Here is a 60,948-nt window from a genome sequence, read left to right on the forward strand (position 1 = left end):
TAACCCTATATTAAGCTGAAAAATCACATCTTTCATGTATTCAATATATATAAATTATATAAAATATTAGTAGATAGATTTAAAAATTGGCTTAAAAAATCGTTACATATTGTTACGTATTTATAAAGTAAATTTTTTAAAAAATAGAGGTTTCACAAATTTCTTGTAAGGATTATTCCTGACAGTCTGTTTTCCTAATGCCCATGTAAGTACAATTTTTTTGTTTCGGTTTTATTTCCAATTATTTCTGGTATTTAGAAAACTATTGATTTTTAAAGTCTTTATCTTCAGGCCAGGTGTGGTGTTGCACGCCTGTAATCTCATCACTTTGGGAGATCGAGGCAGGTGGATCACAAGGTCAAGAGGTTGAGACCATCCTGGTCAACATGGTGAAAACTCCATCTCTACTAAAAATACAAACATTAGCTGGGCATGGTGGGGGGTGCCTGTAGTCCCAGCTACTCAGGAGGCTGAGGCAGGAGAATCACTTGAACCTGGGAGGTGGAGGTTGCCCTGAGCCAAGATCACGCCACTGGACTCCAGCCTGGCGACAGAGCAAGACTCCATCTCAAAAAAAAAAAAAAATTATTTTCAAACTTTTTTCTGTCTAAGCAGATGCTCAAGTGAGTAACAAGATGCTAGTCTCCCCAGAGGATGGACAAACATATTCAGTTTCATGAGCAGAGTGGGCTAGGGATGGCAGATCCACTTTTGAAAACTGCACACCCAGCGAGACTTCCTTCACAGTTCGTGGCTTAAAGGAAGGAGGACGAGATATGTGCAGGAGTTAGTGGTAGAGCCAAGTCTTCATTAGTGCCTCTCAGTAAAAGCAGGAAGTGGCTGGTGGCTCTCTAAACATTGTCCTTGGCTTTGAGCCATGAAAACAGGAAAAATTCTGTTTGATATCCTATTACACAGCATCACAGACAGACACAAACATGCATACATACACATTTTTCATAATTAATAGAAGTTTCTTCATTGTTCTAACAGCATGCACACACACGTTAGTCCACTAGACACTAGATTAAGAGGTTTCCTCCTGCCGCTGTTATCTAGTTCTCTGAATATTGTGTAAATTTAATCATGACCAAAACTCAACTGGATCTCCTCAACTCCTCCTTCCTCCCTCACCTTACCACAGCTAATTGAACAAGTCCCACTTACTGCTTCCAAACATACCCTGACCCTGGTGCCTTTTCCCCATTCCCCTGCAGCCACCCCCTTGCGAGCCACCAAGCTCTCTCTCCCAAGCTGCTGCACTCCTGCTCACCGGTCCTCTCACCTTCTCTCTCACACGCCTTCCATCCATTTCCACATAGCAAACAGGAGGATCTTAGAAAATATAAACCAGATTTTGTGACTCATCACTGAAAACCTTTCAACAACTTCCCATTGGCCTTAGAATGAAGTTTAGACTCATTGCTGTGGCCACTCCAACACGTGAGGTCTGGCCCTCCCTCGTCTCTTTTATCTCACCTGGATCCACTCTCCTTGAAAGTCTCAGCCACCAAACTCCATCTACTTGGCCTGTACAGTTCCTCAAACAAGATGAACTCCTTGCAGCCTCAGCCTTTGCTTTAACTGTTCCCTCTACCTAGAATATGACCTACTGGATCTTCTCCTGACCAGCTTCTTTCTGACATTGGAAACTCAAGTTAAAGGCACCTCCTCAAAGAGGCTCTCCCCGACCATCCCCGTCATAAGGTGCTATTTATTCACCATATTCCTTCAGCCTCTTTCCATTCTCTGGGTAGTTATTGTCACTAGCTGGCTTTTAAAATTCTCTGTGTGTCATCTGTCTCCTTCTCAGCAGAATGCAGGCTTCCTGAGGGCAGGACCTTGTCCTTGACCGTCTCCCCACTGCCTAGAAGAGTCTTGCATGTAGGAGGGCCTCAGTAATGCTCAATGAATGAATGGATTCTTGATCATTTCGAGCAAGTGATACTTCTTTAGTCTGAAAACTACAATCCTCAGATCTTCTTCTCTCTTTTGGGGATTTCATTAACTGTTCACCAGTGGCCCCATTGCCTGTCCTATTTCACTCTTGGTTGCTGCTAGAATTTGTATTATCTGACATTGATTCAGGGAAAGAGGTGCTGTTGAAGAGTAGTGGGATGAAAATTGAGGATAAAGGGGTGGCTTCAGCTGCCCCCGGTACAACTCTCTCAGTAAAAAAGATGACTGCTGGCTTTCTGATTGATGGGCCAGACTTTTGGCAGAAGTGGCAACAGTGCATGGCAACATTTTCCTACCTTACTGTTGCTTGCCCCGGCACCTTTCAAAGCCTGGAAATGGAATGGTCATGACCTCGCTGAGCCATGACCCTTGAGGGCCAGTTAGTGAAAATTCTTGCACAGGTTGGCAAACTGCTGATGGGTACTTCTTGTTTCCAGTGCCAAAAAGTAACTTAATATATTGTGACTTTCCACCCTTTTTGTGCTTAAATGGAAGCGTGACCATGAAGTTTGGGGAAAGTTAAGGTTTCACCATAGCGTAAAAGCCCACAGGCATTGCTGGCAATCCAACAACGGTGATATTGAAATAGTTTTATTTTCAGCTCATCTCATTCAAAATCAGCTTTAGAGAAATGCGTTTTAATGTATTCCCCAGTCTTTTCTTCACTTAGTCAACATGACTTCTATAAGTAATGCACAAATAGCATGCAACCAGTAACTAAAATCATAGTTGAAAATTATTATCAATTATCTTCCCAAGTCAAAGGCATTTGATATGGACTTCTGTCTTCTAATCTATGAGATGAGCATAATAACAATAGTATCTAATTCAAAGATGGTTGTTGAGGTTGAATAAAATAATCAGTATAAAACTCTGGAGAGAATGTAACACAAAACAAGTGCTCACTGATGTAGATTGAGGTTGAGACTACTTTTATTTTCTCTATCTTAAAAATGTTATGTGCAAAATGCCAGGGTACGGCCGGGCGCAGTGGCTCACGCTTGTAATCCCAGCACTTTGGGAGGCCGAGGCAGGCGAATCACGAGGTCAGGAGATCGAGACCACAGTGAAACCCTGTCTCTACTAAAAAATACAAAACATTAGCCGGGCGTGGTGGCGGGCGCCTGTAGTCCCAGCTACTCGGAGAGGCTGAGGCAGGAGAATCACGTGAACCTGGGAGGCCGAGCTTGCAGTGAGCCGAGATTGCGCCACTGCACTCCAGCCTGGGCGACAGAGCAAGACTCTGTCTCAAAAAAAAAAAAAAAAAAAAAAAATGCCAGGGTACATGAGGGATGTATTTATTAAGGGGAAGTTGCTGGGTTTTTTTTTAACTACATGTATATTATACTTGATGTTGCCTGAGCATAGCTAGAGGTGGGCGCAGGTTTCTGCACACGAACGTGAGCAATGAGGAACAGATACCTTAGGGAATGGTTTAGCTGATGGGTCCAACAGAGCCCATCAAGGGCACTGCCTTTGTAGGCCTCCAGGACCCTGCTCTAATCCATAGCAGATTCATACAGTCATACAGGTTTGATTTTGTTGATCCATGGAGGATTGGTGAGGATCTCAGGGGAAAGAAGCCAGAGGTAGAAGACATCTAATATTTTGAGTGCTTTTTGCTTACAAAGCTGTGTGCTACACATGTTCTAAATGCTATTTCATTTAACCCTAACAACCCCCATACACCACTTTTTTTGTTTGTATGTTTGTTTATAAGAAGTGGAGGAAACTTAGGTTCATAGACTGTTCAAATGACTTGTCCAAGGTAACGCAGTGGTAATAAGGGACTGAATCAGCATCTGAACTCAGGTAAGTATGGTTTCAAACCCTCATCCTTTCTACTACACTGCACAGCCTCCCTTACAGACTGACATGCACTAAGCAGTTTAACTTAAGAGACTGGGAAATAAAACAGAAAAACAATGCATTATTTTGCAATGATGTTTTAAACTTTTCCAGTGAGTGAAATACTTAAATCTGCCATTTTGGATATTCAGTTATGATTTTAGAAAATTACTTGAGAAGTAAAATTTCTAATCAGAAGAAAAGTTACCTAGTTTGGAGGGATCATTCTGAGCTTATTGGATTCTGCTTGACCAACAGGCCTAGCTAAATCTCTCTGTTTTGGGTATTCCTCCCATGCAGGTTGTCTACTGCTCTGACCAGCCCAAGGTCTGGGGAAGGCAGCATTGGGCACCAAGGCACAAACTTCTTTCCTTGTCCTTGCTCCTTTTCCTCTGTCGCCAGTGGGTCTACTCTGTGTGCCCTTTTGCTGACCTGGGAGCGGTAAGATCTACTTGTGTTGGGACATGCAGTAGAATGGACAGAACTAGTAATTTGGCTTGCTCTGGCCTGCGGCTACTTTGGCCTCCACTTCCTCCAGTTGGTCTAGCCTGATCGACTAGACATCCACAGAAGGTGCTCGGGGCCAGAGCTCCAGCTAAGTAATGGTGATGACTTGCTTTGCTGTCTCCTGACCTTGCTCTGTTGTGGATCCCTGATGGGGAGAGTGAGGTGAAATATTCCTAAATCTTAGGCAAAATAACAACACATGACTTTAATCTCATAATTGTCCTCAACATTTTGTATATGACTGCCAGATTCCATACTTTTCTCTCCTGCACACAGTTAGATAAACACTGCCAAATCCTTGGTTTTAAGATTCCCTAACTAAACTCCATGTAAACCAACTTCCTTCTGCGAAAACACTTCATTTTCAGACGAAATGATAACATTTCAGTGTTCTTTTACATCAGCCCCAATTCTGATTAAACTTTGATGAGACTGCATTTCAATGGCAATCTTGCTTTCATTGGACTTCATGATTTCTCCAGTTTTATAGCCCCAAACTTGAAGACCTTCTCTTTCTGTGGTGTATATCTCTAAATAGCACTTTATCCATTTATTAAGTTTTGGTCCTATATTTTCAGTCACAGAGCTTAATCTTATTTCCAAGTTTGGGGCACCTAAATTTAGTCTATTTATGCCTGACTTTGTTAAGTTGATTTGTTGATGACCACTCTTCTAGAGACACATGGAAAATTTATTAACAAACTTATTTTTGAACAGAATGGTTGTACTGAATGATTACATATGGCAGGAGTCTGGGGAAAATTTTTACTTATCTCCATTCCAGGGACATCTACTGCAAATTCCATAATAGACTCTCATTCTTGTAATATCTGAGCTGTTTGAATTATCTCAATAAAGCTGTTTCCTCCTCTTTCTTCACTCAGGAAATACAGAGTTCTCATGACTGAACAGGGAAAGTAAGAGGTTTAGAAAGAATAAGATGGACCTGAAAGTTTTCAAAATCACTTGATAACCCATTATTATCCAAAGACTACCTACATAATCATATACTTTCCATACAAAGTTAAAAAGTCCTTTGAGGTTCAATACCTACACACTTGAATACACCATAATACTGAACTTTAGTTGTTATGAGCAGACAAAATAAAACTCATTTTAAGTGTATTGAACTGAAAAAGCAGAGAAATTATTCCCTGAACAAGCAGGCTTTCTTTTTAAGGCTATTTTTATTCCTCACTGAATGTCAACATCTACTATGAGGTACATAGACATGGAAATAATTCTAAATTTCTGACAGGAGGGGCCAATGATTCATGGTTCAGGAAAGAACGTTTCATCTGGAAATGCTCTAATTTATTTTTATTTATTTATTTATTTATTTTTAATTGTTTTATTATTATACTTTAGGTTTTAGGGTACATGTGCACAATGTGCAGGTTTGTTATATATGTATCCATGTGCCATGTTGGTTTGCTGCACCCATTAACTCATCATTTAGCATTAGGTGTATCTCCTAATGCTGTCCCTCCCCCGTCCCCCCACCTCACAACACTCTCCGGAGTGTGGTGTTCCCCTTCCTGTGTCCATGAGAAATGCTCTAATTTAGAGAAACTTAAAGGGGAGGCATCTGAACTGAAAATCTCTAAAGCGCTGCTCCACTGTGGCTTGTGCCGCTCTCATGTTTATTCATCTATATACATCAACAGCGCTTTGGACTGAAAATTTATAGTGATAACTGTTTTCTCCTCCTCCCCTACATCCTTCTTTTTTCTTCTTCCATTCCTCTTCTCTTTCTTCTTCTCTTCTTCCTCTTCTTTTTCTCTTCTCCTTCTCCCCCTCCTCCCCTCCCCCTCCTCCTCCTCCTCCTCCACCTCCTCCTCCTGCTCCTCATCCTTCTTCTTTTTCTTCTTCTTCTTCTTCTTCTTCTTCTTCTTCTTCTTCTTCTTCTTCTTCTTCTTCTTCTTCTTCTTCTTCTTCTTCTTCTTCTTCTTTTCTTCTTCTTCTTCTTCCTCTTCTTCTTCTTCTTCCTCTTCCTCTTCTTCTTCTTCTTCCTCTTCCTCTTCTTCTTCTTCCTCTTCTTGTCATCCTCCTCCCCTTCCCGCTCCTTCTTCCTCACCTCTTTTTGCTGCTTGGGATATACTTAGTTTGAGCTAGATAGGATTATGGGATTGCTATCATCATGATATTTTTTGTAGTAATGATAGGACATATATGGAACTAAGTAACGTCTTCAGTCCCAAGATGTTCGGAGTTTTAAAATACATCTAAACATCTTTGCAGTGCTATTAGTTATTTTTTATGTGATAAGAGTTATGGTGATAGGAACATAGGTTTACCTGGAGGAAATTATGAAAGGTGTTAAGTACAGGGAGGTTTAAGTTATAAGAAACATCATAAAAGCATACACTTTCCCTGGGCTTGAGATGTCATTTTGCCTACTCCCATTATTCTAATGTCCACTTTAAGGTAATGTCCTAAGATCATTCAAGACAGGGCAGTCTACATCTTCACTTTATTATCCCCAAGCCCTCAGAGATGCCACAGCTACTCAGACAAGGTCACCTAACACTTCAGAATCAAAAAGTTCTTTAAAAGCAAAGGGCTCTTCTAAAAAGAGTTTAAATTGCAACTGCTTCCCGCATATGCCCATCAACTAATGTGATAACAGAACTGCTTTAGGAACAACTTTTATCTTAGTTTTTTCCTCATCAAAGATTTTCAGTTTAGTTTTTACAAATTTAAATTTTTCTTAAAAAAGAATCCCCCATTTTATAATTGAATTTAATAGAAAACTAAGCTTTGCTCAAATGTACTTATATAATAAGATAGGACAGATATACCACGATCCCACAAGAAAGGTATCATTTCTGGCATCAGGAGTGAAACAAAACCAACAGACCCTAAATTTCTCTAATACGTATATCAATACCCACATATCTATCCCAAAACTACACTTTTAATTAATCAGGCTTGTGTATTTGGTTAACTGGGGACTTTTCAATAATTAGGTTGGTGCCTCCTGGTTGGGAAACTAAGACCAGTGATTTCCCAACAGCTATTCTCCCAGGCTGAACTGAGAAACTAATCAACTAGGGCTGAGAGGTTATTAAGTAACATATTCTAGGCTTGAAAGCCCATTTCTCACAATAACCGATAATGCCTTGACTTCTTTTTTTTTTTTACATAATTTTCTTTATTAAAATCATAGAGGTCAAATAAAAATGGCAATAATACTAGTCATGTTTAAGTAATAGAGTACCTATTTTGCCATCAGTTATCTTGGTGAAGGAAAAGAACACTGCTATGTGATTTAAACAGTTGTATGTTAAAATGAATATACAATATGCCATTGGGAATGATATAACTGCAGCCACAGCACAACACATGAATATACTCAAATTACTTAAATTCTGAGTGTGTTGTATTCATTGCACATTATTTCTTTTTTAAAAAAATTATTATTATTATACTTTAAGTTCTGGGGTACATGTGCAGAACGTGCAGGTTTGTTACATAGATATACACGTGCCATGGTTGTTTGCTGCACCCATCAACCCGTCATCTACATTAGGTATTTCTCCGAATGCTATTGCTCCCTTAGCCCCCCACTCCCTGACAGGCCCCAGTGTGTGATGTTCCCCTCCCTGTGTCCATGTGTTCTCATTGTTCAACATGCGGTGTTTGGTTTTCTGTTCTTGCGTTAGTTTGCTGAGAATGATGGTTTCCAGCTTCATCCATGTCCCTACAAAGGACATGAACTTATTCTTTTTTATGGCTGCATAGTATTCCATGGTGTATATGAGCCACATTTTCTTTATCTAGTCTAACATTGATGGGCATTTGGGTTGGTTCCAAGTCTTTGATATTATTTCTAAATTATAGGATAGTTATAGCCCACTCCTTGAATGCTGGGGCTACATTACATTTTCCAACTTTAAATATGAAATAAATATTGAAAATATGTGTTCATTTTTGCTCTAATGAAAACAATATAAATTTTAAAATTAGGATACCATAAAGGTAAGCATCACTCTCCCTGAATAAACTATACAACAAATTATAGGCCCAGTATTTTTTCTACACATGTAGTTAAGCTAATAATTCTGCTTTAAAACAAATAAAAATATGTTCTAATCATTTATTATCCTAGCATCATTCCTAAAAAAGATGATTGTTGATATCAGAATATCCATAAATAAAGTTAAATTTGTCTCTTAAAGAGGTGTTCACCTACAAAGCCTTCAAATATCAACAATTATTTACAAGTCTTTGGCTGAGGAGGCTCATTCTGTCATTCAATATAAATTATTTTCACTCAACAAGAATGACAAGGATGGCATTCCTGCATTTGAGCTGCTTTCTGTGGATGGAGAAAGACAAGATCTACATAAGCGGAAAAATGTAAAACACCCCGTGTGCTGCAGGTGGATATATAGGCAAAGTGATTTGAAATAACAGAAGGAACATTGAGAAAATGAAGGCTTTTATTTGTTTGTTTGTTTGAGACAGGGTCTCACTGTGTTGCCCAGGCTGGAGTGCAGTGGTGCAATCTTGGCTCACTGCAATCTCCACCTCCTGGGGTCAAGCGATTCTACCAGCTCAGCCTCCTGAGTAGCTGGGACAACAGAGAAAGTGGATTTGGTAAAGGAAACCCAACAAGAGGTGAGTGTTTTGTTTTCAAATGATGTCAAATTTAACTTGGTAGGAAATTATTAGTAGTTAATTGAAAAATTTCCCAAAGACCTAAAATTCTTGGTCTTCATTAAATATTTAAAGAATTGTAAAATGTGTCCCAATTTTAGGAATCTCGATTAGCAAAGCTTATGGTAAGAAACTCACCCTGATGACAGAGCAATTGGGGACAGAAATGTCGGGCCTCCTTGACTCTGCATGGCCCATGAGAGAGAGGGAGTGATGGCTCTGTCGTAGAGCTGGGCCTTCAGGGTGGCAGAGTTGAAGGCAGGTGTATGTCGAGCACACCCTAGGGCTTGCCTGGATCCTGGCAATTTGGAAGTGGCAAGGCTTCCTTGGGAGAAATGGAAGTAAATTGTTCCAGTGCAGCATAAAGGCTCAGAGACATGTGAGGTGGGGTATCGGCAAAGTGGTACCCAGCCCTGGCTCAGACCACTATCAGTGATACCACCTCTGCAGATGAGTGAGGCACTGGGATACTGCACTTTATTAATAGGTACAAGTCCATACCTATTTAGTAGCCCTCTTCGTTGTGACTCTGGTGGCTACTAGAAAGTTTTTACATAAGACTGCAGAGTAAGGAAGCCCTCCTGCCACCAAGAGGTGACCCAGCCATTACTTCTCAAGCCCTTTGGGCATTTAGGGAAAAAAGAAACTGTGCCAAGGAGTGAGGCTGGAGTCAGAGGCCTGATGAAAAAGGGTGTGTCCACCATGCTATGGGGTCTCCACTTTACTTGTAAGCAGTGAAGAACCACAGAGGCAGGGCGCCATCAGATCAGATTTGACCAGATGTCAAATCCTTCTGGACTTTTTACTCCTTTCTGTGAAGTGGCTTAATAACTAAAACAGGCCAACTGAAAAACAAAATGGTACCCACTTTGCATGGGCCTCCATAAAATAAAAGGAGTTTCCTTCTCTCTCTGAGTAGGGTTGTGGGCTGCAACGGGCAAAGACAAAGTCCCAGGGCTAAGGGGAGATGTGCAGCTTGGAGAGGAGAGGATCATTCTGTGGTTGGGGAGACAGGAAGTGGGGCAAACATGGTCACAAAGGCGTTAGTAGGGTGGGCCACCTGGAATGCAGCTGCGAAACTCTTCCCTGTCTGTGCGGTTCAGATACCTGCATGGCCAAACTTCACAATCCTCTGGGACCCCAGGAACCTGCATGGGCACTGGAGGGAGCAGGTGCTTAGTACTGGCTTGTAATTTGGCTGACCAAGTGAATGAATGAATGAATGAACACAGGATGGCTTCTAGAAAAAAAAGACAAGGGCAAGGACAGAGGGTGTGAAGATCCTGCAAAGGCCAATGATGTTAAGAGCCCAGAGCTGGGTGGTGGCTGAGGGAGTGGAGAAGAGGCAGAAGTTTTCAGAGCTATTTTGACAGGACTCGGGATATTGACTGCCAATGAGGACTGAGGGAGACAAATGGGTCAAGAATGACTTGGAAGCTTCTGGCCTTGGCAACTGAACACTGGAGTTTAGGGAAGGTAAGACGGAGAGCAGGCTTTTGAGAGAAGATAACAAATTTGGTTTTGATCACATGAAGCACTTTATTTATTAGAGCATTGTTTCAACTCCCTTATAACCAAGATTATCCATATTTATTACAAAAGCAACAATATCAAAGAATGCTTTAAAATGCAATTAAATTTGTTTAATATAGATAAACTATAAGTAATAAGATTGTTTTCATTATAATATAGGTGTCACACATTTTTCCTGGTAACTAAAAAAGATAAATGGGCAGATAAAACATAACAGTAGAAGCATCTAGAATAGTAAATTGTATTACTGGAAGTCTCTCCCTAGCAATGGACAAACTCAACCACATTTAACACATAAGGAAACTAGGGACAAGAGAGACTGGCATTCTTCACTCTACAAATACTTAGGGCACTGACCATGTGCCAGGCACTTGCTTTGTGCTAGGGATATAAAAGTAAACATACAAGGTACCTGTACCTGAGGAGCTCACAGCCAAGATAATGGATGAGTGTCCTGAAAGTAGAAATTATCACACAGCTTAATAATTGTTGTGAGAAATGCATGCTCAAGATGCAAGGTGCAACTCATCCGGGATTCGGAGCAGCTCTTGTGAATGAGCTGACCTAGAAGGAGATGCAGAAGTCAGACAGAGAGGATATGAAGCAGCGTTCTAGGAAGGCGAAAGTGTGGGCAAGCCCAGTGCATTTAATGACCAAAGGAGTGAGAGTACGAGGGAACTCTAGTCCTGGGGTTAGGAGACAATAGTCTCCTGACTCCCACTTCAGTGCTATTATAGAATACTGCCTGTGTATTGACAAGTCTGTGAAGATTCAGCACATACAACAATACTCTTGCATAGAAAAAAAGGAAGCTTACATGGCTCGTGCTTTACCAGTGTAGACGTTAGGATTCTCTAAACTGCCTTGCTCAAAATGTTTCTTTAGAGGAATAATTACTTCCTATTTTAGCTTTCATTTCCTTCTAAATGTTTATAGCAATTGGGCCATGCTATAAAATTCTTAAGTCTGGAAGGGATTTAAGGTATCATTTTTTTGGCAACCAAGGGAGTGCAGGGGCAGGGTGGAGTAGGGCTCAGTGGGAGCAATGCCCACCCCGGTGCAGCAACAAAGGGGGCATTCTCTGCAGGGAATTTAAGAATTAATAATAAAATTGACCAAAATCACTCTGCTTTTTATTATCACTAATTCTGAATAATGTCAACAATAAATGCTTGCTGCCAAGGCAAACTTCTCTTACTGACCCCTCCCTATGTGCATGGCACTGCATTGTGTGTATACCTGTGCATGCAGAAAACCAGCCCTGAACAGGCATTAGAAATACCCAAAGTGTCCATATTAGCCATCTAGTCAGCTCATATGGCCACACTCTCACCATTCAATTTTCTTCTGTAAACATAGCTTGAGTAGTCAAAATCAGACACATCAAAACCCCACATCAATGTGCATCTTCCTAAAATTACATTTCTCTCCAATTAGCATTCACATCTTGACTAGTCTTATATCCATCTCCAGCTGGGGCCACAGGGGACTGACATCCGATGCTGCTGCTTCCCTATGCACAGGCTCACCAGGAGCAGTCTTCGCTCATCTTCTCTAGTTGGGCCATCTGGCACGTGCTTGGAGGGGTAAACACCGAGGGGTCTTTAATACCCAGCTGGATGTCAAAAAACCGCATGGACAATATCACACTGTAGTTTTTGGTAAAGGTTTCCTGGACAGGATAGCAATCCTTGACTGTATAGATGCCAATCCAGGTTTCATCTATAAGAGGAAAAAAGTTGACTTTTGAATAAAGAAGACAGGCAAGAAGTTCATAATTTTTCTTATGGTGGTAAGATGTACATAACATAAAATTTACCATTTTACCATTTTTAAGTGTTTGGTGGCTTGAGTACATTCACATTTGTTGGCCATCAGCACCATCCATCTCCAGAACTTTTTTCATCTTCCTAAACTGAAACTCTGTCTCCATTAAACACTAACTTCCCATTCCTCCTCTCCCAGCTCCTGGAACCCATCATTCGATTTTCTGTCTCTATGAATTTGACAGCTCTACATACCTCGTGTAAGTAGGATTGTACCGTATTTATCATTTTCTGCCTGCGTTGTTTCTCTTAACATTATGTCCTCAAGGTTTACTCAGGTTGTAGCATGTGCTGGTGTTTCCTTCCTTTTTAAGGCTGAATAATATTCTGTTGTATGACTATACCACATTTTGTTTATCCATTTATCTGTTGATGAACATTTGGGTTTCCACCTTTTGGCCCTTGTGAATAGTGCTGCTGTGAACATGGGTGTACAAATATCTGTTTGAGTCTCTGCATTCAATTCTTTGGGGCATACAGAAGTGGAGTTGCCGGGTCATATGGCAGTTTTATCTTTAATTTTTTGAGAAATCACCATACTGTGTTCTACAGCATGAATGCCTGTGTGGTAAAAACTGTCTTGGGATAGGCATATATCAGCAGCAGGGCAGAGAATGGCTTCACATAAAAGCAGGCTGGTTTGCACACTCAGCATGATGAGAGTAGATTTGACCCCTGCAACTTTAGGAAGTGGGGGAAAGAAAAGGAGGCACCCGATTCAAATGTGTGCCTTAGACAGATGCCTTCCATGTCACAGACCTCGGGGTGACCATAAAATGTCAAAATCAAGGCTAAGTTCACAGGAGCCAAAGTGGCAGAGAGGTGCAGGTGGCACTAGAAGGCTGAGGTGTTTCAAATATGAAGCTTGGATCCCATTGCCCATAGTGAGCAAAGTAACATGCAGACCTAAGTGGAGGCTTTAAAAATTTTTTGATTAAGCGGATGTTTCCCTAAAAACTACCTTCCTTAAAGGACTTAAACATTTTTCCCCATCATGCCTCCTGAATACAATGCTTAGATCCTTTGAACCCTTACAGGATCTAGCTGACTTTCTGTCCGACCACTCCTGGACCGCGATCTGCTCCTGGGGCCCCCCGATGGAGTACTGGTCTTCAAAGGTGGAGTTCTGAGGAATGTCAAGAGGGTCCCAGGGCTCTGTCAGGGTCATCTTTGAGCACTGCTTGGTGGCTTGCTCAATCTGAAACATCACTCCATCCTTATACAGCAAAATATATTCAAATAATCTGAAACACAGATGGAAAGAAGCAGTTTAGGGCTTCATGTTACAATCATCGTGCCTTTTAACAGCACAAACATCTTTGATAGATATTACTTTTAAAATAGAAAGAAATTACTTGCTAGGCAATCACTTAACATTTATAAACACTAGACACATGAAACAACTTGCATATGAAATAATTAGAATTCACAGATCAGACCGAGCACGATGGCTCATCCCTGTAATCCCAGCACTTTGGGAGGCCGAGGAGAGAGTATGATTTGAGCCCAGGAGTTTGAGACCAGCCTGGGCAACATAGTGAGACCCCTGTCTCTAGAAAAAAAAATTTAAAAATTAGCCAGACATGGCAGTGCACAGCTGTAGTCCCAGCTACTTGGGAGGTTGAAGTAAGAGGATCACTTGAGCCTGGGAGGTCAAAGCTGCAGTGAGCCATGATCACGCCACTGCACTACATACAGCCTGGGTGAGATCCCTTCCACCATCAAAAAAAAAAAAAATAGAGGTCAAAAGTGTATATTCACTGGACAAATTTTGACCAGGACCTAGTATATGCCAGACCCTTTGCTTAGCATAAAAAACATGGGGAAGATGTGGTCCTGGCTGAACAGCTGGTTTGTGAACTTTTGTTTACCCACAGGGACACAGGAGGACTTGACTCTTGTTTGGTGCAGTTTCTCTTGCAGCACTCAGTCAAGGAATTATGGGGGTATACTGAATATAGGACAAGAACGCACTGAGGACTGCATGGACCGAGTGCCTGTGCCTCACTGCCTCCACTGCCGAGCAGTCATGAATAAGGGGCTTTGATGCACATAGCTGATCCGGCACGGGCGCAGCCCACATACCCTGCAGGGGCTGAGATGAGCAAAGACAAAAGCTGAGGCGACCCCAGAGCAAATGACTCCCTCAGCTGAGTTTCTCTCCATGCTCTCGGCCTCCTCCCGTGACCACCTGCTCACCCTTCCTGGGGAGTGACAGGGAGATATTCAGAGGCTGAGCCCAGGAGTCACCAGCCATGCAGTATTGGCATCAGTCCTATATCTTCCTTAAAGCTGAGCCATCTTGGTGTTCGGGGAAGCCTGCTATGTTTCTATGCATTTCACTGTCGACCCAAAACTCAGGCCACAGCTGCTGGTCAAGAAAATGTGTCTTGCAGCCATGACCTCAGAAAGTGAAATCTGTAACACTTGAGGGCTGAAGAGCCTAGAGAGGTGATTTTTCATCAGCAAATAAAAATAGCCAACAAATTATCTGTGGCTGATGAGACCCAATGCACTAGAGGAGGCTTCAGGGAAGACATGTGCTCTCCATCCCAAGCTTGAGCTTAAAAATTGTTTTCTTCAGAAAAAAAAGTTATAAATGATTACTGTCTTTATAGTCAAAACACAGTCGTGCGTCACTTCATGATAGGCTTATGTTCTCAGAAATGTGTCATTAGGCCATTTCATCACTGCACGAACATCACAGAGTGCAGTTACACAAACCTGGATGGTGCAGCCTACTACACACCAGGGCTACACAGTATGGCCTACTGCTCCCAGGGTACAAACCTGTACTGCATGTGATTGCACTAAATATTGGAGGCAACTGTGACACAACGGTAAGCATTTATATATCTAAACATAGAAAAGGTGCAGTAAAAATATGGGATAAAATATAAAAAATGGTACGCATGTATAGGGTACTTGCCATGAATGGAGCTTGCAGGACTTGAAGTTGCTCTGGGTATGTGAGTGAGTGAGTGGTGACAGAATGTGAAGGCCTAGGACATTTCTATACACTACTGTAGGCTTTATAAACATTGTACACTTAGGCCACACTAAATTTATAAAAAATATGTTCCTTTCTTCAATAATACATTAATTTTACATTCCTGTAACTTTTTAACTTTATATACGTTTTGATTTTTTTTAACTTTTTGACTTTTTTGTAGGAAGACAGCTTAAACACACATTGCACAGCTACACAGAAATATTTTCTTTATATCCTTATTTGATATGCTTTTTTCTATTTTAAAATTTATTTTATTTAAAAAAAAACTTTTGTGTTAAAAATTATGACACAAACACAGATATTAGCCAGGCCTACACAAGATTAGGGTCATCAGTATCACCCTCGTTCACTTCCACATCTTGTCCCACCGGAAGGCCTTCAGGGCCAGTAACATGCATGGAGCTGTCACCTCCTATGATAACAATGTCTACTTCTGGATACCTCCTGAGGGACCTGCCTGAGGCAGTTTCACAGTTACCTTTTACGTAAGTGGGAGCACACTCTAAAATAACGATATAATATAGTAATTACATACATGTGGCCAACAAATACAGGAAAAAAAGCCCAATATCACTGATCATTAGAGAAATGCACATCAAACCACAAAAAGACACCATCTCATGCCAGTCAGAACAGCTATTAATAAAAAGGCAAAAAGCAACAGATGCTGGTGAGATTGTGGAGAAAAAGGAACACTTTTACACTGTTGATGGGAGTATAAATTAGTTCGACCATTGTGGAAGACAGTGTGGCAATTCCTCAAATACCTAGAACCAGAAATACCATCAACCCAGCAATCCCATTACTGTGTATATACCCCAAGGAATATAAATCATTCTGTTCTAAAGATACATGCATACCTGTGTTCATTGCAGCACTATTCACAATAGCAAAGACGTGGAATCAACCTAAATGCCATCAATGATAGCCTGAAAATGTGGATAAAGAAAATGGGGTACATATACACCATGGAATACTATGCAGCCATAAAAAGGAACAAGATCATGTCCTTTGCAGGGACATGGATGGAGTTGGAAGCCATTATCCTCAGCAAATTAACGCAGAAACGAAAACGCAAGTACTGCACATTCTCACTCATAAGCGGGAGCTGAATGATGAGAACAAATGGACGCGGTGGGGGAGCAACACACACTGGGGCCTGTTGGTGGAGCTTGGGGGAGGGGGAGCATCAGGAAGAATAGCTAATGGATGCTGGGCTTAATACCTAGGTGATGGGATGATCTGTGCAGCAAAACACCATGGCACACATTCACTTGTGTAACAAATCTGCACATCCTGCACATGTACCCCTGATTTAGAATAAAAATTGAAGAAAAAAAGTATAATATAGTAATTACTTATATGCTAGAATTGTATACAACTGGCAGCACAGTAAGTTTGTTTACACCACCATCACCCCAGACATGTGAGTAATGCATTGTGCTACCACATACTATGGCTATGAGGTCACTAGGCAATAGAAGTTTTACAGCTCCATTGTAACCTCATGGGACCACCACTGTATATGTGATCCTTCATTGACTGAAACGTCATTTTGAAGCACATCATTGTATTATTAGTAGCCGTATGCTTCAGGTTTCTATGAGATAGTATGGAAATATAAACATGACATCATTTTACACATTTATATGTATCTTGCTTATTTCAGAAAAGATTTTAAAGGGCTTGCGAGGGTAAAAATAACCCAGACACACACTTTTAGAAATGAGAATGAATATAGAAAGAAATATAAGTGTGCATTTTATGAGATATTGCTCAAAAATGGAGCTAATTTTTTATAATATGCATGCAGGGTCAACATAAAACTGTTAGCCCTTTGAAAAAGTTTGGGGTTGGATTGTCACTGTTTTCTCATAACCAGCTAAATCTGTGACACAACAGAGCCTAAGCACTGATTGAAGAAACACAGCAACATTAACCCAACTCTTAAGAGCATTGTTCATTTGTAAATATGGGAATTGTTGTCCATACACAAATCCTGTTCTGTGATACTTTTAATGACCAGTGGGCCACCCAAAAAACAAGCTGTCTTCATTGTTCTCACCACCAGCAATATCTTGTGCTTTCCCCAGTGCTAGGTATCTGGGCTAGAAAGGCATTCCTAGCTTTTGCTGATATCCTTGTTGTGTGATTCTCAGACGGCAATAATTGTTCCCTGGAGAATATGTAGCCATGTGCAGGAGAGGGGGTTTCCTTCTTGAAATCATCTCTGTCACTCCGCAAATCCACAGGATCACAGAAGTGTCATTAATATGGTTTGGCTGTGTCTCCACCTAAATCTCATCTTGAATTGTAGGCTCCCATAATTCTCATGTGTCATGGGAGGGACCTGGGGGAGGTAATTGAATAATGGGCACGGGTCTTTCCCATGCTTTTCTCCTGGTAGTGAATAAGTCTCACGAGGTCTGATGGTTTTATAAATGGAAATTCCCCTGCATAAGCTCTCTCTCGCCTGCCACCGTGTAAGAAGTCCCTTTGCTCCTCCTTCATCTTCTGCCACTGTGAATCCATTAAACCTCTTTCCTTTATAAATTGCCCAGTCTCAGGTATGTCTTTATTAGCAGCATGAGAACAGACTAATACGGTCATCCTAGCCTCATATTTGTCATACATGTCATTCTAGCCTCATATTTACCTCCCTCACCAGAGTTTACTAGACCAGAGATGAGACAATGAGATTCTTTCCTCTTGACCTGTGTCATTGCAACCAAGGTCTAATAGTCAGCCTCTTATGTGGCTGGACATATCACATGTAAATTTAGAAGCTGAGGGAGGGTATTTTTCAAAATGCAAATGGAATAGGATTAAAGAATGAAGCAGAGAGAAGCACTAGCAAACTGGGATTCCAACAGCTGTTCATTTCCTGGGCCCTTTTTTTCTGAGATGCTTGGAGCATCCCCGCTTACAGAGTTACAATAAGCTTCCTTTGTTCTAATAAACTTTCCTTCCTTTTTTGGCTTGCAGCTTTTTATGCTACTCAGTTCTATCATTTCTGATAGAATTGAGGACCCCAGTGCTCCATGGAGAGCCCCGGGAAGCAGCTGCCAGCACGGCTGTGCTGGGAAAGGCCCAGCATGGCCCTGTGTGGCACCAAGGGCCACAGATGCCTGGTCAGTCACCTGCAACAGAAGGGCAGGAGACAGCAGGGAGGGAACACTCACAGCTTCACTGTTTCCCTGAGGCCCGCTCTGCCCACATACAGAAGTAAAATGTAATTTTAAAATGAGAATTTTAGACCCAGAACAATCACTACGAAATGTTAACATTCACTGAATCTGGGTGGTCTAAACACAAGTGTTCGTTTTGGTATTCTCTGTACTTTTCTATGTTTCCAAAATATTTACTTTTTTAAAAAGTAGACATCATCTGATATTGAGGTTATGTTGACTGTACCTTAAGTTAAACTGAAAATAACAAATTAATGGAAAACAAAATAGAACTATATAATTCATTTGTTTTCAAAATCCCATGTGGATATAAATGCTAGTACTGCTCTATGACAAATTTTAGAAAACATTTTAATGATACTGTAGGTTGTGTGTGTTTATGTGAACATATTAACAGTTAGGACATAAGTCTTTCCGTCGCAAGTAGAATACAGGGCCTGTGGCCTGACAGGGACCAAAGGTCAAAATGCAGAGATCAGCCACGGTTGAGATGAGTAATCGGAGTGGGGATGCTGTACGGGAATAACCCGTGGACCCAAGGGATTAACAGACTTTGAGAGGAATTGGATTCCTGGAGGCGAGATCAAAGACTGGGCTCTGTCACAGAGGCAATTATGAGATGAGAGGCACCAACGACCCCCCGGGGCACAGTCAAGCAAGGTGAGATGCTGGAATTGGTGTTCAGGACAGGGAGGCAGACCAGCCCAGGTCAACAACAGCAGACAAACTTCGCCTCCTTGCTGGCCAGGCACCAAGCAAAGCATAGTTCACTGGGAGGGGCAGGCGAGTTCCCACAAAGGCCCTGCTGCTGCTGAGCCTCAGCTGTGAGCAAGGTCAGGTTGGCCAGGCCCTGCCAAAGGGTCAGAAGGCCAAGCTCTCCACGGCAACCGCAACACACAGGACGGGCCAGCGGCCTGTTTTGCTTCTCACCATATGGGACAAAGGATTTTTGTTGCTTTTACTAAAATTCTCAGGTTACATTGACAATTTCCATTGTTTCCTGCAAATCCATTTCCCTAAAAAGTAGGCTCTCGAATCACCATGTTTTCTGAAACACCGAAAATCTGGGGAAAACTTCCCAGTTTTCTTTTGAAAAAACTTCCCAGTTTTGCTTTTGAAAATAGTTTTTTTTTTTTTTTAGTAAGATGGATTCATGATCAATATAAAAAAATTAAAACAATCTAGGGATGGAAAGGGAAGCAAAAATTGCCTAGAAACTCTAATTTACAGAAATAACAACTCTGTACATGTGTGTGGACATATATTCTTCTAAATATATCTATGTACTATTAATTTTTATACTTAAATTTTTTATGTTTTAATTGTGGCAAGATACACGTGACAAAAATGTACCATCTTAGCCATTTTTAAGTGTACAGTTCAGTAATGTTAAATATATTCACACTGTGGTACATCAGTCTCCAGAACTCTTGCAAAATTGAAACTCTATATCCATTAAACAATAATAACCCATTCCTCCCTCTCCCCAACTCCTGGCAACCACCATTCTATGAGTTTGGCTATGCTACATAGCTCATGTAAGTGGAATCACACAATATTTGTTCTTTTCAGTTAATACAATAACTTCAAAGTTTATCTGTGCTGTAGCATGTGTTGGCATTTCCTTCCTTTTTAAGGCTGAATAACATCCCATTGTATGTATACACCATATTTTATTTATCCATTCATCCGCTGGTGGATTCCTAGGTGTTTCCTAACTTTTGGCTATTGTAAAAATGCTGCTATAAACATAGGTGTACAAACATTAGATTGATTCTTCAATATGTACTATACTCATTTTATGCAAATGATTGCCTATTATTTGTTTTATAACTATGCATTTTAAATTCAACAATTTGCCCTTGATAATCTTTTAAGTAAAAAGATAAATCTAATTTTTCTAATTTTTATTATAAAATATTTTAAATGTGCAGAACAGTTGAAGAACTAGTATAATGACCACTTTTATGTCTGCCTCCTAGGCTCAACAATTCTCTACATTTTACTGTATTTTTTCTAGTTTTCTAAATATTTCCTTAAAACAAGAGCTTCTGTCACATGGTCACAATAGGACGGTATCTTATAAATAAAAATTCATTCCCTGATATCTGCTCCATATTCAAGTGGCCCCCCAAATACATCTTAAAGCTGGTTTTTCAAATCAGAGTTCAATTAAAGTTCAAGCATCATATTTGGTTATGTCTCTATCAAAAATCTGGAGCAGTACTCCTACCTTTTTGTTTTCCAATATGACGTTGACTCTTTGAAGAGTTCAGATTTGCAGATATTCCACAATGTGGATTTCTTTGGCAGTTTCCTCATGGTGTCATTTAAATTGCTATTTGAGCTTTTGTCATTCTTATGAAATGGATATGAAGTCTAAAGGCTCTTTTCGATTTGAGTTCCAAGATATTTGTAAATAACATGTCATTGGTGAGGTTGTATACTTCGGACTTTATCATATCTGAAGACAGGTGATGTACCTTCCCACTATTAATGCTGCTAACTTTGATCACCAAGTTATATGGTGACTCCAGATATCTGTTATAAAAGTGTTTCCTTTTGCAATTGGCAAGTGATTGATGAGTGATACTTTGTGATGTTGGAAATGTCCTGTTACCCAATAACTGTCACCTAATGGTTTTAGGTAAAACCATTCCCTGAATCAATTATTTCACTGGGAGTTAGGATCATAGTACCAATGGTATAGTAAATGACATCTATCTATCTTAATCTATTGAGTACCACTCTGGACTCATGGATTTATTATTTATTCAATGTATGACAAACAATTAAGTCATTATTCCTTTTGATGCTAAAATTTGCCCAAGTTTGGTCAGAAGGAGCTCCTTCAAGTTGGTGTATGTATCTTCCGACATAATCCTATTAGTCTCTGAGTGCTTTCTGATGTTCTACAACACAAGGTGGCACAGGCTAACCTTGGACTTTTCCTGTCCCAGATCTGAAATCAGGCATTTCTCTAAAAAACTCTAGTTACCCTTAATGGGGAAAAAACTTAGAAACTGACATCAGGGGCCGGACGCGGTGGCTCAAGCCTGTAATCCCAGCACTTTGGGAGGCCGAGGCGGGCGGATCATGAGGTCAGGAGATCGAGACCACGGTGAAACCCCGTCTCTACTAAAAATACAAAAAATTAGCCGGGCGCAGTGGCGGGCGCCTGTAGTCCCAGCTACTCAGGAGGCTGAGGCAGGAGAATGGCGTGAACCTGGGAGGCGGAGCTTGCAGTGAGCCGAGATCGCGCCACTGCACTCCAGCCTGGGCGACAGAGCGAGACTCTGTCTCAAAAAAAAAAAAAAAAAAAAAAAAAAAAGAAACTGACATCAGGGCGCTAGATGGGCTCATTGCCATTGAGATGTCATTGCTTTTCAAGTGGTCAGAGCTTCCAATTAAAAAAAAAACATTCGAATTCATATAGATTTTTCCATTTAAATTAACATTACAGGTTTTTCCCCCTATTTTTTGTATTTATGTATCTTTTCCCTTAAAATAAAAATCACGCTTCTTAAAAACATTAACAAAAACATTTATTTATTTGCTTTATTCTATAATTTTGAAATAATAACTTCAAAACTATTATAAATAACAAAATTGCCAAGTGAAGTTTAAGATTTCATTGTAGTTCTTCTTATCCTTAGAATATAATTCCCTAGTATCGAGAGTCAGTATTGTGTTAAAAATTTACTTAGAATAAGCCTATTCTCTGTGTGGTTATGTTTCCAGATTGATAGATCATTAGGTTCCTTTGTTTTAGTTTGTTCCCAGTTCAGGGACTTTACACTTTTCCTCTCTGATTTTATTATTTAAATATGTAAAAATTTTCGTATTTCAAAACTCAAAATGACAGAAAATGGTACATTGAGGCAAGTTCCCCTTCCATCCCTATCTCCTCTTCCCCATTCCTCATGCTCCTTATAGATAACACTTTTTAACTGCTTCCATTTTATTTTTCCTGCATGCCTGTCAAAAAATAAGCAAATACATATGTGAATTATTATTTTCTCTTCTTCTTTACAGACAGAGTAGCATGCTATATAGACCTTTCTGCATCTTGCTTTCTCCATTCTCCACTAATGCCTACAGATTATCCTTATTTTTTTATGGCCATGTAAGTTTACTGTGTGCAAATATCATTATTTCTTTAGCCAGTCTTCTACCAATAAACATTGAGTTGTTTCTCTTCCTTTGATATTAACAAAAATAATGACCTTGTGTTGTGCTGTTTTGGAGTTGTATGTTTAGGGTAAATTATTAGATGTGGAATTACCAGGTCAAAAGGTAAAAGCATTTGTGGTTTTGTTAAATATTACCAGATTTCTGTCCACAGGGTTGTACTATTTTGCATGCCTATCAGCATTATATTATAGTGCCTTTTTTTCTTTATAGTCCTGCCAACAAAGCATGTTGTCAAACTTAAATTTGTGCTTATCTGAGGAATAAGAAATGGTATCTGACTACTAGGTTTTTGTTAAGAACATTTTTAGTAAGTATAACACCCATAAGAGGGGTCTTTAAAAAGTTCACAGAAAATGTGTATTATGAAAAAACTATGCATGGATTCCAACTTTTTTCACCAAAATAAACTCACAAAACTTGTTATAACATGCCTAAACAGGATCTAGTTTGAGGCACCAAGAAGAATAAGACATCAGTTTGGATAGAGCTCCTATCAGAGCAACATGCATTCTGCTAAAATTAAAGCAAGAACAAATATTAAATTTATTATGAGGCTCAAGTGGCAGAATGGTGAAATCACTGATGTTTTACAAAAAGTTTATGTGACATTACTCCAAAGAAGTCAGCAGTTGCAAATAACTAATTCATTTTAAAAAGGTGAGAGTCAATATTAAGATTAAGATTTAAGATTTAAGCCCACAGTGGCAGTTCATCCACATCAATTTGTGAGAAAAAAAAATCTTGGGCCAGGCGTGGTGGCTCACACCTGTAATACCAGCACTTTGGGAGGCCAAGGCAGGCAGATCATGAGGTCAGCAGATTGAGACCATCCTGGCTAACATGGTGAAACCCCGTCTCTACTAAAAATACAAAAAAATTAGCTGGGTATGGTGGTGGGCGCCTATAGTTCCAGCTATTCTCGAGTCTGAGGCAGGAGAATGGCATGAACCCAGGAGGTGGAGCTTGCAGTGAGCCAAGATCCCATCACTGCACTCCAGCCCGGCAACAGAGCGAGACTCCATCTCAAAAAAAAAAAAAAAAAAAAAATTGGTCATGCCCTACTTGTACAGGAGACAATTGTACAGGACAATTGTACAGACAATTAACAGGAGAAACAATAGCCAGCACCACAGACACCTCAATTAGTTCAGCTTATACAATTCTGAATGAAAAATTTAAGGGGAGCAGACTTTTCACTCCCAAGGGTACTAAAACAATTGTGGCCCAATCAGCTGCAGACAAGAGCAGACCCTTCAATGGAAATTTTATACAAGTGGTCAAGATCCTGAAGCATTTCTTCTGTGAATTGTAACATAAGCTGAAACATGGCTTTACCAGTACAATCCTGAAGACAAAGCACAATCAAAGCAATGGCTACCAAGTGGTAGAAGTGGTCCAGTTAAAGCAAAAGTAGGCTGGATAAGAGCAAAAGTCATGGCAAGTTTCTCTGGATGCTCAAGGCATTTTGCATGTTCACCTTCTGAAAAGCCAAAGAATGATAACATCTTCTTATTATGAGAGTGTTTTGAGAAAGTTAGCCAAAGCTTTAGCAGAAAAACGTCCACGGAAGCTTCACCAGAGCTTCTCCACCATATCAATGTTTCTGCTCATTCCTCTCATGAAACAAGGGCAATTCCATGAGATGATGGGAAATCATTAATCATCCACTTGACAGTCCTGATTTGGCTCCTTCTGACTTCTTTTTGTTTCCTAATCTTTAAAAATATTTAAAGGCACTGGGCGCAGTGGCTCAAGCCTGTAATCCCAGCACTTTGGGAGGCCATGATGGGCAGATCACAAGGTAAGGAGATAGAGACCATCCTGGCTAACATGGTGAAACCCCGTCTCCACTAAAAATACAAAAAATTGGCCAGGCATGGTGGCTGGCACCTGTAGTCCCAGCTATTCGGGAGGCTGAGGCAAGAGAATGGCATGAACCCGGGAGGCGGAGCTTGCAGTGAGCTGAGATTGCACCCCAGCATTCCAGCCTGGGCGGCAGAGAAAGACTCCATCTCAAAAAAAAAAAAAATTTAAAGGACACCCATTTTTCTTCAGTTAATACATAAAAAAGACTGCATTGACATGGTTAAATTCCCGGGACCTCACTTTGTTGAGGATGGACTAAATGGCTGGTATTATCACTTACAAAGGCGTACTGAAGTTGGTGGGGCATGTGTCAAGAAATGTTTATATTTTGTATTCGTATCTTTTAATTCTATTTTCCTATGAACTTGTAAAAGTTCTCTTGTACAATAGATTGCATAGATTTAAGGTGTGGAGCTTGAGAAACTTTTTATGTGAATAATCTGAGTATCTCCCGCCCAGATCAAAGATAAGGCACCTCAGAAGCCTCCATTGTGCCCCCTCAGTCACTAACCTTTCAAAGAGCAGTGTAATTTTAATTCACCTCCTTTCATTATAGTTGGTGGAGTGTTCATATATTAAGCATCATCTGATTTTGTTTTTCCATGAACTGGCTGTTCATTTCTCTACACATCAGGATTTTTTCTCATCTCTATTTTCTACAGATCATTAATTAATTAGCCTTTTGTACTTGATATAAATTGCCCCTATTTTCCCCTGCCATTTGTTGGTTTTATTTAAATTTTTTCTATAATGCAAAGGATTTTTCATTTTTAAAAAGCAAATTCCTTTTATTGTTTCTGGGTTTTGTCATATTTAAAAAAAGCTTCCTACTCTCAGATTATAAAGAAATGCATCATATTTTCTATCATAATGGTGTGGTTTTGTTTGTTAGATCTTTAATTTGGTTTGCTGTTTATTTTTACATATGTTGTGAGATGTGGATTCAGTTTTATCTTTTCTCAGTTGTTCCAACAACACTGATTAATAAGTCCATCTTTTCCCCAGTAATTTGAGATGCCACCCTTATCACGTACCTAATTTCCAGATGTATGTGGATATATTTCAAGACTCTATTTTATTCCACTGAATTGCCTATTTACACATCAATGTCACACTTTTTAATTACAGAGACTTACTAGTGTGTTTCAACATTTGGTCAAATTTACTGGTCCTCCTTTTGTGTCCTTTTCCAAGGTTTTCCCATGTTTGGGCTTTTCAATTTTTCCATATGAAATTTAGCATCAACTTAGCTAAAAAAAATCCCGCTTTTTTGCATTTATTGGAATTGAGTTAAATCTAGGAGAACTGATATTTTTATGATGTTGAATCATCCTATCATTCCATAAAAGGAGTGTTTAAATTTTTTACTATACAAGGTTTGCACATTTCCTTTAAATTTGTTTCTAAGTAGTTGATCTTTTGTTGTCACTGTTGCTGTTTTAAGTGACACTTTCTCTTACACTATAATTCTAGTAAGGTTATTGTTTGTATATATGAAGACTATTGATTTTTCATGTTAATTTTACATATAGCCACCTTACTTTTATTGTCTGAATTAGTTTTATGTTCAGGTCTTTTGTGTCTTGCAGGTATACTATATTCATATCATTGATAGAGATGGTTTTCAATTTCTTCTTTTCTAATCCCTTACCACTAATTACTTTGTTGTCTCTGTCTATACTGGTCAGTAAATCCAGCACAATATTAAATAGAATGTAGGTAATGGGCATCCTTGCCTTCTTCCATAGTTTAGCAGAAAAAGGGCTATGGTTTCAAGTAAATTAAGAACTACACAGGTTGTACTATGTTAAAGAAGCGTCCATCAGTTCCTACTGAATCCATTGTATTATGAATGTTTGTTGAATTTTATCAACTGCCTTTCTGCTAGACTAAGGCTATAATCACATGATTATTTTATAGATGTTTATGGATTTTCTAAAATTGAACCACCTTTGCATTCCTGGAATAAATCTCACTTGATTACAATGTATTTTTTAATGAGCTGTTGGACTTAGTCTGCTATTAAGGAATTTTTAATCACTAATTATATCAATATTCACAAGTGAGATTGACTTACAATAATTTTAACAGATTCACATTTCCCTTGTATATATATATGCCATGATTTGCTAGTTCCCAAATCATGTCCATTTAGATAATTTCTACAGTTTTGTTAATATTAATGATGCTGAATATGAATTGGAGATAAAACCTTTTACCTTTCTGTGTTCATATCCCAGCAAAAAATTTATAGAATGGGATCATTGCATCAAATGAACGTCCCATATCGTATTTTATGAGATACTACTAACTGTCCCACCTCCCCACCCCTACCCAACAAAAACACTAGAATTGTTAACTAGATGTAGAGCTTCATTAATTTCTCTGCATTAGAAAAGATGCTAAAAGTTTACCCTACTATAAGCAGGGAAAAAACCTTTCTAGTTTTCTTAATTTGGCATAAGGTTTTCAGAAAACATAAAAGGTTAAAAAGCTTAGGTCAAACAATCAAGCTTACCCATTTGCTATTGATGAGCTGTATGATCATAAATGTCATCTCTCTACTTCTCATATGGAAAGAGAGACCAAAAATTTGAAACTTATGACATTCTTATGAACAGAATTTGAGATAATAGATATAAAATTGTTATATAAGTGTAAGGCATCATAACCATGGCAAGAAAATCTCATATTTGTGTTTATCATCATCAGTTAACGTTTAACAGGGAAACAAATCATTTAATATGTACACATATTAATTGCTCTACTACGTAACAAAGAAGGGCTAATTCATCCAGGTGGGATAGAGAGATGAAGGACAGAATATTCTGAGTGCTATGGTGGATCCCTTCCTAAAAGACCCAGCAGTCATTTGTACCCCTTCTCCCTTGTCTGTCTCTCAATATAGAGGTTGAGAAAATCATACTGAGTAGTCCCTTGACCTCCATGGAAGATTGGAGTCCTGTAGATACCAAAATCCACAGATGCTCAAGTCCCTTAGATAAAATGGTTTAGTATTTGCATATAACCTTTGCATATTCTCCTGTATACTATAAATTATTTCTAGATTATTTATAATCTTTACACAATGTAAATGCTATGTAAATAGTGATTATACTCTATATTTTTATTTGCATTATTTTTATTGTCATAGTTAACTTTTTTTTTTTAAAGACAGAGCCTCACTCTGTCACCCAGGCTGGAGTGCAATGGCATTGTTTTTGCTAACTGCAACCATTGCCTCTCAGGCTCAAGCAATCTTCCTGCCCCAGCCTCCCAAGTAGCTGGGACCACAGGCACATGCCACCACACCTGGACATTTTATGTATTTTTTTGTAGAGATGGGGTTTTGCCCAGGCCGGTCTCAAACTCCTGGTTTCAAGTGATCCTCTCACATCAGCCCCCCAAAGTGCTGGTATTACAAGCATGAACCACCATACCTGGCCATTTTTAATTTTTTAAAACAGTATTTTCCATCTGTAGTTGGTGGAATCCATGGATATAGAATCCATGGATGTGGAGGGCTGACTGTACTCATTTTCTTAGTTTCCCTTAGAGCTAAAGGTATCTGGTTCTGGCTTTGAAGATCTAAAGGAAAGTTTGTAATGAGAGAGAATACTCTGGGATTCCTCCTCTCTCTCAAAGGAAAAGGGAAAAAAAGAGAAGCGTCCTTGTTCTAGGGAAGCTACTCCCTTCACTTTCTGTCTTTGAATGTAGTTGGGAGAGGACATAATGCTTGGAGCAGAGGCAGCCATCTTGAAACCATGAGGCAACAAGTCAACATGCAATCTTGCAACTAGGAGCCATCATGCTAAGAATGGCAGAGTAGGCTGGGCGTGGTGGCTCACGCCTATAATCCCAGCACTTTGGGAGGCCTAGGCAGGTGGATCATGAGGTCAGGAGACCGAGACCATCCTGGCTAACACAATGAAACCTCATCGCTACTAAAAATACAAAAAATTAGCCAGGCGTGGTGGCAGGTGCCTGTAATCCCAGCTGCTGGGGAGGCTGAAGCAGGAGAATGGCGTGAACCCGGGAGGCGGAGCTTGTAGTGAGCTGAGATCGCGCCACTGCACTCCAGCCTGGGCGACAGAGTGAGACTCCATCTCAAAATAATAAAAAAAAAAAAACAGAATGGCAGAGAAAGTGGATGCAGATAATCCTGGGGTCTTGATGAAACTGTTGAATCAGACCTAGGAACATGTATCCCAAGAATTCTGGAGTAAACAACAAACATTCTTATATTTTAGCATTTGCTAGCCAGATTTTCTGACCCTTATAGCTGTAAATATCCTTAATGAAATGAATAAAAACCACTCCTTTATGGATAACATCTACTCAATTCATTACAAAAACTCTGTGAGAGCCTTCCCTCTCAGAATGAGCAGGGCCCAAAGATTTGACTAATCCTAGAACCTGAAATACCAGAGCCTGGCCTGGGTGTAGGTGAACCTGAGCAGCTACTGCCTTAACAGTCAAGAGACAAGTGTTTTTCTGTCACAATTTTGAGTAGTCAGGAAAAAAAGAACACATCCAAAGCAGAGGTTACAGACTGGCAAATTCAGCTGGTTGAACATGTTATTAGCATTTTTATTTTTTTAACAGATGAGAAAATATGAGGCTCAGAGCATAACTTCGTAGTTAAGTATGGGGTCAACCAGACTCATTCTAACTCTTAAACACCATGTGCCTTCTCGCTCTCAACAGGGGGAAGGAGTGATTCTTCCCATCCATGTAGAACTGCTCGGCCATCCAAGATATATTAAATTACAGAAAAGGGAGTAGACAAATATTATATTGTGATTACAAAAGAACTTTGGCTTTTATGGAAAAAATTGAACAAACTTTGGATTTGTTTAATACGCACTATAATAGATTAGTAATGCATGCCGGCCATCTGACTCTCAGGAGGAAGAATTGAGCTGCGGCCACTTGCCATGCTGGCGTATACTAAGTTTGAGTTACACCCTGCAATGATTATGAGACATAAAAAAGAAAAAAACACTATTTCAAAATTGTGTTAGACACAAACTCATTGTGCGCATTGTTGCCAATCACATATAACAAAAGGAAAATTAAATTACTTAAGAATGCAGCCTGAGGAAAAGCAAAATCAAAGAATAATTATGTTTGCCATTTAAGAAGCTGTAAGGTGATGGGCTTCATGACTTGGATTCCAGTTCAAAAGATGAAAAAAGTGCTTGAGAAATTGAAGAGCTTTTTTCCCAAAAATATATCTGGATGAATACTGGCAATGTGTAGGCAAATATTCTTTCATCTGATGAAAGATAATAAAAAATTTCTCATGAGACAGTAGTGCAGGCCGACTTTTGTTTCACCACCACGAAAAGAAATAGCATCGTTAGTACTGAGATATCCAGGTTGCCATGGTGCTCAGTGGCTTCTAGAACGACATAGCAGGGGGTTCTCTAAGAAGGATGGGAAGGACAGTGCAGGGTCAGCATGATGCCATTTAGCAGAAATAGATCAATTCCCACCATGTTGAAATATAAACTCAAGCAAACCCTTCCAGCTAACATTTAATGAAACTCTGAAATATAAATCTTATTTTTTATTTTCACTGGGATTTGGGATAGACTGTTTATAATTGAAAAGGAATAATGTGTGACCACAAGGATAGCTTTCTGATGAAAAACATCATTATCAAAATAAAAAATAGTGGCAAGGGCACGTAGTCCCAGATACTTGGGAGGCCGAGGTAAGCAGACCACTTGAGCCCAGGAGTTTGAGGTCAGCTTGGGCAACACAGTGAGATGTCATCTCTAAATAAATAAGTAAACAAATTTTAAAAATTTAGAAATTAAAAATGCAGTCATGACAGTGTAAAGCAGATTGACTGTGGCAAAAACAACAACAACAACAACAACGACAAAAACCACCTCACAGGCAGTGACTTAGAGGGTATTATTGTAGAATTCAGAGGGGAAAAAAACATATTAAGTGATGAATAGGCTAAAGCAACGAAGACATTTGGAAGACAGACGTAATGTAGGAGAACCAGAACAGATAAGCAGAAAGAGATTCTGTAAGGAACCAAGAGAAAAGCAGAGTATCAAACCTCCAGAAATACTAGAGGAAAGTTCCCGGCCGGGTGCGGTGGCTCACGCCTGTAATCCCAGCACTTTGGGAGGCCAAGGTGGGTGGATCATGAGGTCAGGAGATCGAGACCATCCTGGCTAACACGGTGAAACCCCTTCTCTACTACAAAAATAAATAAATTAAATAAATAAATAAGGCGGGTGCAGTGGTGGGCACCTGTAGTCCCAGCTACTCAGGAGGCTAAGGCATGAGAATCACTTGAACCCAGGAGGCGGAGGTTGCAGTACGCCGAGATTGTGCCACTTCACTCCACCCTGGGTGACAGTGCGAGACTGTCTCAAAAAACAAAAACAAAAACAAAAACAAAACAAAGCGAAACAAAACAAAGCGAAACAAAAACAAAGTTCCCCTAAAACTACACCTTACCTGGAGATGTTAATAATAATCAAGGATAATAGAAACAACCTACAAAAACATGGGCAGAAAAAAAATTATTGAAACGAAACTAAATTTAGTTTGGTGTCAAACTTCTCTCTCTTTTTTTTTTTTAGATGGAGTCTTGCTGTGTCACCCAGGCTGAAGTGCAGTGACACAATCTCAGGTCACTGCAGCCTCTGCCTCCCGGGTTCCAGTGATTCTCCTGCCTCAGCCTCCTGGGTAGCTGGGATTACAGGTGCATGCCACCACGCCCGGCTAATTTTTGTATTTTTAGTAGAGATAGGGTTTCACCATGTTGGCCAGGCTGGTCTCAAACTCCTGACCTCAGGTGATTCACCTGCCTCGGCCTCCCAAAGTGATGGGATTACAAGCGTGAGCCACTGCACCCGGCCTCAAACTTCTCTTTGAGAGCTGTAAATGCCATAAACATATTTAAGCAAAAAGACCATTTTTACCCAAATTGTATACACCAAAAAAATCATTATTTAAATGGCAATAAGTAGATGTGCTCAGACATTGAAAATCTCTGAAAGTATGCAACCTTAGTGTCTTCTCTGAAAAAAAAAATTGAATAATTTCTCTAGCTGACTAAAACATGAATTGAAATAAAGGTAAATACGAAAATTAGTATAAAATAAATTGCAGTGAATTATAAAAGGAGTAAAATGGCTTGTTTTTCTAAAATAGAAGACCTTGTGACAAAGCTCCTTATAAACTTATGCAAACACACACACTATAAAAATTCCTCTGTGTTTTAACAACCGCAGAAATTGACCTTTTTGAGGCGTGATTCAGTATGATGAAAGAGGACTACAAACCACCAAAACACTTCAAATTCTTTTCAATATACTAAGTGGAACCTAAATAAATGCTTGTCCTGTGCAAAAGGAACTGTGTTCTGAAGTCCGAGAAGTGGATTCCCAAGCTTCATTTCCTAACTTCTTAAGGAAAATTGAGACCTCAGAAGGGTGAGATCTCTGGGGTCCAAGGGTAAGCCAGGCCATGCCTGAAGCTAGGCTAGGATGAGAATATCTATTCAAAAGGACAGGGTGTGTTACAAGGGACAGGTGGAGGGCTTGACTGTGAGAAGAAGAACTCCCACACCTACAGGAAACACAATCCACGCCAAGACACAGCACCTGATGTGGCATTTCCAATGGATATGAAGTCTGGAGCAGATTCTCTTCCCCCATCCTTCACTCCCAAGAGAGCCAGCTGGTAGAATCTTTCACTGGTCCATAGCCCTGTTTCTTCTGAAATGGGAGCTTCCATCTCATGCTTTCTCTACATTCGCTGCCTCTGCCTCCCACTTCAAGCAGGGTCCCTCCGCCAAGAGTTGCCTGAGAGATTCTGAAGCAGGTGCTGCTGCCCTTGACTTCAGCCAGCTCAGAGGCTCTGGGGTGTCATGGGCCTCTTCTGCCTTTCTCAGCCTGGATGTCCTGACTCATCAGCATCTTGGTGAGACACTCCGGGAAGCAGCCTTACATTCTGGAAGATCTAAGAGATGTCTCAGTAAGGGCCCTGAGGAAAATATTTTAGAAGACTCGGGGTGAATGTGGATGGCTCGGCTCACCAGTCTCCCTTGCAAGTATTTTCAAGCAACCTGGAAGGGCCTTGTTTCCACCATGTCTGCTCCCAGATGCCATGGCAATGAGCTAGGGGTTCATGGTGCCACAGATACTCCTCATAAGTTGTATGTTACCTATTGCTGACTATGCTACGTCAGGCAGAGCTGTGCCCTTGGCCCTGCACCACCGGCTTCCCATCTGCCAGTGTCTTCCCTAGTGGCTTCTGAGATGCTCTGGAGCAGCATCTTCCCTGGGAGAGCTGGGGCTGTGACTCTGGTGCCTCTTCTGAGGTGAGATTTTGGCCATCACTCATCAGCAGGGCTCACATTCTAGAACTCTACCAGAAGATCTAACTTTAAGCCACAACAAAAGCAGCCTTCTGTGAGCGGGCAGGAGTCATCCAAGGCGTTGTATCCTTTTCTCCAGGAGAAGTTGCCTTCTTTAGGGAAGCCATCATCCCAAGAGTTTCTCCTTTCTTTGGGGGGCCTGAGAGTAACTTAGGCACCCTGCTAAGGATCTGATTCCTCTTCAGATGGCCTCCTGACTCAAAGAGGCACTGCTTCTGAGAAACTGTGGGTGCTTTAGAAATAAATCTCAAATGCCCACATTGGGTGAAATTCCCCAAAATTGAAATTGAGGCACAAGAGAGACACTGAAGACAGAGTTTGATGAGAGGGCAGTTGGGGAGTGGCTCGTGGGTGAGCACTCCCACTCTCTGGAGTGCATCCACTCTCTGGATCCAGTCTCTGGAGGTGGTGGTGTGCCCTCCTAGGGAAGCTCCACTTCAACCCTACTGGAAAACTTTTCAAAACACTGCAGTGTAATTCGATGTCAAAAATCATTCTTAACATAGAAGAGGTATAACATAACATATAAATGAAAAACCATGAAACCATTACATAAATCTATCATTTTATTGTCTAAGAAATTTAATTATAAGGAAAAAAGGAAAGAAAATACATATTTATTATTTAGATATCTTTCTACAATGAATGTATATTATCAGTTATTCATTTCCCTCATTCACTGATTCAAAAAAAAAATTAGTCAGGCCCTGCTTTTAGCAGTTAGAAAATGGAGCTTGGGAATCACCTTCTCCGACACCAGAACACAGTTCCTTTCATACGGGACAAGTATTCGTTTAGGTCCCACATAGTATATTGAAAAGAATGTAAAGTGTTCTGAGGAGTTAGAGATACAGCAAAAACCATACGAAACCCCTGGCCTTATGGAGCCTTACTGTGCATGAGGGAAGGTGGGGGAGATGAAGGAACTTTAATACTAAACACTCTGCCAGATAGTCATAAGTGCCTTGGATATATTAATATAAAGCAGTCAGGGGGCACTGAGAATGTTGAGCAGAGAAACAGTTTAATTTGGGAGTAGGTCCTGCAGCTTCTTAGGAAAAAGGCTTTCTTGGCAGAGGAAATGACAGATTCAAGTGCCAATGGGGTCAGCATGCTGAGGTCAGGTCCACAATGAGTGAGCTGGTGACAGAGATAAGGTAGGGAAAAGGCTGGGGAGCAGATCCTGAGCCAAAGAGTGGCATGACATATTTTCAAGAGAACCCCTGGGGTTTCCATGTGGAGAACAGACTAAAGGGAGCAAGGTCCGAAGTGGGGAGACCTGTTAGGAGGCTATCATAAACATCCAGCCAAGACATAATAAAGGTTTGGACCAGAATAACAGTGGAGGTATGGTCAGATTCAGTATACCTCAAAATTAGGGTATAGGTGGGAACCTAAAGAGATGAGAGCCTGAGCCCTGGGAGAGTCCACTATTAGCAGTCCAGAGAAGAGCAGAAAGAGCAAAAAGGCTTGAGGAGAGGAAATAAGGTGGGAGGAGGAAAACCAGAAGACCAGCATGTTGAAAGCCAAGTGAAGGAAGTACATCAAGATTGGGGAATTAATCTATAATAAGATGAGGACTGATCAAAGATTGGTTGATTAGTAATGTAGAGCTTCTTGCTTTCGACCAGAGTATTTTCAATAGAATGGTGACAAAAGTGATTGGAGGGTGTTCAAGAGAGCATGGGAGTACAAAAATTGTAGTTAGCATGAGATTTGCTTTAAATAGAAGAGGAGAATGAGATTTCAGCTGGTAAGATCAAGAGAAGATTTTTTTTTTTATTTAAAGATGGGTAAAATAAAAGAAAATGTTAAGGGGGAAAATAGAAACTTTTTACTGGAATTGGTGAAATCTAAGACTATCATATTTATTCCAGGAAAAACAAACCACTAATTGGTGGAATATTTTCAGATCTTTGGGCACTTTGCCCCTGACCACCATCCTCAAGGTCAGAATCAGGAAGAAACAGCTCAAGGTTATTGGAGAAAGTAAAGATGTTTTCAAAGCAGTACAGTGACCACCTCTGGCTTCCATTTGTAAATTGGTCTTACATTCCATCAGCCTCCTTACGCTCCTGGGCTTATCTTCTTTGGATCTTTTTTCCCCAGTGCCTGCTTCTCCCTCCCCATCTCAGTATTAATTCTCTGAAATCCAGGATCTATAGACCCACTGAATTAAGTCCCTTAAATCAAACTTTGTTTGCTTCCAAGAAAATCTGTTTCTTGAAGAAAAACTCAAATATTGCGAAACTCAAGTATTGCAAATCAGCATGGTTTATTCTTTGAGGATCAGGAGGCCACAGGCAGTCAAGACTTCCTGAGCTTATAAAAGAATATGCTATCTCCAGCCATCTGAGACCAAAATGATGGAGTAAAGGTCAAAGGAGAAGTCATGCTCCTAATATTCACAAAGTCATAGTTTCTTAAAATGAAAATCCAACCCATGCAAGACAAGATTCATGATCAAATAGATTTATTGAGCACTTTATATTAGTCCGCCTCCCCCAGTCACACAGAAACACACTCTGAGGATTTATAATGATTACATACTGAGAAGCCCAAAGCAATACAAACATATGTTAAGAACATAATTTGACCTACTCCTTTCTCTTGAACAATTTAGACTAAAGCCACTAGGTAGGACCAAGGAAGATAGGCTTCTACATGGGCTGGCCTGGAGTGCACAGCCCATGTGTGAAGGAGACAGTGTAATGATACGTGACTGGCTACCTACTGCAATTGAATAGTAAGCCAGTTTTCTCACTGTCTGAGAAGGGAGTAGCAAAAATGAAAGGGAAAAAAAAAACTAGAATGAACCATGTAGTGCTGGATTAGAATGAAGGCATCAGTTTAAACACCTCTATGGATTAGAACTGGAGGTTCAGAAATAAATATAGATGTAAATGTGTATATATGTATGAGTGTGTGTGGGGAGGGGTGTGTGTATTCAAACTTAACACCCCTTGCATTGTCCATTGAGAGGACCTGATAGCAGAGCCACCTGCTAGCACTGAGCATGACCAGAGCACAGGTCCTGACTCCCATATATTATTCTCCAGGAAAAGTAACCAGGGCTTCTTTGAAAATGGTTTATCCTAGGACTGGGGCAGGAAAAGTATAGATGATCTTGAAATATCTTGCTGTGCCGGAAAGCAAGGAAGTGCTCAAACACATCAAAAAAACATAGAAACCAATTTGAAGAGGCTTCCACTGGCCAAATCTAGGACATTATGAACAGCAAAGTAAACAATGAGAGCAAATAGAACAAAATTAGAAGGCTTGAGTCCACACTGATACAAATAAAGTATAATTCAGAAGATTAATGAAGAATGGGATATGTGCATGGTTTTAAAATATTTCCCTACCAAATCTTATTAATTAAAAAGAAAAAATGTATCATTTCACAGTGAAGAAGGCTGGCAGACAACAGTCAATGAGGTGATCAAAGTGAACATCAGGATGCAATTGGAACAGAGTATTATCCCTAATATTCCTGCCAAAGGTAAGTAACTTGAATCTAATTATGAGGAAATATCAGACAAACCCAAAACAAGGAATATTCTACAAAATAACTGGCCTGCAATCTTTAAAAGTACTAAAGTGCAAGGAAGACCTAGGAACTGTTCCAGATAGAAAGAGACCACAGAGACACCACACAAGTGTAATGCTTGCATTTAAATCTTTTTTTTTTTTTTTTTTTTTTTTTTTTTTTGCTATGAAGAACATACAAAGAACAAGTGGCAAAATATGAATGACACCTGAATTTCAGATGGTCAAAATGAACCGGTGTCAATCTCCTGACTTTTATGGTTGTATTGTGGGTTAAGCAGGAGAATGTCCTTGCTGGGAGGAAATACACTGAAGCATTTGGGGATCGTGGGTTTATCAGTTTGGCAACTTACTATCAAACAGTTCAGGCGGGGTGGGGGGGAAGCTCTTTGTATTATAATTGCAACTTTTCTGTAGGTGTGAGATTGTTTCAAAATAAAACAAAATTACGTATTTGAAAAATAATCCTCATTCTCCTTTCCAAACACATAAGATTACTGGCCGGGCGCGGTGGCTCACGCTTGTAATCCCAGCACTTTGGGAGGCCGAGGTGGGCGGATCACGAGGTCAGGAGATCAAGACCACGGTGAAACCCCGTCTCTACTAAAAATACAAAAAAATTAGCCGGGCGTGGTGGCGGGCGCCTGTAGTCCCAGCTACTCGGAGAGGCTGAGGCAGGAGAATGGCGTGAACCCAGGAGGCGGAGCTTGCAGTGAGCCGAGATTGTGCCACTGCACTCCAGCCTGGGTGACAGAGCGAGACTCTGTCTCAAAAAAAAAAAAAAAAAAAAGATTACTGAAGTTACCTTAGGTGATAGCAGCCCTGGGAATTAATCATCCACAGCTGATACTTGGACCAACACCCCTATAAGCAACATTATTCCACTCTTAGCAGGAAGTTGAGTGCAGAGCCTTCTGAGTTCGGGCCCGAGGCATTTCAAGGTAGCCTCTTCTCTTTTTCTACTCATAAGCACAGGCTTAGACGAAAAAGAGAAGGAAGAAAAAGAACTTTGAATTAATTTGTCTACACAGTGGGACAGGTTGAGAAAAAATTTAAAATCTGTGTCAAGTTCCTTGCATTAGAAACAGTGAATCTGCCTGATATCATAAAAGTACAATTGGTGCCTTCAGGATATCATTTAATACTATCTGTACCTAGCATTTAACAAACGAAAGCCTAAAAGTGATTTAGTATCAACATTGTAGGCATCATTCAAATTAAATTAAAAGATGAAAAACACAGAGGTTCTGCAATGTTGAGGACCTTACTGGGGTGAAGGCAGGATTAGAAGCCATGGTTGTCACTGCATCATGGTCTCACATGAATGCTCCTGCTCTCTCCACTACAGGAGGCTGCTTCTCTGTTTAAAAAAGGGAAGGTTAATGCTATTCTCTTCTCCAAGAAATAATATGCTCTGGGAGAATCAAGAGAAGCAGACATGAATTAATCAGAATTTGAATAAGAATCCACCTGCTGCCCCATTTGTGACATATTTTTCATGTTTTACAAATACAAACCCTTAATAGAACATGTAGGACTGGTGGTGAAATAATATTCCAAGATACCAGACAGTGCATATTGTTTTACTGCCTCTCTGCTCACTGTGCATTAAGAGCTTCATTGATTCCAACACCCAAGCCACCATTTTGTAAGGGGGAGCCTTAAGTTACTGGTGGCCTGTGAGGGTTCATTGTGTATCAACGTTGCTTCCCCTATAAAGTTCAACATGTTGCCTGAAATATGAAAATCATCTTCTTGATTTTCCTTCAGTCTTTCAAATAAATACTTGTGAATTTAATCAAGGAGTCAGAAAAGACAGTTGGAATTAGAAAATAAAATGGTATCAATTACTAATATTTCCCATTTGCTGCTCAGGCTTGTCTTATCTGAAGCTTGTAAAGTTGTTTAATCTTTTCCATCATCTCAGGGAAAAGAGAGCCTGGAAAATACTAGTTATTCCACAGTAACTATCAACGGGATTTTCCATAACTATCTGGATGCAAAATGAAAATCTTAAGAAGTTGATCCAATTCTAAAACTTACTTCTCAACTTACTCATAAATATGAAGAGACGACTGATCCATATTTTCTTCAAATAACATCTGGTTGCTTGGCCAGACTGTTAATACCTGAAAAAGTTTCTGAGTTTGTTCCAACAAATCTACACTTAAAGAGCTTAAAAATGTGTTTATGCATTAAACATTCTTTTCCACATCTGACTTAGGGCCAGCGATGTGACTGTGAGAAAGAACCTTGCCAAGAACTCGGAAAGAAAGGGAAAAAACTGTCTTTTAGAAGTTTAACTGTGAAACCAGCACCTATTGGATTAGGGCAGAGGAATGAGAAATCACCACAAAGGGACACAAATGCTTCTAGGCCAGCAAGAGTTGGCTGTGACTCCACTAAAGGTATAAAACACACATCTAAAGGCTATATTAGTCGGTCATGGAGTCATGCAAGAAGGGTTGCTCAGACAGACTTGAGCAGTACTCACTACGGGTCCATTCCGAGTGGAAGGGGTCAGGAGCAGCACAGTTGGGGTAGCACAGAACCACCACCAAGTCAACTCTATTGTGAAAATGAATGCATCACTTTGCCTTTGCCTGATTACCATCAAACCTCACCCCAGGCTGGCCTGTCTTATTCATGATGGAAAACTCCACATTGAGCATACAGCCTAACCTAGGGCAGGCAATCATTAGATGTTTGCTCGATGAGTTTGCTCCAACTCTTTGCTCACAACTGCCTGATGATAATTTGGCTCCCCACATAGTTCTGACTACAGGGAGAGAATGACCTAGTCTGGTGTATTTGAGAATCCTGGTCCTCATGCCAGCAATAAAACTCATTGAAGTAGACGGTTTAGCATTTGAGTTTCCTTACTTGAAGGTTGTTCCCAAAGGAAGTGTCTGCGTGTGCTGCTGGATCAAGTTTCTGAGCCCAAAGGGCTGGCAGCAAGTCTCTGGGCTATGGTAACTTTACCAGGATAATGATGATAGTGGTAGTGATGGGACCAACCTTGGCCATGAACAGAGCATCTTGTGTGTACTATCAGACACTGTACTATATGTTTTATATACTTGAGCTCATTTAATTCCCATAATAATCCAATGAATTAGGCATTATAAGTATTCATATTTTGTAAATGAGGATACTGAGACTCAGAAAGCTTTAGTAAATTACCCAAAGACACATATTCAGAGTCTGGATTCAGATCCAGATTTGTCTGACTCTAAAGTCTAATTTTTTTAATTGTAAAAAAAAATACTACCTTTGGAGAGGTGAACCCTTATCCTTCTCTTTGACACACTCCTCTGCTTCAGCAGTGTGCTCTCAGCCATCCCAGTCTGTCTTCAATATGACTATTCATCAATGCACCACTACTGTACAAGTCTTCACATAAAATTGCATAGGATACCAATCCACCCTTAATTAGAAGTGCACAAAGTCAAGCCCTGTTGCAAGGAACAGCATCACCATCTACCCTATGCCATCAGTACCATTAGCTTCACAAGCCAAAAATGGGGGCCTCTTTAATGTTTTCCTCTCCCTCACCATGCCTGCCACAACCCGTCCAATCATTTACATGTTCCTCAATTGAACCTCTTCAATACTTCCCTGATGCATTCACTTGCTCCTTGCCCACCATTTCCATTGCTACTACCCATCTCTCACCTGGACCACTACGAAAATCTCCAAGGTTGTGTTCTCACTTCTACTCTTGCTCCACATTGCTCCATTTTGTGTCCACATCTTGGGAATGCATCCTTAAGGACACATCTCAGGATCTTTATATAATCTAATCACAAATTCCACGGTTTAAAACTCCTTCAGTATGACCCTTCGCCATGTCCTGTGCTTCAGCTGTAATAGTGAGTGGTCTGCAGTTTTTGGAATTTATTCAGCTCTATACACTCCAGGATGGCACACATGTACCAGGCATGGATACACCTGCATCCCCCTGGACCAGCAGTCTCTCCACATCTCCCTGGAAAACCTGTACAGGTGTTTTGGAACTCACTCTCATTTCAGCTCCTCCAGGAAGCCTGGGTTAGGTGCCCAGCTGAGTTCTTCTCATCACACCCCAGCTCTCACCCCTCATCCCACTGTATGGGAATTTTTTTTATTTATGTGACTTCACCTCCAGACTCTGAACTCCCCGCAAGCCAGGAACCACTCTGTTTATACACAGTGCCTAACATGAACAAATGCTTGTTAAATAAATGAATGAATGTGAGCCTGGTATACCATAGGCATCAGAACCCACCCAGCTTCCTCAAGTATTAGCTGTGTGATCTTAAGAAAGTTGCTTAATCTCACTAGACCTCAGAGTTATTGTCTGTAAAATGGAGATCATAAAACCTATACTGTCAAGTTATTGAGAGATTTAAAATAAATTATATAATATATGTAAAATCCTCAGTGTCATGCCTCATATATAATAAGTATTCAACTGTTAGTTGTTATTATTATTACTGTGCCCTTCAAGACCCTACTGAAAACATTCATGTTCTTGAAAGACTTCAAATCAATTCCCAGTCCACCATGATGACTGTGCTCCTCTGTGCTGCATTTCATAATGCATTATTTTGCACCCTTGATATTGTTGGAAAGGGTCTGCCCTTTCCATACTTTCTTCAAGTCACCTAATACTTGAACAAATGCTTTTAGAATAAATGATATTATCAAGTTTGGTTTTGTTCTATAAACTAATGGTGCCCTTTTGCTATAGATCTTACAGCCCATTGGAGTTTCAAACCATGGAAATTCACTTTGCAACTCCTAATGATGCAAACGCCATAAAGAGAGGCCAGTGAGAGGAACACACTTTGGGGGAATGACAGGGCTCCAGAAGGGAGACAGGTGGTGATCCCAAATTAGAAATCAGGTCTTAAAGGGGCCACAAGCGAGATGACATCTCTAAAAGAGGGTTTCCTTTGTCACAACACATGTGAAAAGGTGAATGGTCAGACTAATGCTTAAAAGAAACTTACAGCTTTGCCCCTGTAAGGAATACTGTGCAGCCATTAAAAACAGGAGGCCAGCTAATAAAATGGCAAATAAGAACATATAAGAGACAATGTTAAGTTAAAAAAGATTCAGATAACATATGGCTTTTGATCATAGTATGTAAAATTTGCTTTAAAATAAACAAAAAACTTAAACGGAGTAGACCAAAATTTTAATGCTGTAACAATTTGATAAGTTTGTGGGTGAAATTTTCTTTTTATCAATTTCCCATACCGTTTGTAGTCTTGCCATATTCTTTTAAAATACAGAAAGTATTTCTTAGAAAATACATATTCTGCGTGCCTCTCTCGCAGATGGCTCTAGAAAGAAATGAGATAGCGCAGAAGACACGCCCTAGACTGCAGGGGGCTCCATGAGCCCAGAGCTTGACTCAGCAGCGTGAGAACAGGGGCGAACCTGGGCATGGGGCGCTCTGCAGCTCGATCCTGCCCTGGATGGGTCCCTTCTTTACCTGCCACCACCTCGCTGGGTGTTACTGAGTCCCCCGCCAGCAGGCCGCCCTCGGTGGGCGCAGCGCCCCTCCCAACCCCTGACCATGCTATCCCCAAGCGACCCTCCTCGCGAAGGATCTCTCTGGGAGAAGGGAGGAGCTGCAAGGGGCCGGAAAGAGTTACAGGGCGCAGGCCCCTGCGACCTCGCCCTCCCCGGGCCCGCGCGGCTCCCTACTCCCGCCCCGCGGGCCGGTGACCTGTACCTCTTGCAGGGGATCAGCGCCTTCCTCTCGTCCAGCACCCGCACGCGCTGGTTGAGCCCGTCGTAGGAGAGCAGGGCGCGGCTGTTGCGCCCGCTACTTTGCTGGTACATAACCTGGCGCCCCTCCCACTGCTGCGGCGCCTGGCACGGGCGCGGGGCTCCTACCGCCCCCAGGCTGCACAGGCCACACAGGGTCCAGACCCAGAAGCCGCCCAGCAGCCAGGCGCCCAGGGCGCCCGGGACGGTGCGGAGAGGAGCGCGTCCTGGCATCGCGGTCAGCCTTCCCCGGCCCGTGGGCAAGCCCGAGCCCAAGGGGGCGCTGAGGCGGCCGGGATCACAGTGGCTCCCGCCGGCTCTTTCCGCACTGTGCCGGGAGCGTGGTCTGGACCAAGGTGCTTCCTGTCCCTTCGGTGGCCTCTGTCGCTTTTGAGATCCGGACGCGCGAGTCCCGGTAGCCGGGACCAGGGCCCTGGGAAGGCCCCAGTGAATCGCGCGGGAGCTATTTCTGCCTGGGCCACTGCCTGCTGCCACTGCCTGCTGCCGCTTCGGTTTTCACTGCTCACTGCTGCCAACAGGAAATGCAGTGGCAGTGGTGCCACTAGCATCCTGGGAGGCATCATGTTTTAAGAGGGGGGATGGAGGGAGACTGTGCTAAGAAGTTTGTTTCTCCACTAACTTCAGTGTTCAACAGGTAATCACACACGGAGGGGCAAGTTCAAGGTCAAGATAGGAAAAGCAGAGCTGCCGCGTTTGCTGTGCAAATATTTGCCCCGCGTACATTGCCCCTCGACAAAATTGCAAACTTCTTCCTCCAAATTAAAAGTGGAAAGACGAGTCCTTCCCTGAAGAAATGATACTAGCTATTCATCATGGCCGCTTCTCAGCCCCTATTCCCAGTGAAGAGTCTAGGAGACTTGTAGACAGCCTCCTGCATTGGGCCTAGGACTCATGGACATTGCCTCAAGGTCACATTGCAGTGAGACTGCTCCTCTCATCTCCTGGCAATACCGCCAGCCGAGTGGTTTGGGTGTCTGGGGGGTTTCGCTTCTTCAAGAACAAGGTTAATTGGGTTTATATTTATGTAATGTTAGGATCTATAATATGGAATGAGCGGGGCTCACACACCTGTAGTACCAGCTACTCTGGAGGCTGAAGTGGGAGGATCGCTTGAGCCTAGGAGTTAGAGGTTACAGTATGCTATGATCATGCCACTGCACTCCATCCAGCCTGGGCGACATGGCGAGACCCTGTCTCTAAAAATATAGTCATAAAATACGAAATCAAGAAAAAAGAAAGGAACTAAAAAAATGTATAGCATCTTTCCACTTGAACTGCATTTCAAGGATGATTAATATACTGAATGGGCAAAAACTGGAAGCATTCCCTTTGAAAACTGGCACAAGACAGGGATGCCCTCTCTCACCACTCCTATTCAACATAGTGTTGGAAGTTCTGGCCAGGGCAATCAGGCAAGAGAAGGAAATAAATGGTATTCAATTAGGAAAAAAGGAAGTCAAATTGTCCCTCTTTGCAGATGACATGATTGGATATCTAGAAAACCCCATTGTCTCAGCCCAAAATCTCCTTAAGCTGATTAGCAACTTCAGCAAAGTCTCAGGATACAAAATCAATGTACAAAAATCACAAGCATTCTTATACACCAATAACAGACAAACAGAGAGCCAAATCATGAGTGAACTCCCATTCACAATTGCTTCAAAGAGAATAAAATACCTAGGAATCCAACTTACAAGGGACGTGAAGGACCTCTTCAAGGGGAACTACAAACCACTGCTCAATGAAATAAAAGAGGATACAAACAAATGGAAGAACATTCCATGCTCATGGGTTGGAAGAATCAATATCGTGAAAATGGCCATACTGCCCAAGGTAATTTATAGATTCAATGCCATCCCCATCAAGCTACCAATGACTTTCTTCACAGAATTGGAAAAAACTACTTTAAAGTTCATATGGAACCAAAAACGAGCCCGCATTGCCAAGTCAATCCTAAGCCAAAAGAACAGAGCTGGAGGCATCACGCTACCTGACTTCAAACTATACTACAAGGCTACAGTAACCAAAACAGCATGGTACTGGTACCACAACAGAGATACAGATCAATGGAACAGAACAGAGCCCTCAGAAATCATGCTGCATATCTACAACCATCTGATCTTTGACAAACCTGATAAGAACAAGAAACAGGGAAAGGATTCCCTATTTAATAAATGGTGCTGGGAAAACTGGCTAGCCATATGTAGAAAGCTGAAACTGGATCCCTTCCTTACACTTTATACAAAAATTAATTCAAGATGGATTAAAGACTTACATGTTAGACCTAAAACCATAAAAACCCTAAAAGAAAACCTAGGCATTACCATTCAGGACATAGGCATGGGAAAGGACTTCATGTCTAAAACACCAAAAGCAATGGCAACAAAAGCCAAAATTGACAAATGGGATCTAATTAAACTAAAGAGCTTCTGCACAGCAAAAGAAACTACCATCAGAGTGAACAGGCAACCTACAAAATGGGAGAAAATTTTTGCAACCTACTCATCTGACAAAGGGCTAATATCCAGAATCTACAATGAACTCAAACAAATTTACCAGAAAAAAGCAAACAACCCCATCAAAAAGTGGGCAAAGGACATGAACAGACACTTGTCAAAAGAAGACATTTATGCAGCCAAAAAACACTTGCAAAAATGCTCATCATCACTGGCCATCAGAGAAATGCAAATCAAAACCACAATGAGATACCATCTCACACCAGTTAGAATGGCCATCATTAAAAAGTCAGGAAACAACGGGTGCTGGAGAGGATGTGGAGAAATAGGAACACTTTTACACTGTTGGTGGGACTGTAAACTAGTCCAACCATTGTGGAAGTCAGTGTGGCGATTCCTCAGGGATCTAGAACTAGAAATACCATTTGACCCAGCCATCCCATTACTGGGTATATACCCAAAGGACTATAAATCAGGCTGCTATAAAGACACATGCACACGTATGTTTACTGCGGCACTATTCACAATAGCAAAGAGTTGGAACCAACCCAAATGTCCAACAACAATAGACTGGATTAAGAAAATGTGGCACATATACACCATGGAATACTATGCGGCCATAAAAAAGGATGAGTTCATGTCCTTTGTAGGGACATGGATGAAACTGGAAACCATCATTCTCAGTAAACTATCGCAAGGACAAAAAACCAAACACCATATGTTCTCACTCCTAGGTGGGAATTGAACAATGGGAATACATGGACACAGGAAGGGGAACATCACACTCCAGGGACCGTTGTGGGGTGTGGGGAGGCGGGAGGGAGAGCATTAGGAGATATACCTAATGCTAAATGATGAGTTAACGGGTGCAGCACACCAACATGGCACATGGATACATATGTAACAAACCTGCACATTGTGCACATGTACCCTAAAACTTAAAGTATAATAAAAAAAAAAAAGATTGAGCCAGGTGAAAGTGGGAGATAACATTCCTGAATGAAGGGAATAAGGACAAGAAAAGAATAATGCTGGGGTTCAAGGACAAGGTAGAGGAGTACTCTGAAGCCATAGCACTCATTTTAAGGAATTTGTCATTGATATTGAGGACTGTGGGAACTATCAATCAATGTAAAGCTAGGGAGGAGCATCATCAGGCATATGCTTTGGAAAGCCCACTTAGGCAACAGAAGGCATAGGGCCAGAGGGAAGGCAGGGAGAGGAGGAAGCTACTGTTATCATCCTGGAAAGAGATGATCCTGACTCAGCTAAGGCAGCGGGAGTGGTCATGGAGAGGGTGGAAGACAGTTGGGAGCTGTAGAGAAGCATTTCAACTTAGAGAGAGAGGTTTCTGGTTTGGGCCACTGGAAGTCCAGTCCTGAGTGAGGAGAGATGATCAATTCATTTTAGGATTGGTTGATTTTGAGCTGACTGTGGAATATTAAGGTGGAAATATCCAAGGGACAGCTGGATAAATACTTCTGGAAACCAGCAGAGCTTCTGGATTAGGAAGCCATAGGTACATAGGTGGTAACTGAAGCTGAAGAGTAGAACAGTGGTTCCTGGGGCAATCCCGCATTCCCCTCCCCAGCAAAGAAACATTTGGCAATATCTGGAGACATTTTTGATGATCACAATGTAGATGGGGAGGAGGCTACCGCTGACATTTTGTGGGTAGAGGCCAAGGATGCTACTAAACTTCCTACAATGCACAGTACAGCCACCTCCCCCCACCCTAATGAAGAGAAAATTATCTGGCCCCAAATGTCCTAAGTGTTGGGGGTGAGAAAACCTGGAGTGCAGGGGAGTGTTGAGTGTGAGAAGAAGGATTAGGATGGTGCCCCAGAGAGCTCCAGACATTTAAAGGATGGGCAGATAACAGGCACTTGAGGAGACCAAAAGGAGTCACCAGAGAGAAGCCACTGAATAAGGCAACTTCCCGAGCCTTGTTAAATAAATATAAGGCATGGAAAGAATGGACTGAATGCTGAAGTAGGGTGTTCTAGAATCACAGCATCCCTGGAGGTCCCGAAGAGGAGGGACAGTTGACATGTTTTCCTGATGCATCCTTCCCTGCTGCCCCCTGTCTGTAGAACCACTAGAGACACTACCAGTGGGTGGAATGGGGCAGGCACAGAGCTTTAGCATTACCTTTTCTTAAAGGGCATGCCTCAGAGAACATCAGGGAAGCCCATGAGACTTTGTGACTTGGTTACATAGTTAAACAGATGCAGCAGGTTCAAACTGGCTGCAGAAATTTGAGCCCTCTCGAAGTTTGCCCTGCTCAGACTCATAGGAAAAGTGTAGGGTAGCTCAGCTCTTTCTCTTGCTCCCCTGGTAGGAACTCCAACTGAAAATCTTTTTCACTCAGTGAAGGGTTTAGACTCATTGGAGTTTACTGCTAGAAATGGCTTGAGATGTCATCTGGGCTTTCCTCCTCCTGTGATATTTTACTAGCCTGGCTTAGCATCTCTGGAGGTTAAGATCTGTTCTATAGGAACTAGATTACCTTTCTAGAGTGGCTTGGAAGTGTAAGAACACCCTGGGCTTCTCCTAAATAAGAACCAGACTCTTTGGATGAATCCTGAAAGGTATTTGTCTCATTTATCCTTTTCACTTACTATGTTTAATTCATGTTCCCTAAAAAATAAGATAATGTATTTAAAGTTCTTAGCTTCATACCTTGACCATTGTAAATTCCCAATACATGTCACTTGCGCTTGTTTCCTCGCTGTTTTAATCCTTAGTCTTTAGTTTTAATCCTCAGTCAAAACTAAACTAATTGTGTAGGCTTAAGCTTTGGAGAGAAAAACCATGTGCCTTAAATTCAAGTTAAACTGTGTTTTTAAAGATTAACATTCAGAGAACATGTTTCCGTATTGCTGATGCCCTAAAAAATAGCACATACCAGAAGTCTTACCACCTGAAGATTGATATACATCAACCTTATATAAATAAAGCCTCCCTTTTCTGTGGATAGCTGAGCCAGCAATTGGACTTACTACCTCTTCCTAATGCAAGTAAGATAAAAGAGAAAGCAAAACTACATACTTGCATCCCATAGTACACAGCTTCTTACTCAACTCAAGCAACAGTCTCTGAGCACATCAAAAATCAAGATTTTAGGCTGCTGAGGCGGAAATCCTTTGGCATGAAGGATCAGAGCAAGGGAGACCTTTCAGATTGTGGTGCCCAATGTTTTCTCCTGGGTTCCACTAATGCTGGAGAGGGGAACAGGAAGTTAGAAGGAAGGGGAAATGTTGGAGACATTTCTCAAGCTGGAAGATGCTAGCACACCTTCCCCCAGTTCTGTTAACTTCCTGGAGCAGAAACAAACCAAGTGTTATACTGGAAAAATTTCGGCCCAAACTGTCTACTAGCAACAACAACAAACCACACTCCACACAACTAAGGGCGGAGTGGGAGTGATTTATACAATGTGTCCCTCCTGTTGTGACACTCACTGCACTCTCCCCTGCCTCGCAGGACAGTGTCCCAACTGTCATCAGCGCTCCTCATGCCCCCTACCGGAGAAAGCAAATATATTTCAGAATTAGAGGGTAGCAGAAGCTCCCATTTCCCCCCAACCCTATACTTGGAAAAACTCTAAGGCAGAGGGAGCAAAGTTCAGTTTTCAGCCGAAGAGTGTCTTTCTCTCTCTCGAAATTCTCTCCCGCACCCTCTTGTATCCGGTGTCGAAAACAACTGCCAGAGGTTCTTTTTCTTGGTCCGAAGAAAAAAGACTGGCCAGACTAAAAAGGAGGGACCTTTGGGGGAAAGCAGGCTTCCAGCCCTGGGCTGCGGCCCAGAGGGGATGATGTCACTGCTTCTGCACCGAGGGGCCTGGGGGTGGGGCGGCCGAGGGGGAGCCCGCGCCGCGGCTGCAGCTGCCAAGGGAGCGTTCCGAGCCCACGTCAGGGGAGGTGTCGGGATAAATAGGGTCCCGCAATGGCCGTGGCTGGCTGCTCTCCGAGCTGCGGAGTCCGGGACTGGAGCTGCCCGGGCGGGTTCGCGCCCCGAAGGCTGAGAGCTGGCGCTGCTCGTGCCCTGTGTGCCAGACGGCGGAGCTCCGCGGCCGGACCCCGCGGCCCCGCTTTGCTACCGACTGGAGTTTGGGGGAAGAAACTCTCCTGCGCCGCAGAGGTTTTCCTCCTCGGCGAAGGGACAGCGAAAGACAAGGGTGGCAGGAAGAGAAGGGCGCTTTCTGTCTGCCGGGGTCGCAGCGCGGGAGGGCAGTGCCATGTTCCTCTCCATCCTGGTGGCGCTGTGCCTGTGGCTGCACCTGGCGCTGGGCGTGCGCGGCGCGCCCTGCGAGGCGGTGCGCATCCCCATGTGCCGACACATGCCCTGGAACATCACGCGGATGCCCAACCACCTGCACCACAGCACGCAGGAAAACGCCATCCTGGCCATCGAGCAGTACGAGGAGCTGGTGGACGTGAACTGCAGCGCCGTGCTGCGTTTCTTCCTCTGTGCCATGTACGCGCCCATTTGCACCCTGGAGTTCCTGCACGACCCCATCAAGCCGTGCAAGTCGGTGTGCCAGCGCGCGCGCGACGACTGCGAGCCCCTCATGAAGATGTACAACCACAGCTGGCCCGAAAGCCTGGCCTGCGACGAGCTGCCCGTCTATGACCGTGGCGTGTGCATCTCGCCTGAAGCCATCGTCACCGACCTCCCGGAGGGTGAGGCCCTAAGAAGGATGGAGGGAGGCCAGGAGGCGCCCGGGGCTGTGGCTGCCACTTGAGAACTGGGCGGCCACACCTAAGGCTGCCAGGGGCGTCTGAGGCTTGTAGGAGGTGGGAAAGAATGGGGGAAACATTTTCTTCAGAAAAAGTCTGGTTTCTCCCATAGGAATTTTAGGAGCCAGCGAAGAGCACTGCACCCCATAAAGAAAAAAAAAAAAGATTTTGCTTACAAACGAGCCTTCGATGATATTTGCATTTATGGTAATAACAGAAATGATAATAGCAGTAAACAGGTGTTGCTAGGTGTCTGAGCAAGTGTTAAACACATTACACGTTATTCACTCATTTAATGCCCAAAATAATCTCACCAGGCAGGTGCCAATATTCGCTCCATTTAGTGCTACTTCCTAAAAAGTTTTTTTTTCTGAAAAAGCAGTAATGGTCATTGCTTCCCACCAGGAGTGAGATTTGTAATTGCAGTTTCCCTGGAAAATTGTGAGGTCTGTTTCATGGTCATTGACACGGAGCCAACTACTGTGGCATTTTAGTTAACCCCATCTCTGCTTGCACTTCCTTCTTTTTTCTTTGGTCATTTGATTGCTTTTCTAAGAAGAGGGAGAGGTTTAAATTCACTTCTTGAAATGAAACCTAGGAATATTTTTGCATTCTTTTATCTAGGCTTTATCTGACCCAGGTCACCCCACATTTAAACAGACTATGATATTACTGTGCTGGACTCTCTGAAGTTATACCCCAGAGCATTGCCCTAAACATGGAGGAGGAGTGGTTAAGTGAAGAGGGTAAATGGAAACTCCTCTCTAATTTAGAGTTTTAGGAAAGAAAACATATTTATTGTTTAAATTATATAAATAATAGAGGGTTATGCTTGGTTTTGGTTATGTACCTGTGAATTGTTTCTGCACTGCAAGATACGAGGTAGGGATTTGGAAATATTTTGGTTAGTTTGATTAATATAAACTGTTAACTTGGAAAATCAACATTTAAATATGACTTTGGGAGAGAGTGATGTGATTTATCCAGTTTGGTTGTATATACCAGTGAGGTTAAATGGATATACATTCACATCAATTTGTGCTTGGATAGGCAAATATCCCCCCAGAGGATTTCTTTCCTAAGCCCTGGATATCATTATGAAAGGAGAAGTCAACAATCACATGCCATTTTTACTATATATAAATATTTTTTGTTTTGTTTTGTTTTGTTTTTTGAGATGGAGCCTCACTCTGTTGCCCAGGCTGGAGTGCAATGGCACAATCTCAGCTCACTGCAAACTTTGCCTCCCGGGTTCAAGCGATTCTCCTGCCTCAGCCTCTTGAGTAGCTGGGATTACAGGCGTCCACCACCATGCCTGGCTAATTTTTGTATTTTTAGTAGAGACGAGGTTTCACCATATTGGCCAGACTGGTCTCAAACTCCTGACTTCAGGTGATCTGCCCTCCTCGGTCTCCCAAAGTGCTGGGATTACAGGCGTGAGCCACCTCTCCTGGCCCATTTTTACTATTAAGAACTATTCTTTTGCGATACTGTTTTAGTTTATATCTTCAGAGGGCTCCTTATACCAGCTGGGTGAACAGACCAAATCACCAACCATGCCCATGTGGCCCTGTTTGTGTTTCAGATGTTAAGTGGATAGACATCACACCAGACATGATGGTACAGGAAAGGCCTCTTGATGTTGACTGTAAACGCCTAAGCCCCGGTGAGTTCTTTCTTCGTGGATATTCCCTCTACTTCTCCTCTCCTGAGTGATTTCTGTACTCGTTCCAACTTTCTGCCTCTTCTGCCTTTTTTAGATCGGTGCAAGTGTAAAAAGGTGAAACCGACTTTGGCAACATATCTCAGCAAAAACTACAGCTATGGTAAGTCATCTGTTAAAGCCATTTACTTTTGAGACTTGGTTCATTACAAAGCTGGAATCTCAATAAGATTGCTCTCATTAAAGCTAATCACAAAGTAAAGAAAACAAAAGGTTGACTACTTTTGCAGTTGATCATGTGAATTCTATTAATATATGGCACAATAACAACTGCAAAATGTCTTGCTTTTCTGGATAAATCAAGTGCAAACAAAGGAAATGACCCAGATGATAACAATTACATGCATCAGATTGAAAATTTGACATCTTGATCCTCCTTTTCTTGGTAAGAAGTGCTTATCAGCCCTGATGGCACATCCCACCAGTTCTCCTCCTGAGGTTTTACTGCTGCAGGAAGAATGGGAGAATGATCCATGGATCTGATTATCTGAGAGTCAGAGAAATAAGGCCCATAGGCCCAGACAATTAAGATCTGCCTGCATATCCTTTTACTTGTGACTAGCTACAAATATTTAACATCTTAAACAAATTGTGAAAAAAATGTTAATCACAAAATCCTATGGTTACACTATCGAACTAGTTTAAATGCCCTCTCTCTCTTACTTGAAAGAACCATTCAGCATTTTCTTCCATGAATAAGTCAATCATGAAATTTGAAATGTTTTAAGTAATTTTAATTTCACTATTGTCATCTGAAAGTAAATTTAATTAACATATGTTCTTTTTCAATTCAAAAAGAAATGTAAAAGGCAGACATTTAAAAAATGTCTGTTTGGGCTGCCTACTTTATATTTCACTGCATGTCTTAAATTATTTCTGCTGAAATAACATAAAGTGGTTTTAGGGAAAATGCTTATTTTGTTTGCTGACTTAGTTTTCATCTTGCAGATTGAAATTTTATATCAGTAAGAAACTTTAGGATATATATCAGACATGAAAGTAGGAGGATCATGGAAATATAAAAATCTGAAAAAAATAAGCTCTTACAAAGCTATCAGATTTAAGTATCATATTTAGCCAATGTGGGTAATTCAGCAACAACAAAAAGTAATTTATCTTTTCCTGTAGCTTTTTTTCTTAAAGCCTGCTCTATGTAGATACCATCCTAATCTGACTTACTTAGTCCCTCCTCGGCCAAGATACAGCCTGAGATACTAATCTGAGTTTCACTGTCATGTTGTTCTCTGGGGTGTTATGGCCTTGGAATGAACTTGATGAAGAAACCATTTTGTATTCAAGTCCTTTGGTGTCTTCATAAACTGGCTTCCAGAAACGGAATCCAAGACACAGCCATATTAGGCTGATTACAACTCTGTGGGAGGCAGTAACAGCAAGAGACCACAGAAACCAGCATTTAAAACTTGGTCAGAGACAGTGACATTAACAGCCATCTGTAATAACAGTTCTATCTCTGCTCACCATGGGTCTACTTTGTCAGTCTGTGAAATTAAAAGATTGAGAACAGTAGTCCTCAGAGACTCCCTCCAGTTCAAAAATGTTATGACGAATAACTATCTCTGTAAAACAGAAGAAGCTCAAGCATCAGATGAGTGATTGAAGAAATGCAAACCTTAAGATGACTTCTGATCTGAAAGTATATGATCCCCACTTCAAATCACCACAAGGAAGAATACAAATACACATTTCTGTGAATTTTTTACTGACCTAAAGGCAGAGAAAGACTAAAACCTGCTTTTCAGCTTGCTTTCCCATCTTGCAGTATGCCCTGGAACTTTTAAGACAATGTTGACAATATAGGACACCATCCATTTAGCATATGACTGTGTGGGCTGTTTGCCTGCACTCAGGCCACTTGGACATAACCATAATTACAGGAGTGATTCTTTAAGAGAGGCTCAGAAGTTGGCATGAATACACCATCCCTAGTTTTTCCCCAAAACCTTCAACAACACTTTTATCTATTTTTAAATTGCAGTTATTCATGCCAAAATAAAAGCTGTGCAGAGGAGTGGCTGCAATGAGGTCACAACGGTGGTGGATGTAAAAGAGATCTTCAAGTCCTCATCACCCATCCCTCGAACTCAAGTCCCGCTCATTACAAATTCTTCTTGCCAGTGTCCACACATCCTGCCCCATCAAGATGTTCTCATCATGTGTTACGAGTGGCGCTCAAGGTAGGCACAAAGAGGCAGAAGGAACTGTATGAACACTGTTAGAAAAACCTCAATCTCAGTTAGCAGTCACGGTTTAAAAATATAACAAAAATATGCCAAAGGCTTTAAAAAAAATTAGTTTAACAGATGCCTCTGTTTTAATAGCATATATTCTAACTATCAATTAATTCTTCATAGAATGAAGGAAAAATCAAATATGAGTATTTGAATAGAGTCTTTAAAAATCAATTTCAAAATTCATTAAGTGATTCCAAAATTTATAGGCAAGTCAGTTATTTTAAGGAAGAACAATTCTTTTCAAATCATTCAAAAAATTTTAGAATGGCAAATACTGAATTTTTAAGGCCACTTTAATAGCTTACAGATCAAATAAGTAGGCATTTGAGACTATAGTTCCGCATGTTTTCCATATAAACACTTCATAATATTTGATAGAGTATTGCACACACACACACACACACACACACACTTTAAGGTGATTTCTGAATCGAAAATGTGATTCTCAATTCAAATCATCACAAGGCAAAGTATAAACAAATAAATATATGCTTCATGCACACTGATACACATACACACAAATTCTAGATGGGTCTATTTGTCTCCCTGGCCTCTCCTTCTTATTTTTTTTGGATGTTGGTACATTACTTGTAATATAAAGTCAAACTCTTGAGCCCAGCCTCCATGTTGAGCCCCGTAAGTTAGTGCAGTATACTTCTCCAGCAAAATCACTCAGTTTTACATAACAAGGCATCCCTCCCATTCTCTGCTGTTAATGCTCATCTGTTTCTTCTAGATATAACCTAAGACTATTCCTCCAAAAAGAAACCAAAAATATCTTCGGGAACTAACTTCACTTTTCTGTATTCTACCAGTACTTGGGTGCCCTCCTTACAACATGGATATCACCTTGTGTTCTTGGTTCTAAAGCCAGACTCTGCTTATATCTTGTCTTCCTAAAGAAGCAATCAGTGATTCTGGACTCATCTCTACCAAGGTGTTTGCATCTGCTGCAGTGCTAGAGATGCAGTTCGGGATACCAGGTTGTTAGTCATTACATTCTGTCTGGAGAGATGAATGGATTATAATCCATCCCAGTAAAAATAGTTTTGGATAATTGAGATTTATGTCCTCACAAATGATTCTAATAAATTGGTACGGGTATGTAAAGATGATTGTGAAAATAGGAGAGGAAATCTGCCTTATGAGACCTGCAAAACTGTTGTAAAGTTACACTTGTTAAAACCATGTGATGCAATAGTAGATGTAAAGATAAATAAAACAGAGGGAAAAACTCTTGAAACAGGTTTTAATCCATAAAATACAGCCTTTCATTATGAAGGAAATATGGCACATCAATAGAAAATGAATGTATTATTTGGTAAATGTTGAAAATATTCTTATTTGTAAAAATAATACATTCTTTTCATTTTATACTGTACTATACAATAACTTTCAAATGGATTAAATAGATAAATATTCTAAGAACTAAAAAAAGGATAAAATTGGGTGACTAAATATGTTGTATCTGAAAAGCAAAGTAATTTGTAAACATAAAAGTAATGTAAGAAATTGCAAGGAAAAATATCAATACACATATCTGACCACATAATATTATACACATAAAAATCACAAATGATTATAGAAAGACAAATAAAAATTGAGAAACATACTTGCAAAAGAGATGAAAAAATAGTAATCTTACTAAAGAGTTCGTAAAATTAATATTTAAACATAGAGACCATGATATAGAAATATATGTATATAAATTTATATAGAGAAGTTCAAATAGTAATACAAATAGAATACAAATAGTAAGTAAACATTAAAAGAATTATCTCCTTAATTCTAAATCCAAATAAAAACAAGATTCCATTTTCACCTAATTCTTAATGTTAGTGAATTGGATGAAAGTGCAACCATTTTGAAAATAACTTGGCACTATGCATTGAAAATCTTTTTAAAAAATACATACCCTTTAACTCAGTTACTCTATTTTAAAAATCTGTCCTAACAAAATAATAAGCCAGTGCACACTACTGTATACAGGGTTATTCAATGCAACACTGGTAATCATAGCTAAGCAAAAGGGGAATTCAGCAATAAAGAAATGGCTAGATATATTATGGATATCCATATTCATAATATTATATTATTAACATTACATTTTTAAATTATTTAATTACATCAGAAAATTTATATCATATAATGACAAAAGGAAATTTGCAGATCAGCAGATCATCTAAATACACAATGTGATCTAATAAATATAATAAATATTGTTACAAGGAGGAATGAAAGGAAACACCAATAAAATATAAATGGTGGATATGTGGATTATGGGGTAAAGGATTATTGAATAATTTTTTTTACAATTTCTGTATTTTTAGCTTTTTACTTTTGTAATAAAAATCTGTTTACTAAGTTAATTTTTTTTTCAGGATGATGCTTCTTGAAAATTGCTTAGTTGAAAAATGGAGAGATCAGCTTAGTAAAAGATCCATGGTAAGTATCATGAACAACACTGTGAAGATGGATGTAAGTGTACATAACAGATTTCTTTAGAGTTGCAGAATTCTTCCCATTCTCTAATCTCCAAGCGCTCATAAGAGCCAGCAATAGCAACAGTATTTGTGTTTTGAATAGGCCATTAAGAGTGTAGCTATTCTCACTCAGAATTTTTACCAGGAATCTATCATTCAACTTCAAAGGTGATTTAGTTGTGCTCAATACTAATGTACTGGTTATTTCCAAATTAAATGAGCCTTTTGTTTCTTTATTACATGTAGTTGTTTTAGTGAACCATGAGATACTTGAGCAGACTTAATATCCACTGAGATTAAAACTGACATATATTTGGAGGGGTGAAATATCTAGTACTAAAACTTACCCTATCACTATACATAGCAGAATCTTTTCCTGTATTTATAACAATTTAAGACTTTTGTCAAAAATTATATGCAAAAAGTAATCGTTTTGCAGTCAAATCTATGATTTGTGTGGTAACATCGTAGAAATGTTGGTAATTCAATTAGAGGAGTTAGAATAATTTTTTGCCCAGAGATGAGAAATTATACCAATCTAAAGACATCACCTGATGTCTTTGGTTTTAAATTTTTAAAGCACCCCTTCTCTGCAAAATATGTCATATATATTCAGAAGAGTTTGTGTTTACAGGTTCACAAAACATATTGCTATTGCCTATGCTCTCTTAGTTTGCACCAATAAAGAGTTCCAGGCAAGAGAAAAGTATATATTAACAATTGAGTTATGGAGAATGTAGTTAGAACACAGCCTCCCCTAGTCAGTGCGCTTCTGAATAAGAGAACCAAACACTATTGTGTTAAATCAGAGCTAAAAACTCATGAGCTGCTCAGGAGCATGCTTAGTTCTATTAGACAGGAAATTCTAGCAAGATTGGTTATCTGGTTTCCAGGACTACAGTAGATTAGAAGCATCAATACAGAAGGCAAGCAGACCCTGAGAACCTGAGCTTGCCGAGAGGAAAGCTTTCAGTAATCATAGCTGTGGGGACCATTCACTTTTGCAGCATATTTTCCAATATACTTCAGTAGGAATTTGCAAATATCACCACATGATAGCAACATACTGTAATGAGTTTATTATTTTAGAATAGACTAGAATTGTGTCATAGCACAGTGGAGACAATGTTTTTCTTTTCATTGCATTCCTACTGCCTAGAATAACACCCGGCTGATGACTGTGGTCAAACTTTTGGCTGAATGAAATAGACTCTAGCCAAGCAGGGACATCTGTGTTAATATAAAGCAATGGCAATTCAAGTGGACTCACTTTTTTATTGTTCCTTACTTGGGCTATTTAAAGAATAAATTTTTTGCTATCAGAGAAACTTGATTTTTCAGAATGACTCATTTCCCAGTGGTTCTGGATAGCTAGCTCATTAGCGGATGACTAGGTGTAGAAGGGGCCTCTGTCTTCCTTTGGATGTGGGAGAATGAAGTGAACAAACCCCTGACTTCCCAGTGACATGGGGTAAACTAATGCTAGTAGCCATGAAATAAGAGCCTTTTTAGAAGGCTTTGCCCTGTAGGAATGTTGCATCATGGGGCTAGTGGTCAAAAGTGCATGGGTGAGGGCCTCGGGCTCTGGAGTCAGAGTGGGTGAATTTGAATCCTGACTCTGACATTTGCCAGTTCTGTGGCCTGCAAATAACCTCTTTGTGCTTGTTTCCTGCCCCTGTCAATGGTGCCTATCTGGAAGGACTGTTGTTTCATGAAATGAATGCATGTGGAAACTTCATCACACACTGAGCACTTTCCAAGTCACCCGGTATATGATAAGTGCTTGACATAGGGTAGCTATTACAATTGTTAACATCATGAGCATATTACAGTGAAAAACTTGCCTTAATTTTCATATTAGCTGAGCACCATAAAGGGATGAGATAATTTGACAGTCATGTTTACAAATTGCCTTTCAGCAGTGGGAAGAGAGGCTGCAGGAACAGCGGAGAACAATTCAGGACAAGAAGAAAACAGCCGGGCGCACCAGTCGTAGTAATCCCCCCAAACCAAAGGGAAAGCCTCCTGCTCCCAAACCAGCCAGCCCCAAGAAGAACATTAAAACTAGGAGTGCCCAGAAGAGAACAAATCCGAAAAGAGTGTGAGCTAACTAGTTTCCAAAGCGGAGACTTCCGACTTCCTTACAGGATGAGGCTGGGCATTGCCTGGGACAGCCTATGTAAGGCCATGTGCCCCTTGCCCTAGCAACTCACTGCAGTGCTCTTCACAGACACATCTTGCAGCATTTTTCTTAATGCTATGCTTCAGTTTTTCTTTGTAAGCCATCACAAGCCATAGTGGTAGGTTTGCCCCTTGGTACAGAAGGTGAGTTAAAGCTGGTGGAAAAGGCTTATTGCATTGCATTCAGAGTAACCTGTGTGCATACTCTAGGAGAGTAGGGAAAATAGTGCTTGTTACTATTCGACCTAATATGTGCATTGTAAAACAAATGCCATATTTCAAACAAAACACGTAATTTTTTTACAGTATGTTTTATTACCTTTTGATATCTATTGTTACGTTAGTGATGTTTTAAAATGTGATCGAAAATATAATGCTTCTAAGAAGGAACAGTAGTGGAATGAATGTCTAAAAGATCTTTATGTGTTTATGGTCTGCAGAAGGATTTTTGTGATGAAAGGGGATTTTTTTGAAAAATCTAGGAAGTAGCATATGGAAAATTATAATGTGTCTTTTTTACAATGACTTCAGCTCTGTTTTTAGCTAGAAACTCTAAAAACAAATAATAATAAAGAAAAATAAATAAAAAGGAGAGGCAGACAATGTCTGGATTCCTGTTTTTTGGTTACCTGATTTCATGATCATGATGCTTCTTGTCAACACTCCCTTAAGCAGCACCAGAAACAATGAGTTTGTCTGTACCATTAGGAGTTAGGTACTAATTAGTTGGCTAATGCTCAAGTATTTTATACACACAAGAGAGGTATGTTACTCATCTCACTTCCCAGGACATCCACCCTGAGAATAATTTGACAAGTATAAAAATGGCCTTCGTGTGAGTGCCAAAAATTTGTTTTCTTCACTTAAATATTTTCTTTGCCTAAATACATGTGAGAGGAGTTAAATATAAATGTACAGAGAGGAAAGCTGAGGTTCCATCTCTGAAATGAGAATTACTTGACAGTTGGGATACTTTAATCAGAAAAAAAAGAACTTATCTTGCAGTATTTTACCAACGAATTTCATAATTGTGGACAATTGGAGGCATTTATTTAAAAAAACAATTTTATTGGCCTTTTGCTAACACAGTAAGCATGTATTCTCTATAAGGCATTCAATAAATGCACAACGTCCAAAGGAAATAAAATCCTATTTAATCCTACTCTCCGCTACACAGAAGTAATCACTATTAGTATTTTGGCATATTATTCTCCAGGTGTTTCTTATGCACTTATAAAACGATTTGAACAAGTAAAACTAGGAGCCTGCTATACATGTGTTTCATAACCTGCCTCCTTTGCTTGACCCTTTATTGAGATAAGTTTTCATGTCAAGAAAGCAGATATCACCTCATTTCTAACAGCTGTGTTGTATTCCATAGTATGCATTACTCAACAAACTGTTGTACTATTGGATACTTAGGTGGTTTCTTCACTGACAATACTGAATAAACATCTCAATAGTCAAACATCTGTGCATATCCTTCATTAGTACCTTGGGATACGTTTGTTTAAATAGCATTTTCGGGCCAAGGAGTATGCTCAGCAAGGAAAGTTCTTGATCTTGTCAGTTATGCCCCAGAATGCTTGGACCATCAGTGTATGGAAATGCTCAGTAAGTGTATGATATATGGAAACCCTCACTAAGATTTTTTCTCCTTCCCCATATTTATTATAAATTTAAAGTTGGAACTGGTGGCCACCTTTGGCAAATCTCCTCTCTTCATCTGTGAACCATCAGCTGACAACATTCTTAGCACTTCCTACACTCCTGGCAGCTGCGAAATAGTGATTTTAGCCCCTCAAAGTATAGAGATAAATAGATGGATTGATAGATAGATGGATAGAAAGATGGATTGATGGATGGATGGATAGATTAGATAGATGATAGATGATAGATAGATAGATAGATAGATAGATAGATAGATGATAGATAGATAGACAGACAGACAGACAGAGATAAATTTCTTAACTGCCGGAAAAGCCTATGCAACCTCCTCTATTTTTTAACGAATCGAACTTAATAATATAACTGGTTAACTACAGGAACTGAAGAATTAGAGTATAGCAGAGCTGCCAATAGATGCTCTCTGGCTAGACTCCTTTTAAGATACATGAGAACTTACATTAATAGCCTTAGTTCTTACTTTTTAGCTCTAAACCAATGCAGTCTGATCACACTTTTGGTTTCTCTCCTTGGATACCTATAAGATGGTCTATCGCATTCTTACAACAAAACCCCTTACTAGCTTGAGGGTGTTTCTGGTTGGGGTAACCAGTCCCTGAGTGAAAAAGAAGGGCACATTTTTACTGCAAGGATGTACCTGCTATTATTACCAATTCAAAAAGCAAAAATGGTTATTTGGAATCATGGAATGAAAAAGTTGAATAAGACCTCAGAAGTCATAACCTCCCTTGTTGGAGAAAGGTTGTGTAAGTTTGTCTGATTTCTTGCACACAGCTAGAGACAGATCTGGGCCTTCAAATTTCCTGAATTTTGATTTACCCATCCAAAGTCCACTGATTTTTTGGTAACATAAATCTGGGCTGCTAGAGAGACTATTTATTTATCACCATAGAAAGAGCAACAGGATAACAAATTTCAGCTTCTTGTTATAGTCTGATTTATGCTAATACTGACCATATTTCCTATTGGAAAATACTTTTGAAAAGCAGTTTACACTGAAAGATGTATTACATCATAGTGAGAGGCATGGCAACCAACAATATATCAGTAATTAACTGATACTATTAGCCACAATATCAGTTAATT

At 40.6% G+C, this 60,948-nt stretch overlaps 2 protein-coding genes across 2 annotated transcripts; one reads left to right on the forward strand and one right to left on the reverse strand.

The window, feature by feature from the left end:
- Window positions 1–10,490: 10,490 nt before the first annotated feature.
- On the reverse strand, window positions 10,491–42,899 carry EPDR1 (ependymin related 1). Its single transcript, XM_055293383.2, is given in 4 exon segments — window positions 10,491–12,231; window positions 13,371–13,579; window positions 42,284–42,806; window positions 42,809–42,899. Coding segments are annotated over 4 exon segments (1,020 nt in total). The 3' UTR covers window positions 10,491–12,034.
- A 5,856-nt stretch (window positions 42,900–48,755) lies between these two features.
- On the forward strand, window positions 48,756–59,644 carry SFRP4 (secreted frizzled related protein 4). The gene is made up of 6 exons (XM_055294454.1): window positions 48,756–49,480; window positions 51,123–51,203; window positions 51,298–51,363; window positions 53,257–53,455; window positions 55,894–55,957; window positions 57,915–59,644. Exons 1-6 carry the CDS (start codon window positions 49,036–49,038, stop codon window positions 58,098–58,100), a joined length of 1,041 nt encoding a protein of 346 aa, XP_055150429.1. The 5' UTR covers window positions 48,756–49,035; the 3' UTR covers window positions 58,101–59,644.
- The last annotated feature ends 1,304 nt before the right edge of the window (window positions 59,645–60,948 follow it).

Source organism: Symphalangus syndactylus, chromosome 9 (genome assembly GCF_028878055.3).
Source record: "Symphalangus syndactylus isolate Jambi chromosome 9, NHGRI_mSymSyn1-v2.1_pri, whole genome shotgun sequence".
In the NCBI taxonomy this organism is placed as follows: domain Eukaryota; kingdom Metazoa; phylum Chordata; class Mammalia; order Primates; family Hylobatidae; genus Symphalangus; species Symphalangus syndactylus.

Excerpts from the sequence above, each read along its gene's own strand:
- SFRP4 (XM_055294454.1), top strand. The coding sequence starts at position 49,036 with ATGTTCCTCTCCATCCTGGTGGCGCTGTGCCTGTGGCTGCACCTGGCG. Across the intron at positions 51,204-51,297 it reads CTGTAAACGCCTAAGCCCCG|ATCGGTGCAAGTGTAAAAAG; the intron begins GTGAGTTCTTTC and ends TGCCTTTTTTAG. Across the intron at positions 55,958-57,914 it reads AGCTTAGTAAAAGATCCATG|CAGTGGGAAGAGAGGCTGCA; the intron begins GTAAGTATCATG and ends ATTGCCTTTCAG.